The sequence below is a fragment of the Microchirus variegatus genome, assembly GCF_963457635.1.
Source record: "Microchirus variegatus genome assembly, chromosome: 13".
NCBI lineage: Eukaryota > Metazoa > Chordata > Actinopteri > Pleuronectiformes > Soleidae > Microchirus > Microchirus variegatus.
In genome coordinates, this window is record NC_139814.1 from 24,665,708 (window position 1) to 24,737,796 (window position 72,089).

The following is a 72,089-nucleotide window of genomic DNA, read 5'->3' on the forward strand; positions in this document are numbered from 1 at the left end:
CACACACACACACACACAAACACACACTGACAGTGGCACTCGGATACACTTCAGTGGCAGCAAATAGACTATCAGTGTGGTTTTTACAGGCGTGTCAGAGGCACTGACACCTCCGCGCACGCTCTATTGATTTTGTTGTCTTATCCTAATGAGCCTTGCGTCATCCATCACTACTCTGCTGTTAGCTGTTAGCACTCAGGCAGCAGACTGGAGGGTGGAGGGTGGAGGAGGGTGGTGGTTAGGGTGGAGGGGGGGAAGGCGACTGAACTGAGCAGGGACAGGGACTCTCACCTTGCCACCGGGCATATATCATTGAGAATTTCCTGAATAACTATTTTGAAGAGGCATCCACAGTAATAAAACTGCTGTGTGTGCGTGCGTGTGTGTGTGCGCGCACATCTGTTTGAGATATGTGAAGCGAGGCCACAGAATAGGATAAGTGCATCCCGACATGATTCCGCTCCCCTCAACTGATGACTTGTGACCCTGCGGGGGCTTCTCTGCCTTTAACACTTGCTACCTCCGTGTCAGGAAAGTGCTTTTTAGGTTATGTGTGTGCAGTGATGATGATGATGATGATGATGATAACGGGGAGGGAGGGGACATTAAAAAGCAGATAGCAGCCATCACTCACTTTTGGAAGTGTAGAGGAAACACCGCGGCTGTCCCGCACCTCGTCGACTCCACGTCCGTCTGCTCGTCCACTCAGGCGTCGCGGAGGTTTTCCTGTAACGCGAAACAAGAAAACCTTACATCAACATCCGTGTTTACGCACCGACGTGTGTATTTCCCGATCCGTATTCTGATGATTCTCCGTGATTGCATCTGAAAAGTCAAATCTAACGTATTTAGAGGAACAATAAAACCTCTTCAGAATGCCACAATCACATCAAACACACTTTATTTTTCCATCCTAAACAAACCCTCCATTGTTTACCCTGCTGCACTCTCACGTGGACCCACGACGCCAAAAATCTGTTTATTTCCTACATCCTATTTCCTATAATGCACAGGCTATTGTGTTTTTCTAAATACATTTACTTCACTCATGTACACCATCCTTTGTAATGTGGTACATGACACCATGGGATTGTTTATTGGACTCTCATCATCCTCCACCTGTCCAACACATGTCCCCCAGCTTTCTTTCCCTGTTTTCTACATCCACCTGCTCTCCTCTGCTCTGCTTCAATCACTGGACCTTTTCTTTTTTTTTTTTTTTTACCTACACCTGTTTCTCATTTCCCTTCATCTGCTCACTGGTATTTACATCAGCCAACCCCCCCCCACCTCCTCCTCCTCCTCCTCCTCCTCCTCCTCCTCCTCCTCCTCCTCTCAGTGACCACCTCAGTGAGTCTGTGTATCTTACCTGTTTGTCTGTGAGTCTTCATCATCATCATCTTATGGATCTGAAATAGATAAAATAAACACTTCCATGTTATTACACAGCATATTTTATGGATTAAATTGCACATTTCATATAAATTAACCCTCAGAACACGGAGAATTTAGACTGTTTTGTCCCCATTACTATGGTAAAACATAAAGGCTATAAGAATGTGGAATATAGAGTGTCTTATGTCCTTATTTTGTTGAAAAAACAGTCATTTTCACCAACTATATAAACACACCTGAGAAAAAAGTACTCAAAATGTTTGAAATCTGAAATTTGGAGCTACGTCAAAATTCAAAGTTCACTCGGCTCGTTTTTATGAACAAAAAGAAAAGAAAAGAAAAAAAAACTGTCTAATTTTGTGACTTCTGCACAATTATTGCTACTTTATATTACTAATAAAATTTATCATACATTTGACTCAACATAAGAAGTCGAATAGAAACCCACGTTTTTTTTAAAGGCCTGATCATGTGACCTTTAAACACACAGCCCCAGGACGTCCATATAAGGAGTTGTGTGTTATTCCCACTGCAAATGACCATTCAATATTATTGAATATTTAACTGGATCTGAAATAGATAAGAATAAAAACTTCCACTTTAAAACAGAGCACATTTTATGGATTCAATTGTACATTTCAATAAATGAACCCTTATATATATATATATATATTTATTCTTTTGCCATTGCTATGTTTAAACATAATATATATACTGAGGCTATAAGAATGTGTAATATAGAGTGTTTTATATCCTTTTATTCAGCACAACCTATAGGCAATCTGATGAAAAATAATAATTATTTTCACCAGTTTTTGAAATTTGGAAAGAAAAGGAAAAAAATTGTCTAATTTGTTACTTCTCGACAATTATTGTTACTTTATATCACTACTAAAAATGTGATATAGAATGAATCATAATTTTAACTCAACAACACATAAAAAGAGTCTGAATATGTGACATATAAACACACACACAGGATGTCCATATAAGGACTTGTGTATTATTCCCAACTATGCACTAAGGGTTAAATATTGAATATTTAAATGCAGGAAGTGGAAGATAGTTGATTTCCATAAAGGGGCGGGGACATCGTGATGTCATGTGGTCACGGGAAACACATCCAGGTTACATTTTAAGACACATGCACATTGGATGTTAACGACAGCTTTGAACAGGATGGAAAAAAGGCAAAAATGCAACATTACAGTCACCAAATACTATAAAAACACTAATGAAGAAGAACATAGAAAGTATTCATTATATACTCGACAACTCAAGGCTCTAAAAACTTTAATAAAACAGACCAAAATACAGTTTTTAAGGGCAAATCACGAGACTAATCTCAATAAACTCTGAGTTTTTACGAGCGTCAAAGACGATAAGTTAGTCGTAGAGCTGCGGAACAAAGTGAAACTGTGTTTTTATCTAAATGTCAAACAACTCAAGAGTTTCCCCCCCCCTCGCGGCGTGCTAACGTTAGCTCATCATCACACCAGCAACGAGCCAAATACCGAGAGTTTATACAGCGTTTATAAATAATAAAAAACACTCACACGCGCCGTGTTGTCATGTGACTCTGGTTTTGCCGCACAAAAAAACAGTGTGTAACTCTGTGACATTAGCAGGCGGCGTGTCGAGAAGCCCGGAGGCTGCTGCAAGCGCGCAGAACGCATGCATGCATAAACACTGACGCACACAGACACACACACAGACACACAGACACACACACACACACAAACGCACACAGCCGTGCCCTGACCTCTGGCTCCCAGTCAAAGGGGGTGCTGTTCTGCAGCACACAACACAACCACTGATCCCCCCCCCCCCCTCCGTCCACCATCCATCCCCTCTCTGTGTTCCCTCTTGTAAATTTTGCTCTTTCTCCCCAGGGCTCAGAAGAGCCCAGTGTTGTTTTGTGAAAAGGACGAAGAGGAGGAGGAGGAGGGGAGTGAAGCCACTGTCTGTCTGTGTGTGTCTGTCTGTGTGTGTGCGACTGCTAAATCACTGTGTTCCTTTTGTGCGTCTGCATGTGTGCGACCCTCTCTACAGTATACGCCCCAAAAAAATACACAGAGAAGCAGAACAAGGCAGCTTCAGTCGCGCGACGAAAACACAGAGTCGCGTCACAGGCCGAATGAGATTAACCGCACTAATAACGGACACACACTTATTTTCATTATTCTGCGTCGACGCTGTTCCGGATGAAGGCGTCTTCTGTGCGTCGCCCTCGCGTCCGGTTTCCCAGAATTCCGCTTATTATTCAACCTCCGTCCATTTTTGCCGTATTAACCCTTTTTAAGGTACTACTCAACCATTTGGTCGACCACACCTTTAAGTCACTATGGGCCAATTCCAATTCCTATCTTAACCCTCAATCTTAACCCTCAATCTTAACCCCCAATCTCAACCCTCAATCTCAACCCTCAATCTTAACCCTCAAGCTCAACCATCAATCTTAACCCTCAAGCTCAACCATCAATTTTAACCCTCAATTTTAACCCTCAATCTCAACCCTCAATCTTAACCCTCAAGCTCAACCCTTAATCTTAACCCTCAATCTCAACCCTCAATCTTAACCCTCAAGCTCAACCCTTAATCTTAACCCTCAAGCTCAACCCTCAATCTTAACCCTCAAGCTCAACCCTTAATCTTAACCCTCAAGCTCAACCCTCAATCTTAACCCTCAAACTCAACCCTCAATCTTAACCCTCAATCTCAACCCTTAATCTTAACCCTCAATCTTAACCCTCAAGCTCAACCCTCAAGCTCAACCCTTAATCTTAACCCTCAATCTTAACCCTCAATCTCAACCCTCAATCTTAACCCTCAAGCTCAACCCTTAATCTTAACCCTCAAGCTCAACCCTTAATCTTAACCCTCAAGCTCAACCCTCAAGCTCAACCCTTAATCTTAACCCTCAATCTTAACCCTCAAGCTCAACCCTCAAGCTCAACCCTCAATCTTAACCCTCAAGCTTAACCCTTAACCTTAACTGGGCCTCAAAACCAAGTGTTGAGGGTTATTTTGTCACTTAGAAATGGGACACCCCTTAAATGCAGATACGTCTTCAGACTGTAGGGGGCAGAATAACGCGAAAGAGACTGCGTCCAGTCTGTCGACTCCAAAAAAGAAGAAGAAGAAGAACACATTTACGTCAGGATTATTTATTACGATCCGTTTGTCAGTCAAGTTATTAGGTTGTCAGTTAGTTATAAGATGATACTCATACAAATATTCAGCTGACAGTTACCACACACCACGACTTATTGAAAAGTAAACCATAGCAAACCATCGCTATTGACAAAAGATCGTAAAATAAATGTTACGCAACAATGACGTCAGTAATCCATAATATGGGCCTAAACTAAGATAATACAATGGTTTTCATCATTTTTATATCTCTATTAACAAAGAAAATACTTCATTTGTAGCGTATTCGTTTCGCTGCTTTCGGCGCCATCTTTGTTATGTGTGATATGTGAAAACACGCAATGCATTCTGGGTAGCTCCCAAGGGTGGTCTCGGAAAATCTCAATATTGAGGGCGATTCAGCCCTTAAACTTATTTTTTTTTTTAATGTGACTTGTTCTGAATGTTGTACTTTATGAATTATGCACCAGATTTATTATGAACAGACGTCTCAACCGTTTGGTAGAGGCCTGTATCGGATATACAGTAGGGTCTAATTAAAAAATATATATTTATATATATATATATATATTGATTGTCGTTATTGTTATCATAAGTAAATAAAATAAAATAATGAAAAATGCAAAGAAATAATTTGCTTTTTTCTTGGTGCGTACCTTAAAGGGTTCAGATGTTATCGCAGTGACTTCTACTGCATAATTCCATTCCTCATGACAGATAGTAGGTGTATGCAGCATAATAAATAATAAATAAATCGTGGGTATTGCGGGGGGCGGAGCGACTCGCGCGCGCCCCCTCCTCTCCGCCCCCTCTTTAATCTAGCCTTCCTCATTAACGCAGGCGTTAATATGCAAATGAGATGAGACAGCATGGAAATATACAAGCCTATTACACAATTAACATGACTGCTTGATTAAGTAATATAGAGAGAGGCTTTATAATATCTGTGTGTGTGTGTGTGTGTGCCCTCTCTCTTGATTGTGAGTAATCGTCTTCGATGTTGTTTTATATTTTTAAAAAAATGTTTCCTACACTCATGGAGCCAAAGTTTAACCTTCAACCACACACACACACACACACACACACACACACCAAAAAAAACCACTCTGTACGAGCTGTGTAACACAAGCTCATTGAGATTAACAACACCAACCCCCATATATAACGTTACGTCTAATCCCATTCTCCTCCTCCTCCTGATTACCTAAGAGCCGGATAACATCTAAATCTGCTCAATAATTGCTATGCAGATGACAATCAAGCAAGATGTAAAGAGAGTGACAGTGAAGGGTATCAGCAGTTTGACATGATTACAGCGCCGGCCTCCAGGGAGCCATATCTTGATTTAGATTAAACCATGCTCATCAAACGGAAAGCACCCGTCTTTAATACGGCCGTATATCAACCGCCGCCGCCGCCGCGTAAAACTCAAAGTCCATGAACAAGTCCGTGAGGGAGGATGATAAAAATGAAGGAGGACGCGGCGATCAAAACGAGAAGCAAAATACAAGTGTCGTTCTCAACAGCTAAGCTTTGGGAACGACACGACCGAGGAACGTGATTCGACACTGAGAACTAAAGTAACGTGACAAAAATAAACTACCTGGAAATGTGCAAAACAGCTTCCAATGACGTTTTGATTGTCCAGAAAAACACATATCCATCGAAGTGACAGTGTATTAGAGACATTTGGGACTAAATTAGCTAAAAAAAATGTGCAGTTCGTTCTGTGTAAGAGTCCAGCAGATGTAGCATCTTTTAAGGTCCATTGTGTGAGAATGAATGACATTAAACTGTGGTAAAACAGTGTATATTTGTGTCCTGGTTTCCTCTTAACAATCTGTTGTATCATTTAAAACCTTTAAAATGTAGAATTATTGCTTTATAGCTTCACGTATGACAAATAAACCACACTTTCAATGCTGTTGGTTGCGGCAGACTGGTGTAAACTAAACTGATTCACACCAGCTACTCCTTCTAATTTGAATCCTAGTCCGTTTTCTCAGAAAGTCCGGTCCGTTTGCTGAGGTGTGAACGCGCAACTAAACTCCGATCCACACCAAAGAAACAAACTCTGGTTCCCCCTAAAAATGTAGGTCTCTGCAACGCAGGGCATTGTGGGTAAACACAACCAAAGTCCACTGTTGCAGCGTATCTGTGTCGTATGTTCACATAAAACGATCAGATTTATGTTTTATGCAGCTCCGTGTTTTGCTCTGACATGGAGGAAACAGAAGTCGTTCTGCATTAAAACAACAAGACGAGCGAGTTTTCTTGTTAATTGTTTGTCTCGTCTTCTTCTTCTTGTCTTTAATTTTTGATGCAGCGCCACCTCAGGCGAGGAGTGGAATTAGGTTATTCACAAGGTTTTGGTTCATTTCAGTGAGAAACCAAACTCGGACCCGTCTGAATGTTGCAACCCCCAATCGTACCTTGAGTCTGCACTCTTAGAAATAAGGGTTCCAAAGGGGTTCTTCTACAAGGGCTGAGGTTCTACCTGGAACCATTTGCTTCTGAAAAACCCTTTCCTGAAGACAGGTTTTTCAAGGGTTCTTGGTAACACTAATGGTTCCAGTAAGAACCATTTTAAAAGGTTCTACCTTGTCCTATGAGGGCAAGCCAAAGAACCTTATATGGTTCTACATAGCACTTTTATTTCTAAGAGTTAAAATGTAGAATTACTCTTCATAGCTTCATGGATTGACAACAAACACTCTTAGAAATAAAAATAGAACCAAATAAGGTTCTTTGGCCTGTCCTCATAGGAGAACCCTTTTTTGGCTCCACCTGAAACCATTTTGGAGGGTTCCACCAAGAACCCCTTTAAAAACCCTTTATTCGGGAAAGGGGTTTTGAAGGGGTCTCTGGATCAAAATGGTTCTGGGTTGGGTTTTTCAGAAGCAAATGGTTCCAGGTAGAACCTCAGCCCTTGTAGAAGGACCTTTTTGGAACCCTTATTTCTAAGAGTGTACCACTAATTCTTGTTATAAGCTTGGCTTATAGCAATGTGGGATGCAGGTGCAACCAAAAAAACACCCTTCTTTCTTCAACTTGGAGCAAACAGCTCCAGGAAGAACTTCAGCCCTTGTAGAGGAACCCTTTTGGAACCCTTATTTCTAAGAGCGTAAACCACACCGATCACACGTTGGCTGATTGGTGTAAACTAACCTAACGGAGACGTTAAAGACGTCACTCTTTGCCGTCCGACCGTCCGTCCTGGAGCCTGCGACTCGACACGAACTGATGATGATGACGACCACGACGAGAAAACACTGACGGATAAGCAGCAGCAGCAGGAGGAGGAAGAAGCAGACGCGGAGTTCGGGTTCATGACGGACCGAGACGAACGGAGATCACATGAGAGCGAACGCTTGTCCACAGAGAGACGACTGTGGCCCACGTGGTGACCGACATTCCTGGTGACTTTCAGGGGAAAACAATGCCGTGCACTGTGTGAGAGAGCGGGCAACATGTACTGTACTGTCCGTCTGAAAGGACGGCCTGGAAGCAGAGCCTGTGACACACTGTGTGTGTGTCTGTGTGTGTGTGTGTGTCTGTGTGTGTGTGTGTGTGTGACAGACAGTTGTTTTTCCACCTCTCCTCACGTCAACGTCACGATCTTTCCCCCTACATTTCCCTCTCCTCTCCATCTTCCACTTGCTCTCTTCAGTATAAAAAAAAAAAAAAAACATGTTTCAGAAGGTGTCAGGCAATCAATATAGTGATGAGGGCTGTTGTTTTGAGGCGTGATATACTACACACACACACACACACACACACACACACAAGAGTAATGACTACTATCCATGGGCACTGTAACAGTCATGAATTATGCTTTATTGGCTGCACTTTGTCAGATATATGACTCTCCTGCCTCCTCGTATGTTATTCTGCCGCTGACAAGATTTGATACATACATGAACACACACACACAGACACACACACACACACACATTCTTGTACTTGCTGCATACCGAGGACCAGGTACACAATTACAAATATCTACTTCGTGAATGACATCTATAAAGAACTACTGGGAGCAGTACCATAACATGTCTGCAGGTGGAGCCCCAGAGCAAACAAGTGTGTGACACACCAGGACTGGAAAACAGGTTTTTGTACCAAAATTGAGGACCTCTGTTATAGTTGAGTATAGCATGTTTACAACCTAAGGAAGTGATTTCAATGAAAACAAAGACAAAATGTCCTCATTTGGTAAAAATGACCTCACTTTGTTGGTTAAAAACGCTCACTCAGAGTCCTCAGAATGCCGCAAATACAAGAACACACACACACACACACACTCATTCTTGTACTTGCCGCATACTGAGGACCAGATACACAATTACAAATATCTACTTCATGAATGACATCTATAAAAAAAACTACTGGGTGCAGTACCATAACATGTCTGCAGGTGGAGCCCCTGATAAAAAAAGTGTGTGAAACACCAGGACTAGGAAAACAGGTTTTTGTACCAAATTGAGGACCTCTGTTATAGTAGAGTATAGCATGTTTACAACCTAAGGAAGTGATTTCAATGAAAACAAAGACAAAATGTCCTCACTTCGTAAAAATGACCTCACTTGTTGGTTAAAAACGCTCACTCAGAGTCCTCAGTATGCCGCAAGTACAAGAACACACACACACACACACACACACACACACACACACACACACACACATTCTTGTACTTGCTGCATACCGAGAACCAGGTACACAATTACAAATATCTACTTCGTGAATGACATCTATAAAGAACTACTGGGAGCAGTACCATAACATGTCTGCAGGTGGAGCCCCAGAGCAAAAAAGTGTGTGAAACACCAGGACTGGAAAACGTTTTTTTTTACCAAATTGAGGACCTCTGTTATAGCATGTTTACAACCTAAGGAAGTGATTTCAAAGTGAGGACCGGCCAAAATGTCCTCACTTCGTAAAAATGACCTCACTTTGTTGGTTAAAAACGCTCAGTCAAGAGTGCTCAGAATGCCGCAAGTACAAGAACACACACACGCACACGCACACGCGTACATACATATGCCCTCGTATACACTCAGGTAAAAAAAAAAAAAGAGATCAGAGAACATTCTATAAAATCCCCAACCGTGACCTGAGGCTCGCAAAAAAAATACAGATGAAAGCTTTTTTTTGAAAATAACACAACAAGACATTTTCAAATCAATACGTGTTTCTCTATTTGTTTTTTCAACAGTGCTTGATGACCCCGACGCCATTAGAGCCTACGCAGGGAGGGAGGGAGGGAGGTGTGCGTCAGCGACACGCTCGATACGCCGAGCGGGCCGACGCGAACAAAGCCGACGCTGATTGTGAGAGGCCCCCGTGTGCTCCTGAGGGGGGTTAATAAAGGGGATTGTTCTGTGTTGTATTTTTCTCTTTACTCATTTATGTTCAGCTAGGTGGAGGTCGGATGTACTGTCCCTGAAGCCATGCAGGAGTGTGTGTGTGTGTGTGTGTGTGTGTGTGTGTGTGTGTGTGTGTGTGTGTGTGTGTGTGTGTGTTCTGAGCTGGATGAAAACTCAGTGGCCTTGACCAGGGAACACAGACTCGGTGTGAATGCACATTCTCTGCTTCACTGACTAAATCAATCTTTAATACAGCACACACCGCTGCTGCTGCTGCTGCTGCTGCTGCTGCTGCTGCTGCTGCTGCTGCTGCTGCTTCACACCTAAAGAAACCACCGGTGCACACGCGTGTACAGTGTGAGGCCAGCGTACGCCCGCACTGTAAATGACAACACGTCATCGTTAGAGTGATCCAAGCGTTGTGTGGAAACTGAACTGAAACTGCGACGTAAAACTTCCAGAAAAAGTTCAACTTTCTCACAACGATCCAGCCGAACCAAAGCCTCATCCCTAACCCGTAAAGGCAAGTTTATTTATTATTTAGCATTAAAGATATAAAGTCATACTAGAACACAATGAAAACATTTAAATAGAGAAGCAAAACAAAGTAAGGAAGACAAATTTAGAGAAACTTTAAGTTGCACTCTTCTGGGAGATTGTTCCAGATATTTGGGGCATAAACTCTGTAAACTTTGTCCTGGTTCTAAGACGTTCTTAGTGGTCTGGAGAGTTCATAGAGAGTCAGCAGGGTCAGAAAAGGTGTTTTGGGCCTAAGATATGCATTTAAAAATCAATTATTTGCCAATGTGAGGACCTCAGAACTGGAGTTATGTTCCAAATTCCAAAGAATGCAGGCAGCGGCGTTCTGAATCCGCTGCAGTCGTCTAATCGACTGATGATAAAGGCATGGACCAAGTTTTTCCAGGTCCAAGTCCTTTAAGTCTTCACCGTCTTTGGATCTTATGAGATGTGGAAACAGACGGAGGCAACCGCAACATTGCGCTAGTAAAGCAAGAAGAAACAAGAGAAGTCTACTCCTCAAAAAAATAAAACCCAGTCATTCACTACTCTGACAAGATAAAATGTGTCTCGTCTCGTCACCCATCCATGCGCTGCTGCTGTATACATGCAAACACTCCCTCAGGAGGGTGGCCATGGGAAAGTGGGACAGTCCAGATTTCCAATACTCTGTCTTCTCAACTTCTTGGAGTTGCACTGAACACAGCGTCATTTCCAATTAGAAAAACTTGTTTTGATTATTAAAAAGGCAACCTGATCGGTCAGGTCTGATAGTATTGTTTGATAAATAATGTAACATCCCCCAAAACAGAGGCAGAATAATAACATCAATGACGCAAATCACCAAAGGTTTTAACAATAAACAATTCACGTCTAAATCCTAACTTCAACCAGAGCCACATGGGGGATCAATTCAATTAATTTTATTTATATATCACCAAATCACAACAAACACTATATCAAGGCACTGAAACCTTTAAAATATTATAGAGAGAAGAGAAACCGAAAAAAATGCACACAGTGAGCAAACACTAGGCATCAGTGGGGAGAAAACTCAAAGATGTGCAGCCATCTGCCTAGACGGGTTGGGGTGAAAGGAAACATGGGGGACGGAGCAGAGGTTTGATACTTAATTAATAATTATATCAAGTTTAGACAAGACCAGGGCTTTGGTCCCTATGAGGAAAAATAGTGTTTTTCAGGGTTCAGTGTTTTTTACCAAAATAAAAGCCTCAAAGAGGTAGCGAAAAAACGAGCGTACACACACACGGAGGCAGCAGATGCTTTACAGGTCTAATTTGGCCGCGAGCTCCTCGATCGCACAAAGCGCCTCGACATCGGGGTTCATCAGCTTGAATCCCCGACTGCTCGGAGCAGCCAGTTCATTCATTTTCGCCTGCTTTGGCTGAGAGAGTCGGTTAATGACATGACAGAGGAGCTCCATGCAAATGGCCAACATCTGTCACAGCGCCGGCTCCACTCCATATATTTATTTGCTGATCCCACTTAATATTTCTGCATATTACTGGCTGTTTGTTGGAGGCGGACAGTGATGCATGTTCCTGCATGACGCCGTACAAAAGAAAGCAATCTCGCGCAAACCCCTCTCTCACATCCACATCCTGCGCTGCTTTCCTCTAAATGCATATTTTGTGCTGGCTGTGCAGCCCTCGCTGAAGGTCAGGCACAGGGAAGTAAGGGACGCCTTTATTGTGGAAAATAGGAGAAACACATTTGGGTGGCGTTAATGTTTGCCGCATTTATCAGCAACACAATGAGGAAGGACAAGATAATGCATCTGGAGCAACGTGGAGGGAATACTACGGTGGCCCTGAGGTGCAAAACACAAACGCAAATAACAAAACACAAGCGCAAAACACAAACACAAACACAAAACAAAAAACACAAATGCAAATCACAAACACAAATAACACAAACGAAAACAAAGAACACAAACGCAAAATAAAAAACGCAAATCACAAAACGCAAAACAAAAAAACGCAAAACAAAAAACACAAACACATAACAAAAAACACAAAACGCAATACAAAAAACACAAACGCAAAACACAAACGCAAAACCAAAAACGCAAATCACAAAGGCAAATCACAAATGCAAAAAACACTAATGCAAAACACAAACGCAAAACAAAAAACACAAATATAACAAAACACACAAACAAAAATGAAAACGCAAAAAACACAAATGCAAAACAAAAAACACAAACGCAAAACAAAAAACACAAACGTAAAACAAAAAACACAAACGCAAATCAAAACGCAAAAAACACTGATGCAAAACAAAAAACGTAAATCACAAACACAAAACAAAAAACACAAACGCAATACAAAAAACACAAACACATAACAAATAAAACAAACACAAATCACAAACGCAAAAAATACAAATTCAAAACAAAAACGCAAATCACAAACAAAAAATACAAAAGCAAAACAAAAAACAATTTGCATTTGTGTTTTGGTTTGTGTTCTGGCATTTGTGTTCGTTGTTTTGTGATTTGTGTTTTGAGTTTTTGCACCTCAGGGCCACCGTAGAATAAATTACATTACATTTACTCTGTGACGGTGACGACTGCATCTTCACGTTATCTGTGCAGGTTACTTCGGTTTATCTCGCGACATAGCGCTGACATTTAGGATGTGGATAATATCCAAGGTGCCCGCTGACTTAGCGTAAAACTCATTTTCACCACGTACATAAACGCATGTTTATATCCCTAAACTTTAATAACTAAGACGCGTTATCTTTAAAAGACGTGGTCAGATATAAAATCCTCCCCAGACTGAGATTATTCGTCGTTTAGCTGTCAAGTCTCCTTTTTGCGACTTTTCCTTGCATGCGGGGGGGGGGGGGGGTGGGGTCAAACGTCTGCGTGGCTGTGTTTTCCCTTTTTTCTCCCTCTGATCCAGTGTCAGCCTTCAGAAACGATCCCTCCCCGACACGGGGGCTTGTCTCGGGGGCTTGTCTCAGGTGCCCCCAGCGCCTGACTGACAGGCCTTGGAAGTGGAAGAACTGCTTTAGCCCGCGACGCTCAGTCAGCGCCGGCTGCCTCGCTGACACGTGCAGACAGATAGATCACTGAGGACCAATGACAGCTCGTTATTGCGCGGCGATGATAGAAGCTCGCCGCGGGGATTTTGTATCAAAGCGGCCGATGTTTGTGTGCATGCATCAGACGTGATTTTGTGCGTCTGCTTTCTTTCTCGCATTAGATGAGAGGTGAAGACGCCGGGGTTCGTGGACTGAAAACGTCCCCGAACATCTAACGAGTTTTTCAACTCAAAAAACATCCTTCAGTTCTCCAGAAAAGTGAAATGTGCGACTGTTTGTTTGGTGTTTATAGTTTGTAGGGAAACGGTGAAAATACTAAAATCTAATCACTTGTTCTTTGGCTCCGTTCTCAGACGTCCAGGCTCACCGTGTGCTCGGGAAATCCAGGCAAGACGATCGAATTAGAGAAAGAGTCACACTGTAGTGTAGTGTGGTGTGTGAGCTGTGGGCCGCAAACAAGGAAGATAATAAGATTCAAAGTTTGTTTGAAAAGGGAGAAGAAAAAACGGAACATTGTGTCTTCGGCCATGTTCCTTCATATTAATGCTGCATGTTTTACAAAGCAACACCAGGAATCTACCGTACTGTATGTAAGACACATTAAGGCCGCGTCCCAATACCTCCCCTAACCCTACATTTTTGCGTTTTCTCGTGTAGGGGGGGGGAATTACCCATGATGCTTAGTGAATTTGGCTGATTTGGCCACATCTGCCGAGCAACAATTAAGCAAATAAGCACTTTACAATGTGGAAATGTGTTGGAATATGTTGGTTTGCAAATCACAAACGCAAACGAAAACAAATAACACAAACGCAAAATGAAAAAGGCAAATCACAAAACACAAACGCAAACGCAAAACACAAACGCATAACAAAAAACACAAATCACAAAACACAAACGCAAAACCTAAAACGCAAATCACAATACACAAACGCAAACGCAAAACACAAACGCATAACAAAAAACGCAAACACAAATCGCAAAACACAAACGCATAACAAAAAACACAAATCTCAAAACACAAACGCAAAACCTACAACGCAAATCACAATACACAAACGCAAAACAAAAAACGCAAAACAAAAAACAAAAAACACAAAACATAAAAAATAGATATTGATATAATTGATCTACAGCCAAAGGACCGTTGAGCTTTGAACACTAATGTCAGAGAATAACTGACGATTTATGTACGCAGCTAGCTAACGAGCTAGCTAGCGGCTATTTGCCGAGTGCTTCGAGAGAGTATGTGACGTAGGTTAGCTCGCTCGTTGCGTTCACGAGGCTAATTTGCATATAGCGGTGTCCCAATTCCATAGGGAAGATAAAAAGCCAAAATGATGAGATGAAAAGTCATAATTATCAGATTAAAAAAGTCATAAGAAAGGTTCTTTCTTCGGGGAAGGGTTTTTCAGAAGCAAATGGTTCCAGGTAGAACCTCAGCCCTTGTAGAAGAACCCCTTTTGGAACCCTTATTTCTAAGAGTGTAGTATGAACTTGGTCTTACATGAGAACATGTACATGAAACATAAAAGAAAGACAGTTCACCGCCTGTACAGCAGTGAGTATAAGCATTATAAGTATAAGTCACAGCCACCTGGTGGCTTGTGCAGGTACTGCAGATGATATAACACATTGATCCTTTTTTTTTGCCTAAAACCTATTTGAACTTTGTTCTTTTGTTATTTTTCAGCAGCTTGTGTTATTAATTATATACGCGCAGATCGTTCATTCTATTGTTTACAGATTTTTTTTTGGTTTTTCAGGTGCGAGTAGAGGTGGATCTATTGGCTCCGGCTTTATATTTACATTTACAGCGCCGTTATAATAGGCTTACAGAGCATGTGCGTGAACCCTTACTGCGCTTTCTAGTTCCATAATCGTAAATTAACCATGTAAACGCTCAGTTGACGAAGGCTGTTTCTGCGTCTGTGTTGATGAGGACGGCAGCAAAGAAGGAGGAGTGATGAGTCACGTTCAGTCTGAATCAGTGATACAGATATTAGATATACATAATTAAGACTTTTTATCTCATAATTTTGACTTCATCTCATAATTTTAACTTTTTCTCATAATTATGACTTATTTAATCTCGTAATTATAACGTTTTATCTCATAATTATGACTTTTTATCCCATAATATGACTTTTTATCTCATAATTTTGACTTTTTATCTCATCATTTAGACTTTTTATCTCATCATTTAGACTTTTTATCTCATAATTATGATTTTTTATCTCATAATATGACTTTTTATCTCATAATTTTGACTTTTTATCTCATAATTATGACTTCTTACCTCATAACTATGACTTCATATCTCATGATTTTGACGTTTTATCTCATAATATGACTTTTTATCTCATAATTTTGACTTTTTATCTCATAATTAGTACTTTAATTTCATAATTATGACTTTTTATCTCATAATTATGACTTCTTACCTCATAACTATGACTTCATATCTCATGATTTTGACGTTTTATCTCATAATATGACTTTTTATCTCATAACTTTGACTTTTTATCTCATAATTATGGCGTTTTATCTCATAATTATGACTTTTTATCTCATAATTATGACTTTTTATCTATCTAATTATGACAGATATTACACTGTATATAAAACCAGATCAGAAAGTCTGATATCGTCGTCGTAATCCTGATTTTAGCCGTACGTAAAAAAACCCTGAGTTGCTGTGACTCAGTCGTGGCTAAATCAGTAAAACTGGAGTCAAGCTGCAGGAATTCAACAGCTCCATCACGTCCAGATCTGATCCTCACTTGATAAGATGTTGTTGTTTTAAAACTCTGTAAACGAGAAATGAAGTGACCCAGAGGGAGGATGTGATGTGTGGATGATGATGTCATGGCTTTGGTCTGGATCTTGTTAGGACCACATGCTGAGCAGGGAAAACTCAAAAGCTTCTCAAACTCAGACTGCACTTTCTAACTCACTGATGGAGAAAGAGAGAAGAAATGTGTGGTTAATTAGAACTCCTTGTTGTTTAGGCATAACTTGCACAGGGAACTGTAATGGCTTCTTTTGAGTTTGTCAGCAGGGGAAACTGTCTGTCTGTCAGTCTGTCTGTCTGTCTGTCTGTCTGTTTCTGTGGAGGATCGATCAGCTCAGTTTAGTCAGGATCGATACCTGAGAGTCTGGGAACATGAGGGTTCAGATGACAGAGTGATGAAGAGCGACTGTAACGGACATGAAATGATCTGAGTGTTCAGTTAATAATCAGTTAAAGTGTGAAATTTGTGAGTATAAAGACTGATAATTCAATCTTTTTAAGACTTTTTATCTCATAATTATGACTTTTTATGTGATAATGACTTTTCTTTTCATAATTTTGACGTATTATCTCATAATTATGACTTTTTATCTCATAATTATGACTTTTTATCTATCTAATTATGACAGATATTACACTGTATATAAAACCAGATCAGAAAGTCTGATATCGTCGTCGTAATCCTGATTTTAGCCGTACGTAAAAAAACCCTGAGTTGCTGTGACTCAGTCGTGGCTAAATCAGTAAAACTGGAGTCAAGCTGCAGGAATTCAACAGCTCCATCACGTCCAGATCTGATCCTCACTTGATAAGATGTTGTTGTTTTAAAACTCTGTAAACGAGAAATGAAGTGACCCAGAGGGAGGATGTGATGTGTGGATGATGATGTCATGGCTTTGGTCTGGATCTTGTTAGGACCACATGCTGAGCAGGGAAAACTCAAAAGCTTCTCAAACTCAGACTGCACTTTCTAACTCACTGATGGAGAAAGAGAGAAGAAATGTGTGGTTAATTAGAACTCCTTGTTGTTTAGGCATAACTTGCACAGGGAACTGTAATGGCTTCTTTTGAGTTTGTCAGCAGGGGAAACTGTCTGTCTGTCAGTCTGTCTGTCTGTCTGTCTGTCTGTTTCTGTGGAGGATCGATCAGCTCAGTTTAGTCAGGATCGATACCTGAGAGTCTGGGAACATGAGGGTTCAGATGACAGAGTGATGAAGAGCGACTGTAACGGACATGAAATGATCTGAGTGTTCAGTTAATAATCAGTTAAAGTGTGAAATTTGTGAGTATAAAGACTGATAATTCAATCTTTTTAAGACTTTTTATCTCATAATTATGACTTTTTATGTGATAATGACTTTTCTTTTCATAATTTTGACGTATTATCTCATAATTATGACTTTTTAATCTGATAATTATCACTTTTTCCCCTCATAATTTTGACATTTTATCTCATTAGAACTTTTTATCTCATAATTATCACTTTTTCCTCATAATTATGACTTTTTATCTCATAATTATCACTTTTTCCTCATAATTTTGACTTTTAATCTCATAATTTTGACGTGTTATCTCATAATTTTGACTTTTTATCTCATAATTTTGACTTTTTATCTCATAATTTTGACTTTTTATCTCATAATTATGACCTTTTTCTCTCATAATTTTGACGTATTATCTCATAATTTTGACTTTTTCCTCTCATAATTTTGACTTTTTATCTCATTATGACTATTTATCTCATAATTATGACTTTTTATCTCATAATTTTGACTTTTTATCTCATAATTATGACTTTTTAATCTGATAATTATGACTTTTCATCTCATAATTTTGAAGTATTATCTCATAATTATGACTTTTTCCTCTCATAACTTTTTCCTCTCATAGTTATGACTTTTTTATCTCATTTGGACTTTTCATCCCATAATTATGACCTTTTTTTTTTATCGCATTATGACTTCATCTCATAATTTTGACGTATTATCTCATAATTATGACTTTTTCCTCTCATAATTTCAACTTTTTATCTCATTATTTTGACTTTTCAATCCCATAATCATGACTTTTTTATCTCATTTGGACTCATTTCCACTTTTTATATCATAATAAACATTTATTTTGGTAAATGTTCACTCCTCACACCTCATCCATCTTCCTATTACACTGTACATAAAATACTTACTAAAATGCTTAAAATGATGCTTTAACATGCACCAAAGTGCTGTAGAGAAGAACAAATAAAAGGCGGTAAGAAAGTAAAATAAATAAAAACGTGGATAAAAACAAGAGAGAAAAAACACAGGTCAAATGAACGTTGCTCAAGAGTGAAGTCCTCACCACAAACTCTGCACATACTCATATTTTCACGGTATAGTTGTTGAGTTAATTATTAAACTCATGATTTATTCTATGGATCTAAAATGCGTTGGTCGTCATTTACCCTCTGGGTGTGAACTGGGTGTGGATTAAATCACGTGACTTAATGCGATCGCTAATTATTCCACAGAACATTGATAAGCTGTTGCACCTACAAAGTGTCGTCCATGTTGCATGACTCTGCGTTTGTCCTCAGGACATCATTAGGCCTATTATCATTATTGTGCCGCTGCTCTCTCCAACCACGGCTGTGTGTTAATTGACTGTGAATTATGTTGGGATTGTGTCGCTGCCAGAGCTGCTGGTATCGGGGGTTTGTTTGTGTCTCTTTCAAGTGAAAAGTTAAAGAGGGGGAGACTTTTTTTTTTTTTTAACACATCAAAGTCTGTTTATAGGTCTGGGGAGTTATGAAACACACACACACACACACACACACACACACACACACAGAGAGAGAAAAGTTGTATGGAATCCTTTGTGGCTCCGCAGACAAACTGTGCAAAATGTGATGAACTGCCTCAAGAGATGTCACATGAGTCCGTCTGAGAGACCTGCAGAGCCATCTTTATTCCTCTCTTTCTCTTTGTGCATGGGAAAAGCAGCTGCAGGCTACATGAGCGACTACTACGAGTATAACATCACATTTGTTATCTCTCTCTCTCTCTCTCTCTCTCTCTCTCTCTCTTTAAACTATCTTTGAAGTCCAAACGCTGTTAAAGACATGAAGAGGGAAAACACTGAGTTCTTCTCAACACTGCTACATCTCACTATTTAGACTTTTTATCTCATAATTATGACGTTTTATCTCATATGACTTTTTATCTCATCATTTAGACTTTTTATCTCATAATTTTGAAGTTTTTTATCTCATAAGTATGACGTTTTATTTCATAATTATGATGTTTTATCTCATAATATGACTTTTTATTTCATAATTATGTTTAATCTCATAATATGACTTTTTATTTCATAATTATGATGTTTTATCTCATAATATGACTTTTTATCTCATAATATGACTTTTTATCTCATAATTTTGACTTTTTATCTCATAATTATGATGTTTTATCTCATAATATGACTTTTTATCTCATAATTTTGACTTTTTATCTCATAATTATGGCGTTTTATGTCATATTAGGAATTTATTTATCTCATAATATGACTTTTTATCTCATAATTTTGACTTTTTATCTCATAATTTTGACTTCATCTCATAATTTTTACTTTTTCTCATAATTATGACTTTTTATCTCATAATTATGACTTTTTATCTCATAATTAGGACTTTTTATCTCATAATTAGGACCTTTTTTTTATCTCATATGACTTTTTATCTCATATTTTTGACTTTTTATCTGATAATTAGGACTTTTTATCTCATAATTTTGACTTTTTATCATAATTTTTACTTCATCTCATAATTTTTACATTTTCCTCATAATTATTATTTTTTGTCTCATAATTATGACTTTTTATCTCATAATTATGGCGTTTTATCTCATAATTATGACTTTTTTTGTCTCATAATGACTTTTTATCTCATAACATGACTTTTTATCTCATAATATGGACTTTTTATCTCATAATTATGGCGTTTTATCTCATAATTAGGAGTTTTTATCTCATAATTAGGACGTTTTATCTCATAATCTTGACTTTTTTATCTCATAATTTTGACTTTTTTCTCATAATTATGACTTTTTTTATCTCATTATTATAACGTTTTATCTCATAATTATGACTTTTTTATCTCATAATTATGACTTTTTTATCTCATAATTTCAACTTTTTATCTCATAATTTCAACAAAAACCTAGTCCCCATAATGCTAATGACTACATTTGAAGGTGAGGACATGTTATAAAGTTATAGAACTGAAGTGACAAGACATCTGAGCATGTTTGGCATCATTTGAGAGAAAACGGCGCCGTCAACCACTGAGGCTTTAACTGTATAAATAATGCTGATGTGCCACATTTCAGGTGAACAAACAGAGCTTTTGTACACATCACATTAGTCTGATTTAAGTCTCTCAGACGGGGGGACAGTGTCCCCATCATCATCATCATCATCATCATCCCTGTCCGTGTTTGTTTTTCTATAGAGACGAGACCACGTACATACATACTGTCATCTGTCACGCTCATCAGTATTCATCTGCCAGGAATATGCATTTATTTTTTTATTTTTTTTATAACGGGCAGTCGTCTGGCTGTGAAAGCAAGATAAGAATATTGCACCTATTTGAAAGAGGGGGGGGGGGGGGGGAGAGGAGGGGGGGGGGGCGCAAATCTGTAAGCACTTGACCCTCTGCCCCGCCAAAGAAAATAGCTAAGTATGTAATTTAAAAGTGTGAAACATGATTGCATGTTTTTTTCACTCTCTTTTTTTTTTGCATTTAAACCATTTTGGAGATCCTCTCCCCCCCCACCCCCACCTCCTCCTCCACCTCCTCCTCATGCTTAGATAAGGAGACTTTGAAGAAGCAATTTCATGTGATGTTACTCCAAATCCATTCCCCTGAAGCCTTTAAGCCGGCGCTGGAATCTCACTGGTGTGAGGAGTTTGTGTCTTACTGATGGAGCTAAGCCTCGCGTGGCTCTTTAGCCGCCGCCGCCGCCGCGGCCCGGTTATTCAGGCACATGTGGCCGAGCAGAGGTGAGTGTGTGGCAAAGTAAAGGTCTCGTTTCGTAGATTCCAAAAAAGGGAGGGGGGGAAGGAAGATGATGAGCGGAGCCTTTTTTTTTTTACCCTTCAGCTGCAAACAAATCAGCACAGAAACATAAAAGATTCACGAGCGAAGAGCGAAAAACAACAGCCACACAAAAGTGCGCTCAGATCTGCAGACGTATCCCTCACAGGAACGTCTTTAGAGATTCTGCTCCCCCCCCCAAAAAAATCCTAAGCTCCAACCATCCTTGCCTTGTTTCATCTTCTTCTTCTTCTTCTTCTTCTTTTCTTTTTTAAATATCAATCCGACTCCTCTCATCTCGCTTCCTGATGGCACGGGCACAAATGAGACATAAACAACGCACACAGAAAGAAAGCTGCGAGGGGCAAACTGTGCGGAAACTGAGCCGTTTTTGCGAAAAATAAGGATTGCGAGGCAGTTGCGCGAGAAACAAACACCAACAGGCCACAAGAGCAACAGCAGCAACAGCAGCAGCAAAAACACTCTGATGATTGTGAGAGAGCCAGCGTATCTGCCTTGGGGAGGAAACATAACAGTAAACCTGATGAACTCAAGTTATATAATCCCTACTGGAACAACACCACACACACACACACACACACACACATAACACACACACACACTCGTCTGGCTCGCCAACCTTCACTGAGTCTGCTCTTCATCACCGTCAGTGCGCGGCTAATGAATCTTTTATTTTATTTTTTTTATTTCTATCGGCGCCCGGCGACTCTGACACTGCGACTGGAGAATTAGCGTCGGTAATTGATGTTAGCCAAGAGGAGCGCCGCGCGGTGCAGAGAGGGCGTTTAACTGGCATTCAATTAGCCTCCATCACGTTAACATCGGTGGGTATAACCTGGGATTATTTAACCCTGATGAAGCTGCTAAACAAAAAAGGTGATTAACATCAGTCCACCTGGATGTGGACTGTGACGTCACAGAAACAGAAAAACTGTCAAAGGTACGAATAAAACAACCATTGCTAACGCTCGCAGTGATAATATCGTCACATAATTAGCGTTCGTAGAACCCTATTGAAACTGAAGGAGCTTCTTCTTCTTGTAATTTTTCCAATCGCATTTTTGAGGGCCTGATCAAGACTCAGGGATTTCTGCGATCCGAATCATATCTGGTGTGCTAACTGCTATCGGATAAGTGCTAGCGGCGGTTAGCGGCGGCAACGGTGTGAACGTCAACGTACCCTAACCCATGACACATTTCCATGACGACTGACCGGTAAAAGACGAGTGTGACGCCATGTTTACGCGCCATGGCACCGTTTACCAGCTAGCTCCGTTAGCGGCGTTAGGATTATTCGACTAGTTGAATAATCTTTTTCATATAATTTTGACTTATCACATAATTATGACTATTTAATCTCATAATTTCAACTTTTTATCTCATATTTTTGACTTATAACTCATAATAGTGACTTTTATCTCATAAATTCAAAGTTTTATCTGATAATTTAGACTTTTTTATCTCATAATTTCTACATTTTATCTCGAGATTTCGAATTTTTAGCTCATAATTATGACTTTTTAACTGATAATTTCGACTTTTTATCATAATTATGCTTTTTTAACTCATAATTTCAACTTTTTAAACTCATAATTTCTACTTTCTATCTCATAATTTCGACTTTTTATGTCATAATTCTGACTTTTTATCTCATTAATTTCGACTTCTCATCTCATTATTATATCACAATTATGACTTTAACTCACAATTATGACTTTTTATCTAATTAGGTCGTACCTATGTTCCTCGGGTCCTATGTTCCCCGTTGTTCCCAAAAAAAGGTCCTATGTTCCCCGGTCCCCGGGGAACATGGGACACTTTTTTTGAAAAAGGATAGGGTTAGGGTTAGGGTTAGAGAAAGGGTCCTATGTTCCCCGGTCACATACAAATCGGGGAACATAGGACCCGGGGAACATAGGTACGGTCCCAGATTAGTGCTAGCAGCGGTTAGCGGCGGTTAGCGGCGGCAACGGTGTGAACGTCAATGTACCCTAACCCATGACACATTTCCATGACGACTGACCGGTAAAAGACGCGTGTGACGTCATGTTTACGCGCCAAGGCACCGTTCACCAGCTAGCTCCGTTAGCGGCGTTAGCTCCTTTAGCTGCCGTTAGCGCGCCTACAGTGGAGAACTGGAGCGGCCTGTTTGGTAAGCGAAAAAGAGCAGCGCTATAACAGATAACGTTTAGCATTGCTTTAGAGACTCGTTTTAAAAATCGGGAGTTAATACGGGTTAGCGTTGACGCCGTTAACCGCCGGTAACGTGCCAAGCACTCGAACATTTGCACCCGAAAGTGGTTTGGTGAATGTGCGAAAAAAAAATAGAAGTGGGAGGGGCTAAAAACTAACGTAAAAAACATCTATTTTCACTTTGGTTTCTCTTTAAATGAGTAAACCTGTTTAAGACGGTGCTTTATGTCGAGTGTGATGATGCGTGAGTTAAAAATAATAATAAAATGAACTTTGAATTGAAGGCCACTGCTAACGTTCTCATCGAGGGGCTGTGTTTTCCTTCTATTTATCTTTTAAAAACACACAAACACACACACACACACACACACACACACACACACACACACACACACACACACACACACACTCTCCTGGGTTCCCCCTCCTTCCTCATCTTCACGCTCAAAACACTGGCGTTCATTAGTTGGACGGACGTATGTAACCATAATAAACCAGATTATACCTCGGCACCACCGCGAGCCCCGAGGCAAGGTCTGCGTATAGATTAGCACAAAAAAAAAAAAAACTGTCTGCAAGAAACAACTCGTCTTCTGAGGTGAGATGTTGGCCGTTTTTTTACTGTGAATTTCAATAGTTTCAAGGTCAACTGATCTCTGACAACACGTCCAGATGTTTTATTCACAGCCGGTGGACGAGCGGACGCAGGAAACTGACAGGCAGACGAGCAGAAAACAGAGTCTGAGTGCATGTTCTTCAAAGATCTGCAAAGAGCTGAGGTACACAGAGGAAAACACAACAAGTGTGTGTGTGTGTGTGTGTGTGTGTGTGTGTGTGTGTGTGTGTGTGTGTGTGTGTGTGTGTGTGTGTGTGTGTGTGTGTGTGTGTGTGTGTGTGTGTGTGTTATGCAACAGAGTGAAACTGTGAGTCAGTTCATCGAGCTGAAGCTGCAATTTTAGAATTCAAAGTTGGCGTCCGAGTCCTGAAGTTCTTTCTGAACGGATCACGTCTCAACATTTTTATTTTTATTGCCATCATGTTTCAAAAATCTATTGAGAATTGGGTCATCATTTGGACTTTATATCTCATAATTATGACTTTTTAATCTCATAATTTCGACTTTTTCATCTCATAATTTCGATTTTTTTTTAAATCTCATAATTTAAACTACATATCTCATAATTACGACTTTTTATCTCATAATTATGACTATTTATCTCATGATGTCGACTTTTTAATCTCATAATCATGACTTTTTATCTCATTATTATTATTTTCAAATCATAATTTAAATTTTTTCGTATAATTTCGACTTTTCAGCTCATAATTATGACTTTTTATTTCATGATTATTATTTTTAAATTCTAATTTCAACTTTTTTCTCATATAATTTTGACTTATCACATAATTATGACTATTTAATCTCATAATTTCAACTTTTCATCTCATAATTATGACTTTTTATCTCATATTTTTGACTTTTAACTCATAATAGTGACTTTTATCTCATAATTTCAAAATTTTATCTGATAATTTAGACTTTTTTATCTCATAATTTTGACTTTTTATCTGATAATTTCGACTTTTTACCTCAAAATTTCAACTTTTTATCTCATTATTATGACTTTTTAACATAATTTCGACTTTTTAGCTCATAATTTTGACTTTTTATCTCATCATTCTGATGTTTTTGTCTCATTCATTTCGACTTCTCATCTCATAATTATGACATAACGCTGTCATGTTTGGATAAACAGTCCCTTGAGAATCGGGTCACCGTCTCCATCCTTCACTCTCTCCTCCCTTCTCCACAAAGAGGTCTTTCCCCCTGACGTAAACCGTGCTGTTAATTAAAAGATTCCTCAGTGGGCATCTGTGGAGTAATCTGTGGTCTCTGCGTCCCAGTCGCACACGGATCATTTGACTAACGCACAACTACCCATGCATTAATGAATGTATAATCATCCACGCACACAAAACCGCTCTAGGAAGAGAGAGACCAAAGAAAGCAAGAAATGGGGGTGTGAGAGATTGATTGTTAATGGTTTTATGACTGATAAACAAAGCAATCGATCAATCTGTGCGGAGCTGGAGAGGCACTTACATGGGTTCCTGGACGGGCTGGGAATAATTTGTCGTCGCGCGGTGTTAACCCTTCCAAGCGTGGAGGATGTGGATTAATTGTGAGACGGGTGAGAGAGGGATGGGGAGGATTTTCTTCTTCTTCTTCTTCTTCGTCTTTGGCCATGCAGAAATGATTAACACTGCAGTTATAGGCTGTGCCACAAACATAACAGCTGCAGTAAACGTCTGAGCGGATATGAATGACTTTGTCTGAGCGCGCCGGCGCAATTACGCTTACGCGGGTTAGAAGGGAAGAGGTGACGAGGGATGCGTTGCAGTAAAACAGGGGGGAAGGAAAACATCCAATTATGAGGCAGAACTCTGCAGAGAGGGTTAAAAAACAATATAAAACCCCCCCGCACATTCATGGAGGTTTTTGTACAAATTATACTACGCGTAGACTTATTTGAGTACAGGCCTGAAAACTGTCCCCACAGAGGCCAGATCACACAACCATCTGCAACATCCCATCTGGGATAGTCTATCATAAATGTTGATTTGGCCAAGAACACACACACTCTCTCTCGCTCTCTCTCTCTAAACACAGAGCGCCGCGCCAACCAGAGCAGTTGCCAAGACGAGGGAAAACATTCGCAGAGTTTTTTTTTCCGCGGCTAAATGTAAAACATCATCATTAGACGAGAGAGGGAGAGTTTGCCAAATCAGCGTCAAACAAGCAGAATAAACTTTTGTTAGTTAGTAGGACAGTGGAACTGACTCTGCTGTTTCCCTTCAAGCTCTTAAAATCAAATTGGTTGTGTTTTTTTAAATGAATTCCAAGTCTCTTTAGTGCCAGGTCACTGAGTTACAGGTCAACACATAGCAGCAGGTTAACAGGTGAATTGTTTTAAATGAACACGCAGCCTGTTGCTACTGCTTTTTCCTACTTTCTTAATCGGTGTATTTTGTTTTCTGAAGTCTCTAAAAAGAGACTTATTACACTTTTCTTCATTAAAGTTATTCCTTAAAAGGTTTGCAAATATTTTTAACGCATCCTTGTTCAGGGCGATGCCAACTATTATGATGGTGAATTTCAAGTCATTCCGAGATACTTTTTGTTTTTGAGACTAAAGACAGTTTATTGTCAAAGTGCATCAGGGCAAATGGATCATTTCCTGAATTTCAAAAATTCATTTAAATTATTCCTTAAGAGCTTTGCAAATATTTTCAACAGATCCTCGTTCAGGGTGATGCCGACTATTACAATGGTGAATTTCAAGTCATTCCGAGATACTTTTTGTTTTTTTGAAGAAACTCAGCTCACTGTCAAAGTGCATCAGGGCAAATGGATCATTCCCTGATTTTCAAAAATTCATTAAAATTATTCCTCAAAAGGTTTGAAAGTATTTTCAACGCATCCTTGTTCAGGGCGATGCCGACTATTATGATGGTGAATTTCAAGTCATTCCGAGATACTTTTTGTTTTTGAGACTAAAGACAGCTCACTGTCAAAGTGCATCAGGGCAAATGGATCATTTCCTGAATTTCAAAAATTCATAACAATTATTCCTTAAGAGCTTTGCAAATATTTTCAACAGATCCTCGTTCAGGGTGATGCCGACTATTATGATGGTAAATTTCAAGTCATTCCGAGATACTTTTTGTTTTTTTGAAGAAAGTCAGCTCACTGTCAAAGTGCATCAGGGCAAATGGATCATTTCCTGATTTTCAAAAATTCATTAAATTTATTCCTTAAGAGATTTGCAAATATTTTTAACAGATCCTTGTTCAGGGCGATGCCGACTATTATGATGGTAAATTTCAAGTCATTCCGAGATACTTTTTGTTTTTTTGAAGGAACTCAGCTCACTGTCAAAGTGCATCAGGGCAAATGGATCATTTCCTGAATTTCAAAAATTCATTAAATGTATTCCTTATGAGATTTGCAAATATTTTCAACAGATCCTCGTTCAGGGCGATGCCCACTATTACGATGGTAAATTTCAAGTAATTCCGAGATACTTTTTGTTTTTGACTGAGAAGACACAGCATTCATCAAATCAGTGAGTCCTGGCTCTGTGTTCTGTTGCTCACACTGTACAAACACTGCTTTGGCTCATTTTTTTTTACACTCTCCACTCTGCCTCATGTACTGCTCACCGTTAATGCGATGACATTAGGGACGGTTTGCAGGTCATGCTACTATTAGTCCGAGTGCACCACACTGTGTACCGCAGCGTTTAGTGGAAAATAAGATATTACAGTTGCCCGAGGTCAGGGATAATCTAATCTTTTGTTCCCCTTTCTCTTTCAAGCAGTCTTTATGAGAATTAAATAAAGCAGGAACTGAACTCAAAGCCAGAGCGGCTTTCATAAATGTCCTGCTTACACATGTTCTTAAATCTCATTTTCACAGAATGGTTTCCTTTATATCTACGGGTTACGCGTTTACATTATCAGTCACAGATTACTGTTAACACCAACAGCAAATATGATTTTTCTCATCAACTTCTCGTTATCTTTCAGGGGAAAAAAGTCTTTCTTCACAATTTCCTCATTATCTTCATCTTTTCCAAGAGGTCGTGGGGCAATTTCAACTTTGTTAAACACCAACACGGGTCATCTGTGACTCTTATTCAAATTCAAATAGTGATATTTGTGCTCGTCTATATACCGTTAATCCTTTTAATCTTTTAGCGGGTCAAAGGGGGTGAACTGGAGCTAATCCCATGCTGACACAGGGCAAAAGGAGCAGATCTCCAGTCTCACCGGAACAAATACAGAGACAAACAACCTTTCACACCCTAAAAGAACAATATAGATTATTAAAATAACATACTTTCTTATCAGAAAAGGATAGTAGATTAATGGGTGTTTGTTATCAAAAATCTGTGGGATTAAAACGTTCATAAATAGCATTTAATTGATTCAAAACATAACATTAAAATAATCAATAATGGTTAACGGGTGGTTAAACTGATGTGTTTACACTTATGAGCTACACATCTGTGGTCTTGCTCGGACAATCTGTGATCGATTGGTTTTGTCCCTTTTGTACCTGAGGACCAATAGGATCACTCTCCTATTTTTCAGGGATGATACAAAGTCAATTCAGAGCCTCAATCGCCAATCTGGATATCTTAAAACTTGCCCTCGGTGGCGCCACCAAGAGGTGACAAGACGTAGGACTCACTTTCAGTTTGGTCCAATCGGGATTAGATTAGAAAAACTGTAGCATTGGGACGTTTCTGGGACTTTACAATGCAACACATTCAGTGGCAGGAAGTCTGGAAACCCCGGTTCTTCCTGGTGGAACGCAGGTATTTTGAGTACTGTGTCAGGTTTTTGGTGCCAGTGTACATTTATAACAGTGTTCTGTGGGGAAACACGTTTTGTTTATCGACTCTTCCGGCTCTTTGTGGAGCCGTCAGTCACAGATACAACAGCCATTGACTGCACTGAAAGGTCTGTGAAGTGGCCATTAAGTGATAATTAAGTAAAGGACACTTATCGCAGATCTGTGCTCGCCATGATAAGAGAATACAAATGTTCCACATCAATTGTCTTCTTTCCAGGCAATTAAAGCAGTGAACACTTGTGTTCTGTGAACCAGTTTTTTAATTTATACTCCCAAAAATGTGTTTTATGGAGTCAAATGTACATTAATCTACGTTGTCGAGCTCGCGTGTTACACGAGAAACCGACTCTGCCGCCACGAGGAAATTAGCATTTAAATTGGACGGCGTCCCTTTTCGTGTGCACAAGGGCAGCTGGTCAGCAGAGAGTAATGCGACTCACGGAGAATAAATGTAATGTACCGCGCTCACCTACTGGCAACTAAAGGAGGAGTTCATTCCAGACCTTTTTTTTCTTTCATGCCAGGGTCCAACAGGAGGTGTGGTCACGCTGCCAAGGAGACAAAAAGGCGGGAACTTGGACGACATGACACAGAACGGACTGTGTCTATGGTAAGCTGTTTATTCAATATCCTTGATATCAGACTTTAGGTCCATGTACTAGTAAGCTTTTAATCCTAACTAGCAAGACACTTTTGGCTTACTAGTGTCTTACTAGTAACGTTTTTCCACTACTAGTGCCACTTTTGGCTGACTAGTGCGAAATCAACCCTTACTAGTACTACTGTGCTGCACTAGTAGCACTACTAGGCCCTACTAGTAGGCATGTGTCATGAACTAGTAGCCTCCTGGACCCTACGAGCAGCCCCAAAATGCCAACTAGTAGCACTAGTGAGGCACTTTTGACTTACTAGTACTACTAGTAAGTACCAAAATTACCATTAGTACTAATAAGGTGTATTTGTCCAAATGTTCACTAGTATTACTAGTAGACATTTTGACCCTCACTAGTGCTACTAGTAAGGACAATAGCATCTTACTAGTGCTACTAGTGGTCATTCTTGCTGTTACTAGTAGTACTAGCAAGGTAAAACATACCTTGCTAGTAATACTCGTGGGCATTTTTGGTACTTACTATTGGTGCTAGTAAAGGTCCAAATGTTCACTAGTATTACACTAGTAGACATTTCCAGCCTCACTAATAGTACTAGTAAAGCCAAATAAACCTTACTAGTACTACTAGTGGGCATTTTGGTACTAAATGCCTTAGTAAGGTATGTTTGACCTTAATAGTACTATTAGTAACAGCAAGAATGCCCACTAGTAGTACTAGTAAGGTTTTTTTTGGCCGACTAGTTGCACTAGTAATGGTCCGAAAGTTTCCTAGTATTACTAGTAGACATGTTGAGCCTCACTAGTAGTACTAGTAAGGTCAAAAACATCTTATGAGTGCTACTAGTGCGCATTTTGGCACTTACTATTACTACTAATGGGCATACTTGCTGTTACTAGTAGTACTACTAAGGTAAAACATAACTTTTTGCATTTTGATACTTACTAGTAGTAATAGTGAGGTCAAAAATTTACTAGTGCTACTATAAGGCATTTTGGCACTACTAGTAGGGTCCAGGACGCTACTAGTAGGGCTTAGTAGTGTTACTAACGAGGTTTGATTGCACACTAGTTGGCCAAAAGTGGCACTAGTAGTGGAAAACATGACTAGTAAGACACTAGTAACATCATACTAGTAGTTCTAGTAGTGTGCCAAAAGTGTCTTACTAGTGAGGACAGAAAGCTTACTAGTACATGGACCTTAAGTCCGATATCAAGGCTACTGAATAAATGCTCAAATGGCTTTCCATATATGTCACTTGTAACCATGCTGTGGGCCACATCCCAGCAGCAGGTGAGGCATCTAAAAGGGGGTCGGGGGGGCAGAGGGTGAGGGGGGGGGGGGTGAAGACTGTTGACAGTGACTCAAAATGACAGACAGATCACACTCTACATCAGCGGCAATCCCCAAACCACAGAGCGGCACCATCACCTTCACTTTCACTCTGGTGTCATCACCCTACTTGTCTCACCTCGACTCACCCCCCCCCATCCCCCAACATCTGCCACCCTCACAACACACACTCACAGCAGGTGGGTGCCACAGGGACGGAGGGGAGAGGGGGGGGACAACGTTTGGAGAAGGACGGCGCTTTGCAAAAACAACATTCAAACCTTCACAGATCTCCGGGGCAACGTCATTTTTTTCCCACTCATGATCAATGCTTGTTTTTATGTGCGTGTACACAACTAAGCGCTAATTAAATGTCGCCAACAAAGAGGCGTTGGACGATATTCAGTGGTCCGACTGAAGCTCGTGTTCATTAAATCGTCCTGTAATGACCTCAGCTGACACAGAGTTCTTCGAGCTTGAGCGTTTTTTTCGGCGCTAGTTTTGAGCTCCTCGTCCTCCAACGACGTCTGTGATTTGTTTACACTCTTAATATATTCATACGTGCGATGCAGTGCGGTGTCGTGTGTAGTGTTTGTCACCTTGCCTTGCCTTGCACCTGGTGTCAATGAAATGTGTTCAAACCAGAGCAGGTGCAGGGAGGAGGAGGCAACACACTCCTTTACCACTTGACACAAATCCCCCCCCCGGTAGTATCGCACTTTGTCACACTTCACATTTTCTTCCAAGTTTTGTGACGGTGAATTCAAAATCAGGACGAGAGTGTGAGCTCAGCAGTTTCAACGAGAGACGTTAATGACGAACGAACCGATGGAGACATTGACATTGACATGACGTTTGGTGTGTTTGTAATTTATCTGGTAAATCGCACATCGACCTAAGGCGATACTATCCGTGATGTCGCCAGACTGCCGGCCACTGATTGGTCAGAGTGTGTCGTCACAGGAAGAGACGTCCAACACAGGAATCAAGCCCAAACAAAACCGAACCGTAGATCAGTTAAAAACACTTAACAATCCTAAAATATACGTGGCTTCATCTCCAACAATTCGCCTTAAAATCTCAATATTTAAAGGTGCATTATGTAATAAATCTAAAGCAACTGACCGTAAAATCCTCCTAATATGTCACAGAGACTCAGGAATAATGTTCATATAACAAACTGAACTCACCAACAACAACAGTACAGACAAAATATTTGCATTCATGTGGCGCCACCTACCGCCGTCTACCAGTCATTGCAGTCAGTAGAGTCTCACCTGCCGAGCGACCACGGGTTGCCAGTTACGTCAGAAAACGAAACCTAAAAGACCTCGGTATTTTGAATTTGTATGTAGTAACCGTTTTTGGCCACATTCTTACATATGGCACCTTTAACAGAGGAATCTGGCGTATTTAGCGACAGCGCTGCTAGCATCACAAACCCTGACGCTGTATTTCAGCACAAAAAAAGTCTTAATTAACTGAAATCAACTGCTTTACAAGTCACTAGTCACTCGTTTGTGTGGCGCGTGAAACGAAGTCGCGACGGTTTCATGCAGCCGTGCAGCGATGACTCCGCCCACGTTGAGTAGGTTACTGTGGCCGTGGCGAGGCGAGCTGGGTCCATAGGTGGAAAAGGGCCATTTGTAGTATCTCTGAAAACCCTGTGAAAACCCACATTTCTCCAGGTTTAGTTCAGGTTAATATCCGCGTATCACAGTTTTTTTTAAGCAAGATAGGTTAGCGTCAGTTACGCCAGCTAATCGATTACGTGAATTCAGCTGCTTTTGTTCCCAACTCTTTTTTATTGAAGCTATCAGCGTGCGAAGACGATTTTAAAAAGAAAGATAAAGTGCATCGAACAGACAGATATGAACAGCGAATAAAAGCTCCGTCTTCTGAAACTGGTCCATCTACGAGGTGAGATCACATCTCATTAGGCCCCGTTCGCACTCGGTGTGAACGTCTCTCCTCAGTGATACGTCTTGGATTTTGTTTCCCGTTATTCAAATGCGATGTTTCTAATAAGGCCGTGCAGATGTTTTCTGACGTCAACATCATCTTTGCGTGCACGTGCATCCTCAAAGCACCTCGGAATGTGTTTTTTTTTGTGGGCCGATCTGATCCGAGGACACGATGAGACCTGTTCTTGATGCATCGGGATGTGATCAGATCCCTCAGGATGGACGTTGATACCAGTCCATCACACTAATTTTATGCTATCTGCTTAATCTGCTCGCAACAGCAGCTCAGCTCAGGTTAACGGAGACAGACTGAAACATCTTTATTACATCTTATTGTGTCCCCCTTTTCTTTTTTTTTTCTCCTGCAGTGGTTTGTTGGCACCGGACTGAAGTATTAGCTTCATCAGCTGTTAAATTTCACGCGCAATTCCTCAATGTCGACTCGGCGGCGGCAGATGGAAACATGCATCATTTGCCAGCTTTCGTTTTTCGTGGATATTTGGAAGGGCTTAGCATATCCAGGAGAACTTTTTTTTATTATCTGGCCGCAGTCAAGCACAAACAACATCCACATCCAGTCCAAGTTCTCCGCGGCACATTCGCGCTCCGCATATAAAGGGCATTGTTTGCAGCACAGAAAAAACAAAAACACGGCGAAGACGCCATAAAATCCACAACTGACAATACTGTGTGAATTTAGCAGGATTAAAATATCACGTATCAAAGGTCGATGACGTCAATTCAGACAAACCAGCCACTCAGGTGAGTGTCGCGGCCAAAAAGAGAGGTTTTTCTTTACGAGAGTAATGTTCGGGTGCACAGGTGTCCAAACATGCGGGACCCAACGGCCGAGGTCAAAAGGTCAAAAGAAGTCGTACACAACAAAGTGAACATGAAAGCGCATGCTGCACTACTTAACCGTTCTGAATAAAAATGGAGCTGGCAACGGACAAAGAGAAACACAGGGAATGGGAGCGGAGCTAACAAGACACAGGTGAAAACAGTCAGGAACAGGTGTGTGTGTGTGTGTGCGATCTGGGGAAAACACACAAGTCCAAACATTTACACAAGTAAAGAACCCTACAAAGGAAAAAACAGGGATTCAATTAGACAATATCACCAGGAAATGTACGACATGGTACGATCCAGAGAGGATTTCGAACAAGGCCAAAGTAGACAAAGCTTATAAGACGCGGCTGTTTTCTTACGCCGTGTATGAAGGTTATTCTTTTCACAGACTTTCTTCTCCGCCGTTAGAGCGCGGCGAAACGACTTTGACCGACGCCAACTGCCCGTAAAAAAACACCAAAGAAGAAAGGGCGACTTAACCATTTCCTGCAGCCAACATGAATAAAATGAGACGAGAGATGACAGGAGGGGGCCCTCCTGCACAGGAGAACACTCCTGCACAGGAGAACACTCCTGCTGAGGAGTGCGGGCCCTCTGCAGTAATGAAGGGCGCTCAGATGAGGAAATCAACAGAAAAAGCCAGAGGGGTTTTTTTTGCTGATCTCTTTCCCCTCCTCTCGCGATCCATATGCCAAGCTCCACACGATCGTTCACGCCGGGTGAAAGCACAACACTTTCCATGAGGATTGGATTGTTCAGAGCGGCGCGCACACACACACACACATACACACACACATTCTTGTACTTGCTGCATACTGAGGACCGAGTTGCTGACAAAGTGAGGACCAGCATTTCCACTTTATAAATCAACACAATTACAAATATCTACTTCATGAATGACCTCTATATAGAACTACTGGTTGCAGTACCATAACATGTCTGCAGGTTGAGCCCCAGAGCGGAAAGGGCTGGAAAACTTTTTCGGTTTTTATTTTACATTTTTGGTCCAAAATTTTACAAAAAAGGTCATACAATACAATGTCGACCAAATTTAAAAAAAAAACAATTTACCAAAAAATGTTGGTCAAAAATTTGACAAAAACGTCATACTATACAATGTTGACCAAAATTAAAAAAAAAAAAATGTACCAAAAATTTTTGGTCCAAAATTTGACAAAAATGTCATACTTATACTATGTCATCCAAAAGTTGAAAAAGATTTTGAAAAAAAAAATTTGGTCCAAAATTTGACAAAAAAGTCATACTATAATGTCGTCCCAATTTTTTTTTTTTTTTTGACAAATAGAGTTAAAGCAACCTCAGGAAGTGATTTCAATGAAAACAAGGTGAGGACCGGCCAAAATGTCCTCACTCCGTAAATATGACCTCACTTTGTTGGTTAAAAACCCTCACTGGTCCTCAGTATGCTGCAAGTACAAGAACACACACACACACACACACACACACACACACTGATGTGATCTGCAGCATAAGCTGTTCCAGAGCAGTTTAGGTGTGAAGCATGACTGGACAAAAAAAAGAGAGAAAACCACCTTTTTGTTATAAAAGAACCAGCGTTTGACCTCAAGTGACCACAGAGTTTACCTCAGCAGAGACGTCCCTGACGTCAAATCTCTAATATAATCTATACAGCATTTTTATATTCACCTAGAAATTAAAAGTATGACAAGTCTGTGGACACATTTTCTCTATAATAGTATACAGTACAGTAACACTATATAACCCAATCATTATGTAATCATGGACTAATGATGGGTTGATGTTTGCGCCACTGGTACAAAGTAATTAAATACTAGAGCTGGACACTAGGTTAACGCATGACGCGTTTCCATGACATGATAATAAATCCAAGTGTAACGTTTCACTGTAATCCACTGTCTTTATTTGACTGTTAAGACAAATGAAAGGGTTCCATATCAAAACAGTCACATCTGTGTCGTAAATTCAACTGTTAAAGATAACTAGAAAGAATGATAGAGAAACATTTAAATAATAAAATATGATCATATTTAGTAGTAAATCTAGACTTAAACTAAATGGTATTTTAACACAAATAACACTGTTCAACACCAGTACACTCTCAGAAATAAAAGTGCTAAGTAGAACCATATAAGGTTATTTGGCTTGTCCTCATAGGAGAACCCTTTTTGGCTCCAGGTAGAACCTTTTTATAAAGGTTCCACCTGGAACCCTTTTGGAGGGTTCCACCAAGAACCTTTTTAAAACCCTTTATTCAGGAAAGGTGTATTAAAGGGTTCTCTGGGTCAAAATGGCTCTTATTGGAACCATTAGTGTTACCAAGAACCCTTGAAAAACCCTTTCTTTGGAAAAGGGTTTTTCAGAAGCAAATGGCTCCAGGTAGAGCCTCAGCCCTTGTAGAAGAACCCTTTTGGAACCCCTATTTCGAAGAGTGTAGTAGCCTCCAGGACCCCACTAGTCGCGCCAAAATGCCTACTAGTAGCACTAGTAAGAGCCAAAATGTCCACCAGTAGTAGAACCTTTTGTAAAGGTTCCACCTGGAAACCTTGTGTTACCAAGAACACTTCCAAAAGGGGCTTTAAAGGGTTCTCTAGGATCAAAATGGTTCTTACTGGAACCATTAGTGTTACCAAGAACCCTCAAAAGCAAATGGTTCCAGGTAGAACCTTAGCCCTTGTAGAAGAACCCTTTTGGAAACCTTATTTCTAAGAGTGTAGTAGCCTCCAAGACCCTCCTGGTAGAGCCAAAATGCCTACTAGTAGTAAAACCTTTTACAAAGGTTCCACCTGGAAACCTAGTGTTACCAAGGACCCTTCCAAAACCCCTTATTCAGGAAAGGGGTTTTAAAGGGTTCTCTGGATCAAAATGGTTCTTACTGGAACCTCAAAAGCAAATGGTTCCAGGAAGAACCTCAGCCCTTGTAGAAGAACCCTTTTGGAACCCTTATTTCTAAGAGTGTAGAATGTCCAAATGCAGTTCTCAGACCAGCTCGTTCTCCCCTTTACCCAACAAATTACGTCACTATCACTTTAGCAAACATTAGCGTGTCTTAATACGTTGGCCGTGACAGACGCCGCTGACAACTAAATAAATAATGGACTCCTCTAATGAGGAGCAGTAAATCTCTTTAACTGCGCTGTAAAATGCTCTTGTGTTTTGCAGTCTCTGGGTCCACGTGGAGGCAGAGCTGCAAAAACTAAACCCAAACTCACACATGTATACTGTATACTCCTCATATATCCTGCAGCCACATGTGGTCTTTTTCTGCAGCGCGACACAGATCAGCGCTGCGGTTTATTTACACCTGGGATGAGAATGTTTTGAGAGGCTGTCATTTTCAGACGACGTGCCCTTGTAACCACACGACGATGAACCCGAGCTGGGACTCTCTCGTCTCCGGGAATCTTCTGCAAAACCGAGGCGTGCATTTGGTTTTTGATTAACGCCGGAGTGTGATCGATGGGTAAATTGTCCCTGGCACACGTCTCCGTGGCCTCCACCCCCCCCCCCCCCCCCCCACCGCCCACTGCCTTTCCCCTCTCTCTTCTCAGCAGCAGTAGGGAAACTGAGGATGTGAACACACACCTCTTTGCCAAGCTTCACAGCTCCCCTGGCACCACACTGCAACATAACACCTTTCCCGAGCCTCCTCCTCCTCCTCCTCCATCGCTCCCTCCACCTTTTCCTCTCAGCCAGGCAGAGCAGCATGTTTGATTTCACAGATCTAACTCTGCAAAGGTTTGACCTTTCAAGGGTTGATACTGATATTTTTGGATTTATTTTTTAATTTTTTTTATATATATATATACACTACCATTCAAAAGTTTGGGCTCACTTAGAAATGTCCTTATTTCTAAAGGAAAAGCACTTTTCTTTCAATGAAAATAACATTTAAATTAATCAGAAATCATGTTAATGTGGTAAACGTCTGGTTTTTAGGTAGGTAGAACCTTTTTTATAAAGGTTTTATAAACCCTTTTGGAGGGTTCCACCAAGAACCTTTATCCAGTAAAGGGGTTTTAAAAGGTTCTCTGGATCGAAATGGTTCTTACTGGAACCATTAGTGTTACCAAGAACCCTTGAAAAACCCTTTCTTCGGGAAATGGTTTTACTTATAAAATAAAAGTGCTAACCATATAAGGTTCTTCGGCTTGTCCTCATAGGAGAACCCTTTTTGGCTCCAGATAGAACCTTTTTTTATTAAGGTTCCACCTGGAACCCTTTTGGAGGGTTCCACCAAGAACCTTTTTAAAATCCTTTATTCAGGAAAGGGGTTTTAAAAGGTTCTCTGGATCAAAATGGTTCTTACTGGAACAATCAGTGTTACCAAGAACCCTTGAAAAACCCTTTCTTCGGGAAATGATTTTTCAGAAGCAAATGGTTCCAGGTAGAACCTCAGCCATTGTAGAAGAACCCTGTTTTTCCATGAAAATAACGTTAAATTAATCAGAAATCTTTGTTAATGTGGTAAACGACTATTCAAGCTGCAAACGTCTACTTTTTAATGGAATATGTACATAGGTGTATACTCTTAAAAATAAAAGTGCTAACCACATAAGGTTCTTCGGCTTATCCTCATAGGAGAACCCTTTTTGGTTCCAGGTAGAACCTTCTTATAAAGGTTCCACCTGGAACTCTTTTGGAGGGTTCCACCAAGAACCTTTTTAAAATCCTTTATTCAGGAAAGGGGTTTTAAAGGGTTCTCTGTGTCAAAATGGTTCTTACTGGAACCATTAGTGTTACCAAGAACCCTTGAAGAACCCTTTCTTCGGGAAAAGGGTTTTTCAGAAGCAAATGGTTCCGCGTAGAACCTCAGCCCTTGTAGAGGGACCCTATTAGAACCCTTATTTCTAAGAGTGTATAGAGGCCCATTTCCAGTGTTCTAATGGTACATTGTGTTTGCTAATCGCGTTAGAAGGCTATTGGATGATTAGAAAACCCTTGAAAACCCCTGTGCTATGATGTTAGCGCAGCTGAAAACTATATTTTCTAATCATTTTGCATGAATTTGATGAATAAAAGTCAGACTTTTAATGGAAAACACAAAGAAATTGTATGTGACCCCTAAACTTTTGAACGGTAGTGTATATTTTGGTACATGTGACCATGAGTAAACTGAAATGTTGTTTTAAGACACGTGAATAACTGCTACTCAGCAGCCTCTGCAGGCGAGCGGAGCAACACTTAAACGTTAAACCGAGGTTTATTACATCTTCAGTCATGTTTTGTCGAGCTCTGTTCAATGCTGAGGTCAACGCGGGGCCAGACAGCATTAGCTTAGAGAGCTATAATCTTTCACAGAGTGTAATAAAAAAACAAACCCAGATACATCAACAATAACTTTATCCAACTGGATATCTGTCAAACAAAGGTCGAAGAAACTCAAGTGGCACCGTAAAAGAACAATAGGAATCAGTCTTTGGGAGACGGTCGTTTGCTCTGTTGAGGTTTTAAAACTTCCAACTGTTCAGTTAATTACATTATCATAACTTCTAATAGTTATGATAATGTAATTAACTGCAACAAAAAAAGTCAAATAATGCAAGAAAACTGACTGAATTTAAGACGCTGACACACAAATAATTTACAACTCCTGATTTAAACAGAATACCATATGTGAGTTGAGCTGAATTATTGGTCCCACGTCACAGTCACTCTCTCAGAAAGTACAGAGGTTTAAGTTCAGTGAACTTTGTGGACAGTTGGGGAATAATAATAATACTCTTTTTGACAGAAAACACCACTGCATGTGCATCTTAAATCTGAATGATTCACGTTTCCTGCCCATCCACGTCTTCTAAGCCTGTTGCAAGTCTGAGAGCAGTCACAGTGTGAGTGTTATATCATAGACATTCATTCATTCATCAAGTCACTCATTCATTGTCTAGTGCTCATCCTTCTGAGATAGAAGCCCCAGCTGACTGACTGAATGAACGTCAGGGTAAATCATTGATGGTTCATCACAGGAATTCAATCACTTCTTCTGTCTGAAGATACTCAGTTCTCCTCAGGCCTGTTTTTTTCAACCTTCATTATCAATTAAGTCCTTAATGTGCACTACTGTTCAAAAGTTTGGGCTCACCGATATACTTTTGTTGTGTTTTCCATTAAAAGTCAGACTTTTATTCATCAAAACAGTTGCAAAATGAATCGAAAAATATAGTCAAGACATTGACAAGATTAGAAATAGAATAGAATAAAAAACATTTATTCAGGAAAGGGGATTTTAAAGGGTTTTGAAGGGGTTTTTTAAAGGGTTCTCTGGATCAAAATGGTTCTTCCCAAACCCTTTAATCGGGAAAGGGTTTTTCAGAAGCAAATGGTTCCAGGTAGAACCTCAGCCCTTGTAGAAGAACCCTTTTGGAACACTTATTTCTCAGAGTGTACCGTTCAAAAGTTTGGGCTCACCTATACAATTTTTGTTGTGTTTTCCATTAAAAGTCACACTTTTATTCACCAAAAGAGTTGCAAAATGAATCGAAAATATAGTCAAGACATTGAAAAGATTAGAAATAATGATTTTTCTCTCGTCAAAGAACCAGCAAGTTTGTTTTCAGCTGTGCTAACATCATTGCACGAGGGTTTTCTAATCATCCAATAACATATTAGCAAACACAATGTACCATTAGAACACTGGAAATGAGCCTCTATACACCTATGTACATATTCCATTAAAAAGCAGACGTTTGCAGCTAGAATAGTCGTTTACCACATTAACAATGTATAGAGTGTATTTATGATTCAATTAATGTTAGATTCATTGAAAAAAAAGTGATTTCCCTAAAAAATAAGGACATTTCTAAGTGAGCCCAAACTTCTTCAACGGTGGTGTAGATGTTAAATTCTACACGTATAAAGTATACTATACAGAATAAAGTTTGATTTGATCTAATCTGTGTGTCTAGTCACTAACAAGAGCTCCTTGTCCTTGTGTATCTGTTGCTCGTGCTCCTGTGCTGCAGTACGTGTGTTGAAACCTGTCCAAGTTGAACATATGGAACCTGGAAGAAGCCAACTCTTCTTTCACTCACACTTTCCAGCAACAACTCGACCGCTCTGCGTTTTTTTTTCCGCCACGGAAGCAAAGTAGATGTATCGCAGTATAAATCATAGGAAAGGAGAAGCACATTCTCCATCTGCGTCTGATTGATTTCCGAGCAAATCCCAGCACATGCATCAAGCTCTGACTGAACTGTGTCACTGCGGGAGAAAAATGGACGCTGTCGTCACACCGTGTTTGCCTTTAAAACCCAGTGTATACCAAGTATAGTTCAGGGTCAATAAAACTCTAATACCGTCTTATTACATTTTCGAGTCGTCCCCAGATCTGAACCAGCGCTCGCACCGCACTTATAAATCAACCCCTCCCTCCCTCCTAAAGATAGACTCCGGCTCTTTTTATAGCAGAGCCCCGAGCTGCAGCGTACGCAGATTCTATTTCAGACGTCCCACGCTCACATCATTGTTTGTTTTAGCAGACTAACCTTCCCTGTGTATTTATAGGTGTCGAGGCCAGGAGAGAGAGAGAGAGAGAGAGAGAGAGAGAGAGACCACAGTAGCTCCATAAATAAGCCATGCTCGGGCCTTCCATCGAGCCTCCTGACCAACAAAGGCCCAGTCATTTCACAGGCTATTACCTGGAGCTGCCTTTGTCGGGAGGCCGGCCCTGCAAGACTCGACCCAGTCGGAGGAAATGTTTGAATTAAAGCTCCCATAGAGTGGTCCTATCGCACATATGCGAGTTATGAAGGTCTACTTACATACATTAACGTGTTTTTATGTAGAAGACGGACTGTGTTGTGATCGGCCAGCCCAACGGGAGCTTTCCCAACTGTCTTGCGATTGGCGAAAGTACCTGGAAGTGACGTCATTAGCACGTCAGAAGCGCAGCTCCCCCTCTGGAACGATGGATGCACTGCGACTCATTATCAAAACATTGATAAATGGCTTTGTCACGACTTCCAGCAGTAGTCGACTAACCCAAACCCTAACCCTAACCCTAACCCTAGTCCCTCATTGATCCGGAGTTGGACCCAGAGTCAGAAGACAGTGTCGCAAGTGAAACACCTCCACAATGGACTTTCTTCTTCTTCTCAATGTACGCTACCGAATGTGCCCAGACTAGTGCCCGGTAGGCCTGGCAAACTCAATTCTTTTTAAGGATTCTGGTTATTCTGAGTCACTCACTCAACTGATCCGGGTTATGCAAGTCACTTGAGTTACTTGAGTCAGTATTCTCCTACTCTCGTCTGCTAGGAAACAGGTCAACGTAGCCGGCTGATTCGCGCGACCTGACTGACTCGAGAGCTCCGTTTCCGGGCTCTGCAGGAAGTTCCTCTCTCGGACTTGAGTTGACTTGTGGAGTTGTTTGCCTAAGAAATTGTAAGTTATACAACTTTTTGGCAGCTAAGACGGCTCGGACTAGAAGCTAATGTTGCAAGGTTGTTTGCGTGTGGCGCCGTTTAAGCATTTTAAATTAAATTGTAGTAGGACTCAACTGATCCGGGTTAATGATGCTAGAGACTCGCGACTCACGCGTTAATTTAAAGACACGGGCGAAAGATCCGATCCAGCTCTAGTGCCCGGAGCAGCAGGACGGGATCCTTACGTCACGATTCCAGGCTTTTTCAGAGCCCGAGAATACAATAAAACCCAGCGTTCTCAGCAGTGACCGAAACTTTAGGGGCTTCATAAACGAGGTAATGGCGCAGAAACACACCAAAAAACAACGTTAATTGGAACTTCCGGTCTATGGGAGCTTTAATAATATATATATGTATATATATATATATGATGGTCTGTTTGAGTCTGTGTCAGATTTGTCAAACTGTCAAACTCCATTGTCTTTCATCCTCTCCCCATCTGCAACACAAGCTGCCTCTTTCATTCTCTCTCCGTGTGTTTGTCAGTTGCTCTTTCTCTGAACTTTTGGCCCCAGGTTCCTGTTGGAAGCTCAACCCACAAACCCCCTGGATCTAAAAATAAAAAAAAAAGATGCACCCACAAAAACATCACACACCTGCACACACACACACAACCCGACCATGATGTCATGCGTCAACAGAGAGCGAGTGCGTGTGTGTGTGTGTGTGTGTGTGTTTTTGTGTCACTGCTTATCTCTGCCTCCACAGACGCTGTGCAGAAAGCCAGTCAGCAGAGGTCACAGCCAGCGAGCTCCACAGTCTGCACTGGCAGCCAGAACCTGAGGAAACTGCGCCCTGCAACACAAACAGCCCCCTTCAGCCTGCGCCGCGGCGCTTCACTTCAGCACCAACTGCTAATCCCGGTGCCTCCCTCGCAGAAGTGCAACACCCACATTGGCTTTAAAGCGAACGGATGTCTTCGCCTGTGCCGGGTTCTCTAATGTGGGCTTTTTTTCAGAGTGATTAAATATTCAAAAGCATTGTTTCACAGGGGGGCCATTCGACTGTGGCATTTGTCCTAAATATTGCGGCGCTCATTTTCCGGGTGGCGACAGTGATGATTCCATAAAGCATATGAATGGAGAGAGTTGTCAAACGCGGATGTGGCTGAACACTGAAGGCTCATGATGTTAAATCAGAGGGGGAGCGCCGCCGACTGGCACAGCGGGGGCTCCAGCAGAGCGACTACAAGCCGCTAATTTGTCTCACAATGGCCTTTTACCATTTCAAGGGCACCATAACTGTTAGAGGAGATGCTTTTTTATGTCCGATTGCATCGCCAGCATGCACAGTGTGTGTGGCGATGTGGGGATGGTGGGGATGGTCGTATGAAAACCGTGTCTCTGCCTGTTCTGCTTCACGGAACGGCCACAATTCAAATATGGGAGATTAGAATGACTCCGAGTGTGTGGAGTGTGGGCTTTCTGAAGCTAAATGAAAAAGAATGGCGTCGCCGCACCACAAATAAACCAGATGCAGAAAAGCAACAAAGAAGAAGAAGGAGGAGGAAAGAGTCGTTATTAGATTATTATCAGTCACGGTTAGTCACTAATTCCTACACACTGGACCCATATTACACTGAGTCATTGGCATGGAGAGATTTTCTCGTTTCTAGACACTCTAGTCTGCTGTAGGTGCAACTGGACCACCATGAGAGGGAGGTGACGGGCGGTGGATGGAGTTGGAGGTCTGGCAGTCGCTACTAATGTAAAAGAAAGACTATTATATATGGGACTGCACTCTAAGAAATAAAAGTGCCAAGTAGAACCATATAAGGTTCTTTGGTTTGTCCTCATAGGAGAACCCTTTTTGGCTCCAGGTATAAAAAAAGGGTGACACCAAGAACCCTTTTAAAACCCTTTATTCAGGAAAGGGTTTTTAAAGGGTTCTTTGGATCAAAACTGGAATTATTAGTGTTACCAAGAACCCTTGAAAAACCATTTCTTTGGAAAAGGGTTTTTCAGAAGCAAATGGTTCCAGGTAGAACCTCAGCCCTTGTAGAACGACCCTTTTGGAACCCTTATTTCTAAGACTGTACTACTAATTCTTGTTATAAGCTTGGTTTATAGCAATGTGTGATGCAGGTACAACCAAAAAAAAGACCTTGATTTCTTCAACTTATGGAAAAATAAACATGTTAGCATGTTTTCAGTCTGGTTCAGGAGGGTCAAAATATGAGCTAAGGCTTGTATGAATCATGCAAACTCAACTCACTTCTTTCTTTTCTGTTAATAACTCAACAATCACACGATCACATGGTTAGAAATTCAAAGTCCAGTGATATTTTACATGATTCAAATGGCTGATTAGCAAGCAGGTGATGTTGTGTTGTGGATTGCTGTGGTTTTTGGTGAGAGAGGGTTTTTTCGGGGTTGACGTCCACACCACAAACTCCTGAGGGAAATGCCTGGCGCTAAATGAACCGCTGTGTTCTGCCTGTTTGACGCCTGGCAGCTCCACATTTGAACCAAAACAACGGCCTGAAAGAAGCTACAATGCTCTGACAAAGGCTTGTTTAGAAGGTGTTTCATAGTTAGGGCAAAGAAAGAAAGTCTTTACACAAACATTGGAAGAAATCGGGAGTGTTTCGAGCTGAAATCAGTTTGACATGTGGCATTAAAAGTCTCCGCACGGCTGTAATTTCTTTGTGAACACAGATCCTATAGTATAGTAGAGACAGACACACACACACACAAAGCTACAGAAATCTGGGCCACACTTTTTCTTTACAGAGCGAAACAACAATCATTAGAAGATGTAATGGATTAGCCACGGAGAGAGTGAAGGGAGACACGGACGAGAGCGAAGAGGGGGACAGACCAGCATCAAAATGATGGAGATTGGCAGATGGGTAAAATGGATTGGATAGACCACTCTACGGATGAAGAGACAGGACGGCGAGCTGATGCCTACCGCCGCGCAGAGAGATAATGGAAACTGATTACAGAAAAGAAAATCAACAAGGTCTCTCTCTCTCTCTCTCTCTCATTCTCCCAGGAGTGCGGCTCCTGAAAAGACGTGGCGGTAATATGATCGGCGAGCTCCTCCGTCCTGGTTAAAACAGATCTGCGGCGTCAACAAGTTCTGAATTCAGAAAGATTGAAAACAATGTGAAGTGACGGAGGATGAAAATGTGAGGAGTTGCTCGAGTCGGGTTATATATTAGGGGAGGGAATCTTCTACGATTTTTGGGGCTACGATTCGATTCCAAATCTATTTTTGATTCACAATGATTTCTGCTTCAATCTATAGGCGCGCAAAGGATGATCTACTCCATCTACGGTTTACGTGACGTCCCGATCGTTAAAATGAGTCTCTAAAGTCACGCTTAACTTTAAAAACAGAGGCACACTTACGTAGGTAGTAAGGAACACTGATTATTTGTAGCGCTGCTCTATTCGCTTAATAAACAGACCGCTCCAGTTCCACTGGAGGCGCATTAACGGCGCTAAAGGAGCTAACGCAGCTAATGGTGCTAACTGGTTAACTGTGCCTGGACTCCGGTTGCCTCGGCACGTGCGTCTTTTCCCGGTCAGTCGTCGTGAAAACACTACTCTTTATTCGATTCTGAATCGTAGAAAATGAGAATTCTTACACTACCGTTCAAAAGTTGGTGGTCACGTATTTTTGAAGGAAAAGCACTTTTTTTTCAATAAAATATTAAACATTAACTGAATCGTAAATACACTCCATACATTGTTAACGTGGTAAACGACTATTCTAGCTGCAAACGTCTGGTTTTTAATGGAATATGTACATATTGAGGTGTATAGAGGCCCATTTCCAGTGTTCTAATGGTACATTGTGTTTGCTAATGGCGTTAGAAGGCTATTGGATGATTAGAAAACCCTTGAAAACCCTTGTGAGATGATGTTAGCACAGCTGAAAACAGTTTTATTTGGAACAAAACTCATTATTTCTAATCTCGTCACTGTCTCGACTATATTTTCTATTCATTTTGCAACTCTTTTGATGAATAAACGTGTGACTTTTAATGGAAAACACAACAAAAATCGTATAGGTGAGCCCAAACTTTTGAACGATAGTGTATATGTATATATATATATATAGAAGTTTGTGTTTCCGTGCCATCCTTGCCTAAAAAAAAAAAACCCGTCCTCTGTTTACGCCGCGCCTCCCCGGCTTAAAGTTACTCTGAGGGAGTGGAGGAGCTGCAGGAGACAAACAGGATGTCTGTGGGAGGACAAAATGAGAACGAGTAAATCTGACGAGGAAGTTTATGCCCCTCTCTCTCTGCGTGCGTGCGTGCGTGTGTGCGTGTGTGTGTGCGTGTGTGTGTGTGTGTGTGTGTGTGTGTATTAATCCCAGGAAGGACTTCCTCTCAAATCTGAGCTGCTTGGGAGTTCTGTGGGAGTTTCAGATGTTGACACGGAGGGAAAAAAAAAAAAGCAGAGCGAGAGAGGTACGAGGAAAGAGTGAGAGGGATCAAGGGCAAAGGAACTTATTGAATCCCACTTCTAAAACACACACACACACGCACGCACACACACACACATGCGCACACGCAGGCAGGAAAACCACCCACAGAGAAGAGGCTGTGATAACAGCAGCCGTATTGGCGTCATTATGAGCTGATGATGATGAACACGGGCCCACCTCAGTGACACACACAGCCTGAACCCACTCAGACTGAACAAACACCAAACATGTGACCCACACTGAGCCGTGCGTGTTTGTTTTAATGTTCTGGCCGTGCCAGCCGGGCGGAGGTCATGACACAGCGAAATATGTAAATATGTAAAAGTTAAGATAGATAACTGTGAACTGTGGCATTGAGACGGTGCCGTGTCGCAACAAACGAAGGGAACGCAGGCCAATAATAATCAACAACAACACAGTTTAGCCTTGTGTTAAATCGGGCTGCAGCGATTTACTCCAGTGATTCCAGTAACTCGATTACAAATAATTCCTCGGGGGAAAAAACTCTGCCTCGAGCATTCGTTTAATTCCTATCTGGCGCGGGCCTGTTCAGCGCAGGGATCGTCGTTTCCACACGGACCGTTTTAGCAGACGCACGTCGGGATTTAAGGCAGAAAACGTCCAAAGTGTGGGACCATTTGACGCTTAAACAGGAAGCCAACGCGGTGCAGTGGAACCACTGTAAACTACTACAACTAGCGTAGCCACAACAGCACGTCCTCAATGATTCAGCATCTGAGCCGAAAGCATCCAGTTGCTAACGCTACCGACGCCACGCTAACGTAAACATTGATGTTAGCTGATTTAATGTAGCTTATGCAGCTATCGAACATTTTTATAATTGAGTATTGTAGCGATTAATTAATTCTCCATTAAAAAATATCCGATAGCTGCAGTCTTAGCGTTAAAGGCGCCATATGTAAGAATGTGGCCAAAAACGGTTACTACATTCAAATTAAACACCGAGGTCTTTTAGTTTTCGTTTTCAGACGTAACTGGCAACCCGTGGTTGCTCGGCAGCTGAGACTCTACTGACTGCAATGATTGGTAGACGGCGGTAGGTGGCGCCACATGACGCCAAAACATGATTTCAAAACATAAATGATAAATGATTTGCAGTCTGCAAAATATTTTTTTCAATGCAAATATTTTGTCTGTACTGTTGTTGTTGGTGAGTTCAGTTTGTTATATGAACATTATTCCTGAGTCTCTGTGACATATTAGGAGGATTTTACGGCCAGTTGCTTTGGATTTATTACATAATGCACCTTTAAAGCTGCAGAGTGTAACTTTTAAAAAAAAAAATATTTTTGCTAATGCTATTATTTTGGTTACAATGAACACTATCAGACTTGAATGAGAGAAAAGTGTTTTTATGAGCTAGCGAAACGCTGCTGCCATCTGTCTTGACATAAAACAAATCACTTCCTGTGTGCAGCGCAACAATGTCCCCAAAAACACCTGTATAATGAGGAACTGAAAGGCTTTTTAATCATTTTGTTTTACACAGAAAAAAACAGGTGGCATATTCATTGATGCTAGATACAACTCATTTTTGGGTCTTTATAAATGTCTTTTTGCACATTGATAATTTGGAGAAATAGAGCACACTCTGAGTGCATCAAGGTGAAAGTGAATTTTCTTTTCTATCTAAAAAAAAAACAAAAAACTTTTGTGACAATTTTACGTCATCGTTCAAGGTCGGACACGGCGAGCGAGAGATTTGCAGAGCTCCGAGTCTTCTGGGTAAACCAGCCACACATTCATGGTCATCTAAAGCACACAGGTGCCGGTTGCTTAGGAACAACACGAGTGTCCGAAATCCTAAATGCCTTGAATGAAAAAAAAAAAAACAGTTTGAGGATACCAGAGGTTAAATGTACTTCTTTTTTCTATTTTCAGCAAACCCGAATTTTTACCTGAACTGAATAAAACTATGATGAAGTTATTGCGAAGAACAGAAGACGATCCTAAATCAAATACTTGACAGGAAGTCAGCGATTGCCAAAGGACACGGAAAGGTGATGACATTTAACACGGAGAAAAAAGAACGTTGCATCGCGAGAAACGCGGGGATCCAGAGTTGACCCACGCCAGAGCGTGAAAGTTGGAATATCTTCTGCTGCTTCCATTAGATTCATTCTCTTTTAAGTCTCTTTCCACTAAATCACCAAAGTCGTCCTCTCCCCCCAACTATAAAATTCAACAATCTGTGAAGGGAACATCACTCTCTGGGCCTCGCAGCTCGTTGACATATGGAAACCTGTGACATTAGCGGCGACGTACATCACAGCTTTTCCCTGACGCGAGCGCGATTTAACGCGGATAAAAGGAACGGAGGAGGGAAAAAAGCTTCACTGAGGTTCTCCTTGAACTGGGGAGTAATGTATCCAGATGTATCGCGTATTGAACGTATCACTCCTGCACCAGGAAGTCTTTAGAAGTTACGTAACTGGCACCGACCACAGCTCGTCCTCTAATTACACAGCAGGAAAAGTTTTGGCCCTGTAAAAAAAAAGCGCTGTGTAATATATATTCCCCAAACTCCCTCGTGAGCGTCCGTCCACGCCTCCCCCCCAGTTCTCCTCGTGGCTCCATGTGTCAGGCAGAGCCTCTGGATACCACACACACACACACACACATACCCGACTCTGTCGTATGTGTGCTTACTCATCATCCTCATCATCATCATCATCATCATCGCGCTGCCACATCAGAGACGACTCACGCACAATGCGCTCGTCTGCCAGCCAAATGTGGAAAAAAAAACCACAGCAAGGAGACCAAAGAGGGCGAAAACCCCTCCCACCCTCACTCAACTTCCTGAATCATAAACTATCACAAGTTCACAAGCTAAACCCCCCCCCCCCCCCCGCAGTCATAAATCCGGGCCTGAATGACGAGCGTCTCCACTCCGACTGTCAAAGGCAAAGACAAAATCACGGCGAAAGACACTCATTTAAAACTCCCATGGACTGGAAGTTCCAATTAACGCTGTTTTTTGCCATTGCCTCGTTTATGAGTTTCGAGAAAAACAAACAGTTCAGCCACTGCTGAGAACGCTGGGTTTTATTGTATTCTCGGGCTCTGCAAGCGCTCTGTGAAAGCCTGGAACCGTGACGTAAGGATCCCGTCTCCTGAACAGCAGATCGTCCTGCTCCGGGCACTAGTCCGGGCACATCCGGTTGCGTAGATTCAATCGCAGAAGAAGAAAAAGAACGTCCGTTATGGAGGTGTTTCACTTGTAACAACGTCTTCTGATTCTGGGTCCGACTCCGGGTCAATGAGGAACGAGGGACTAGGGTTCGGGTTAGGGTTAGTCGACTACCGCTGGGAGTTGCGACGAAGCCATTCAACAATGTTTTGATAATGAGTAGCAGTGCATCCATCGTTCCAGAGGGGGGAGCTGCGCTTCTGAGAGCTGACATCACTTCCAGGTACCTGGTACCCGGGTCAATGAGGGACTAGGGTTAGGGTTAGTTGACTACCGCTGGGAGTGGCGACGAAGCCATTCAACAATGTTTTGATAATGAGTAGCAATGCATCCATTGTTCCAGAGGGGGGAGCTGCGCTTCTGAGAGCTGACATCACTTCCAGGTACCTGGTACCCGGGTCAATGAGGGACTAGGGTTAGGGTTAGGGTTAGGGTTAGGGTTAGTCGACTGCCGCTGGGAGTAGCGACGAAGCCATTTAACAATGTTTTGATAATGAGTAGCAGTGCATCCATCGTTCCAGAGGGGGGAGCTGCGCTTCTGAGAGCTGACATCACTTCCAGGTACCTGGTACCCGGGTCAATGAGGGACTAGGGTTAGGGTTAGTCGACTGCCGCTGGGAGTCGCGACGAAGCCATTTAACAATGTTTTGATAATGAGTAGCAGTGCATCCATCGTTCCAGAGGGGGGAGCTGCGCTTCTGTGATGTGCTGACGTGCTAATGGCGTCACTTCCAGGTACCTGGCCAATCACAAGACAGTTGGGAAAGCTCTCGTTGGCTGGCCAATCACAACACAGTTCTGCCCTCTGGGGGTGAGATTTCGGTCTGAAACAGCGCGGCTGACGGGAGCTTCAGTGAGGAGAGATTTCTATCGGCTCGTTTGCAGCAACTAGGAAGTGTCCTCCATAACTCGCAATAGGACCAGTCTATGGGAGCTTTAACACTTATCCTTGCATGCGAGGGGAAGAAACACAGGAGTGCATATTGAACATATATATACGAGGCCGTGAGGTGTCAACAACCATGACAAGGTTAATCAGCACCTACCACTTTTGCCCTCCTAAAACATTTCCGAGCCATTTTACAAAACCAATTATCTCTTTTGAATAAAGGGTGTTTGCCAATCAGGAGTGCCCCCCCCCCCCGCCCACACCACTTAAATGGAGGGGGGGGGGGGGGGTCAAATACAATTCGCCACCGCGCCACTTTTCAACAACATATCAAATTGTTGTCACTTCCATTTACGACACTAATGTGCACCTAGTAAATTGCAACGAGTGCCGTTGACTGCTGACAACGGCTAATTGTAAATGTCAGAGTTATTCACGCGTGTGGCTCGCACCAATGTTTTAAAAAAGAAATAAAAAAATCACCTATGGTTCTTTTCACAAATGTGTCACGGAGACCGTCTCGTATGGAAAAAAGATGCTGCTCTTGGTGGGAAATTGGGGGGAAATGTATCGCACATTTTTAACCAACTGTGTTTTCTTCCATTCATTTACAGCAAATATTGGGAGTTAGTTCGCTGAGATAAGCAGTGGGTGGTTTAATAACAAGGGTGCAAGAGCACCTGTTGATACAAGGTCACCTTTAATCACCTTTTCCCGATCTTGTATTGTACTAATTCACGGTTCTTATGGGTTTTTGTGGTTTCATTCACTGTGATCTTCCATTTTTCCAGTACAGTTAAAAAAGTAACTGTATCGACTGGACTGAAGAAGACAAAGACCTGGACGACTGAGAACCTTCATAATTCCACTTATGTGCTTTACTGTCCATTAATATGTTAAACGTTCTTACTTATACGACTTATATGTCATATGTCAATGCTTTTCAAGTTCGACATTTATCCATCTATCATTTTCTACCGATACCGGGGTCAAACCCTAGAGACAAACAGCCATTCAATCATTCACTCTTACACCTACGGTCAATCCAGAGTGTCCAATTGACCAAATCCCCATATTGCATGTTTTTGGACTGTGAGAGGAAGAAAACCCGGGAAAACCCGGAAAAAAATCCATGCAAACACATGGGGAGAACATGCAAAACTCCATGCTGAAAGGCCCATGTTCCAACCAGGTCCAACCACACCCGGGTTTTCTTGCTGCAAAGGCAAGCGTGCAAACCACTACACCAACAACTGTGTGGTCCCCACATAGAAACGTATATGTGATAATTCAATGTTTTTACGATGTGTAAAATCAAAACGTGCATAAAAAACAGGCTCAAAATCCACTTAGTAGAATCTCGTAGCTTCGCTTGAGGCGAAATTCAAATTGCGGAAAACAAAGCCCAGCTTTTTTGATTGATATTATCTATTATATCTGTCTCTGGTCGTCCGACGTCTTTGTCCTGACCAGAAGTGTGTGTGTGTGTGTGTGTGTGTGTGTGTGTGTGTGTGTGTGTGTGTGTGTATGCACGTGACAATTATTTCTTTTCTCCCATGGCCGTGATTACAGGCTGTCAGCCATGCTTTTACGAGAGCTGATGGGCAATTTCACTCCTCAGCGTGGTTCATAGTTGACAGAGGATAGATTGGCACACACACATGCAGACAAACATGCTTGAAACATAGGAATAAAATGTGGGCACACACACACACACACACTTGAACACACACACACACACACATTTCCACATATACACTGGTTGACAAACAAATCAAGTGCCACGTCTATTAGAGTGGACTAATCAACCAGGCCTACATGTCCTGTGACAACTCACACACATGAACATTATGGATAATTTGTGTCTATAGCATTGCATGCAATTATTCCTGCATACTTTCCTGTGTGCGCGGCATTTAATGAGGGGAAGCTAATTAAATATGGAAATAAATGAGATACAAAAGGAAATAAGGAAAAGCACAGTCCTGATGCATTTGAAGGAGCTGCTAAAAGCCTTTTATTACATTAGGGACTAAGAGGGAAACATGCCTTCCCCTAAGGAGACTATTAACAAACACGGTGATTAGACTGAGCCAAAACACCACAATCTATTAGATATGTAACTCTTAATACAGTGCATTAACATCACTCTGAGCATTTGCAACATGAAATATTAAAAACTAAACTGCTGCCACGCTGTTCTGTTTCCCATTCACATGTAATTTCATTTAAGATTTTTTTTTTTTTTTTTTTTTGATAATGAATCTTTGTCGTCGCCGGGAATAAAAAAAAAAACCCAACATGAATCAAACTAATTACACTTTTTTTCTCTCTCTTGTTCGCAAACAGGAAAAATGGTGGTGATTATTTATTTTTAGTGCCGGGCATGTTAGCGCCCAACACAACGGCTTCAACGTTAACGAACGCATTAACGTTTCCATGACGACTGACTGGAACAAGACGCGTGACGTCATGTTTACATCGTTAAAATGAGTCTCTAAAGTAACGCTAAACTTTAAAAACAGAGGCACACATACGCAGTACGCTGCTTATTTGTAGCACTGCTCTTTTCCTTTAATAAACAGACCGCTCCAGTACTACTGTAGGAGCGCTAACAGCGCTAAAGGAGCTAACGGAGCTAACTGGTAACTGGTGCCTGGACTCCGCTGCCGTGGCACGTAAACATGGCGTCACACACGTCTTTTTTCGGTCGGTCGTCGTGGAAAGGCGTCATTTGTTGATGTGCGTTAACGTTGACGCCGTTAGCACCGCTAACACGTTAACTTGCCCAGTACTATTTATTCAATTCTATTTGTAGCACTGCTCTTTTTGTTTAGTAAACAGAGTGCTCCAGTTTGACTGTAGGTGCGCTAAAGGAGCTAATGCAGCTAACGGAGCTAACTGGTAAACGGTGTCTGGACTCCGGTGCGGCGGCACGTAAACATGACGTCACACACGTCTTTTTTCCGTCGGTCGACATGGAAAGGCGTCATTTGTTGATGTGCGTTAACCTTGACGACGTTAGCACCGCTAACACGTTAACGTGCCCAGTACTATTTATTCAATTCTTTTTGTAGCACTGCTCTTTTTGTTTAATAAACAGAGTGCTCCAGTTATACTGTAGGCGCGCTAACGGCGCTAAAGGAGCTAATGCAGCTAACTGGTAAACAGTGTCTAGAATCCGGTGCTGCGGCACGCAAACCATGATTTCACACGTGTCTTTTTCCGGTCGGTCGTCATGGAAAGGCGTCATGCGTTGATGTGCCTTAACGTTGACGCCGTTAGCGCCGTTAACACGTTAAGGTGACCAGTACTATTTATTTCATTCTATTTGTAGCACTGCTATTTTTTTTTAATAGACAGAGTGCTCCAGTTAGACTGTAGGCGCGCTAACGTAGCTAACGGAGCTAACCGGTAAACGGTGTCTGGACACTGCTGCCACGGCACGTAAACATGACGTCACATGCGTCTTTTTGCGGTCAGTCGTCATGCGTTGATGTGCGTTGATGTGTTAACGCCGTTAGCAAATTTATTTTATTCTATTTTTTGTTGCAAATACACAACAAGGGTAGAAAATAGAGTCACTTCCAAAAAGTTTCACAGGCTTTTTTCACACACCAGATCCTTCATCGCATGAAATCATGAGAAGCTCAATCAAAGAGGCCTTTGACTGAGACGCCCTCGCATGACGCTCTACGCGCCATGTACCCCAATAAGGAAGCATTCTTTTGTGTGTGTGTGTGTGTGTGTGTGTGTGTGTGTGTGTGTGTGTGTGTGTGTGTGTGTGTGAGGAGAGCCCTCCCGATACAAAAGGTCAGCCATAGTTTACAGACGAGCTGACTCCATCCATCCCACCCCCCAAAAAAAACTATCACACAGGCCATGGGACACAGGCCAGCCCTGGGGGTGTATGAGCTTGGCTGCTTGAAGCAAAAGAGTATCATGGGAGGGTGGCGGGTGGAGGGGGGTGGGGCTAAAGTTCATCTAAAATTGCCTCACCGCTGGGGATGGATGTACCCGACATGGGGCCGCCCCTGAGGCCTCCCCACGACTGACCCGAGAGCACAGGTCAGAACAACCGAAGCGGTAACGCCTTCATCTGTCACGTCGTCGTCGTCGTCACTGAATCTCGTTCTTTTTTCTCTGTGAAAACAAACTATCATCTGTTTAACCTCTGACCCCACCCTGACTCCTCCTGGTGTCACTGCGATGTCACTCCTCTCCCTCCTTCACGCCGGCTCCCGCTCTTAAATCTCTGCTTGGATAGAAAAGCAGCAGCGGAGGAGGTTGAAATGAGGAGGTTGGAGGGTTTTTTTTTTACTGTGTCAGTGAAGGCCTCTCCCATAACACTTACCTCATCCTTCTTTCCATTCCTTTCTCTCTCTCTCTCTCTACAATATCCCTCATTTCTATTCCTTTCTAGATTCACCACTGAAAGCAATTTATTTCAAGACATTAATGCAATTAATGTATTAACTACAGCAGGAAACACAGAAGTATGAATATATTCAACGACTCTGCAGCTTGAATGGAAGTTTATGGGAAAATGACCCATATTTGCTCACATGATGGATGAGTTCATGGTCTCAGTCACTAGTTTCAGGTCTTCTTTAATACACTGACAAAAGTTTAACCTTGTCCAGATGTCACATCTAAAATATTAGGCTTCACAGAATCTAAGTTGAGTTACTTCTTATGACCTGATTATGTCATGTTGATGTAAACAATAATACTGCACTTGACCCAACTGTAATTCTTTGCCTGGCTAGCTAGCCGCCACCAAAGCTAGCTAGCTAGCTAGCCAGCTTAAACTGGGCTACTTTTTGCAATGTTGACAACACAAAACACTAAAACTTTAATTATCAGCAACTGCTTTGCTACTTTCCGTTTATTACGGAACCCACCCAGGACGTAAACGATATCCGCGATGTCTTTGGCTAGCATGCCAAAAGAGAGCTACGGGACTTGACATGTGTACGGACTGTGCAGCGTGTGGTGTGCAAAACTAAAAATATCAATTGCAGGTCATAAAGGGAAAAAAAAGAAAAAAAATTGAGGGAAATTTAAAACTTTGTTTTGGGTCCTTTGGACGTATATTTATTTCAGTATAAATCCAACTCGATGTCTTTAAATGCAAAAAGAATGAATTTCACAATCAAATCAATACTTGTGTCCTGTTTTAAATGGCAGTTATTCGTTTTTTTCTCAGTGTAGAACACATCAAAGTTTGTGAATTATGCTAGCCGCCACCAAAGCTAACAAGCTAGCCAACTTAAACTGGGCTACTCTTTGCAATTTTGACGACGCAAAACACTAATACTTTAATTCTCAGCAACTGCTTTGCTACTTCCGTTTATTTTTGGACGAAACCCACCCAGGACGTAAACGATATCCGCGATGTCATGCCGAAAGAGAGCTACGGGACTTGACATGTGCTCGGACTGTGCAGTGTGCTGTGTGAAAAACAAAAAATATTAATTGCAGGTCATGGAGAAATAATAAAAAAAAAAAACTAATGGAGATAAATGAAAAACTTTGTTTTGGGTCCTTTGGACGTATATTTAGTTGAGTATAAATCAAACTCAATGTCTCTAAATGCAAAAAGAATGAGTTTCACAATCAAATCAATACTTGTGTCCTGTTTTAAATGGCAGTTATTCGTTTTTTCAGTGTAAAACACATCAAAGTTTGGTGAGTTATGCTCCCATTCAGAGGTAAAGTGATGATAAATCGAAGGCACATACAGTATGAGTGGATACCGGTGTGACTGACAGCTGTTACTGCGCGACTGTGTCTGTGAACTCCTGAAAACCTCTAACACGCCAAATCACAAATCTCAGGGCTTGAAAATGGGAGTTAAAAGTTTTATGAGCGATATCATCACCGCTTGCCAATTGGCAGCGAAGAAAAATATCCATTAAAGTTTCACATCGAGCTCAATTTTAATGAAGACATGTTTGGTTAGAGCTGCCCCTCTTCCCTCCTCTAGAGAAGCAGACTCTCTCTCTATGTCTTTTCTATGAATTTCCATAGAAAACACACACAAAAAGACAAATATATTATCATTTATAATATAATTTAAAGGCCTCGTCTTCTGTCTATTCTGACTTGAAAGGCGGCCGCCCCGGGAGTTTCAGCTAAAACATTCAAAGCAGGGTTTAAAAATGAAAACAGAGTCATGTTCACGTAGCCTCAGTGAGAAGTGAACAGGTCAGAGAAAAGGATAAGAAACTAATATGGAATCATTTTAGCTCAGTTTATCTCAGTTTTCAAAAATTCATTAAAATTATTCCTTAAGAGGTTTGCAAATATTTTCAACGGATCCTTGTTCAGGGCGATGCCGACTATTATGATGGTAAATGTCAAGTCATTCCGAGATACTTTTTCTTTTTAGACTAAAGTCAGCTCACTTTTAAAGTGCATCAGGGCAAATGGATAATTTCCTGATTTTCAAAAATGTATTAAAATTACTCCTTAAGAGGTTTGCAAATATTATCAAAGCATCCTTGTTCAGGGCGATGCTGACTATTATGATGGTACATTTCAAGTAATTCCGAGATACTTTCTGTTTTTGAGAAGAAACTCAGCTCACTGTCAAAGTGCATCAGGGAAAATGGATCATTTTCAGAATTTCAAAAATTCATTAAAATTATTCCGTAAGAGGTTTGCAAATATTTTCAACACATCCTTGTTCAGGGTGATGCCGACTATTATGATGGTAAATTTCAACTCATTCCGAGATACTTTTTTTTAAAGACTAAAGTCAGCTCACTGTCAAAGTGCATCAGGGCAAATGGATCATTTTCAGTATTTCAAAAATTCATTAAAATTATTCCTTAAGAGGTTTGCAAATATTTTCAGCAGATCCTTGTTCAGGGTGATGCCGACTATTATGATGGTAAATTTCAACTCATTCCGAGATACTTTTTTTTAAAAACTAAAGTCAGCTCACTGTCAAAGTGCATCAGGGCAAATGGATCATTTTCAGTATTTCAAAAATTCATTAAAATTATTCCTTAAGAGGTTTGCAAATATTTTCAGCAGATCCTTGTTCAGGGTGATGCCGACTATTATGATGGTAAATTTCAACTCATTCCGAGATACTTTTTTTTAAAGACTAAAGTCAGCTAACTGTCAAAGTGCATCATGGCAAATGGATCATTTTCAGAATTTCAAAAATTCATTAAAATTATTCCTTAAGAGCTTTGCAAATATTTTCAGCAGATCCTTGTTCAGGGCGATGCCGACTATTATGATGGTAAATTTCATGTTATTCCGAGATACTTTTTTTTTATGAAGACTTTTCCAGTTAAGGCAACAAAAACACTCGCCTATGTTTGCTGACTCAGTCCTAAATGACAACTTAAGCTGATAATGTGTGAGTTCAGGTGAGTTTCTGCTCTAATATATTCCCACGTGACAGCAGCAGTGGTGGTGGCGATAGTAATGGAAGAAGAGAAGTTTCATCTCTGAGGAGCTTCATTATCACTGTTAAAAGGAAAATGTCAACTACAAACAACAACAACAAAAAAGAGAGCATCATTAGTCTGCAGTAAAAACAACACAATCATTAATGTGCTTCTCTTTTCTGTGCTCCTGTAAAAGGTGTGTTGAACATCTCTTCCCCTTTGCTCACACACACACACACACACACACACACACACACACACACACACGCCGACGCCAACTGATTAAAAGCACACTACGCGCATTTGCATAGATAGCAAAAACCGCGAGTGATATGAAAGGAAAAGTTATTGCTGCTATAGCTTTCAACGCTGACAAAACACAGAGCGCTATATATGCTAATTAGCCATTTAATATGAATGTCTAATTAATGGTGTGCAAATGAGGAGCTGCCATTATTATTGGGCCCCCGTGTTTTTGATACGGGCGGACGTCGGAAAAATCCCCGGGAAGAAAAAAAACAAAAAAAAAAACTGACATCCGACGCATGCCGCTCCGCTCGACACACACAGGAAATCAATTTGGTTAATTGACAAATATGCAAACATGTAAATTGAAGTCATGCATTGCCCCGGCTGTGGCGACAAACCATTGTCCCTGGAGCATGAATGCAAATGTGGGAGCGTACACACACACACACACACACACACACACACACACACACACACACACACACACAGTGCTCTTATCTCATCAGCCCTTTAATGTCATTGGTATTCAGTGCCCTGTCCTCTGACACAATGCATGCCACTAATTACCAATTCCCTTGATAAGAGCATTACCCATAGAATACATGATGGAAAATGAAGGGTCTGCGAGCTATTGAACACGTCTGACTATACAACCATTCTGCGCGTTTGTGCTCAGTGCGTTGTTCATTTGCAGTACGCCCCCCAACGGCAGGGATGCCGACTATTATGATGGTACATTTCAAGTCATTCCGAGATACTTTTTGTTTTTGAGAAGAAAGTCAGCTCACTGTCAAAGTGCATCAGGGCAAATGGATCATTTTCTGAAATTCAAAAATTCATCACTTTCTTCAAAAAAAAAAAAGTATCTCGTAATAAGTTGAACATTAGCACCATAATAGTCGGCATCGCCCTGAACAAGGATGTGTTGAAATTATTTGTAAAGCTCTTAAGGAATAATTTTAAGGAATTTTTGAAATTCAGAAAATAATCCATTTGCCCTGATGCACTTTGACAGTGAGCTGGCTTTCTTCTAAAAAAAAAAAGTATCTTGGAATGACTTGAAATTTACCATCATAATAGTCGGCATCGCCCTGAACAAGGATGTGTTGAAAATATTTGTAAAGCTCTTAAGGAATAATTTTAATTAATTTTTGAATTTCAGAAAATGATCCATTTGCCCTGATGCACTTTGACAGTGAACTGATTTTCTTCTTCTAAAAAAAAAATATCTCAGAATGACTTGAAATTTACCATCATAATAGTCGGCATCACCTTGAACAAGGATGTGTTGAAAATATTTGTAAACCTCTTAAGGAATATTTTTTATGAATTTATGGAATTCAAAAAATGATCCATTTCCCCTGATGCACTTTGACAGTGAGCTGAGTTTCTTCTCAAAAACAAAAAGTATCTCAGAATGACTTGAAATTTACCATCATAATAGTCGGCATCACCCTGAACAAGGATGTGTTGAAAATATTTGCAAACCTCTTAAGGAATAATTTTAATGAATTTTTGAAATTCAGAAAATGATCCATTTGCCCTGATGCACTTTGACAGTGAGCTGAGTTTCTTCTCAAAAACAAAAAGTATCTCGGAATGACTTGAAATGTAGCATCATAATAGTCGGCATCGGTCTGAACAAGGATGTGTTGAAATTATTTGCAAAGCTCTTAAGGAATAATTTTAATGAATTTTTGAAATTCAGAAAATAATCCATTTGCCCTGATGCACTTTGACAGTGAACTGACTTTCTTCTCAAAAACAAAAAGTATCTCGGATACTTTTAGAAGAAAGTCAGCTCACTGTAAAAGTGCATCATGGAAACGCGTCTTGCGATGACGCCGCTAATGCGCTAACGTTTCCAGCACTAACAGAAATAATAGTGATATCGCAAAAGAGTAAGTAAACTACGCTGCCTAGCAACAGAAGTAAACAACAACTATCACAAAGCGATTTTTTTAAACATGTCCTACAGCAAAAACCATCATCTTTTTTGGCCTCATACATGGTACGCACCGAGCTTTAATTCAGCCACAGTTGAGGGAAACCTGCAGTGTGTCTTCTCACAATGGCCCTCTCTGAAACAGCCGCCGCTAATGGCCGACAACAAATACCTGACAGAGTCTTTTATGGGGAAAGCGTGAGGCCAAAACATTCCCATGAATGTGTGGCTGCTGCGATCTGAACTGCATCACCTTGCGAAAAGACCATTAAGCTTTGCAGCAATGAGTCCAAAACAAGAGAAAGTCACGGGCGTTTCTCCTCCACCCACCGTGACTAAGACGAAGATGAAACGCAGGAAGAGCAGACATCACACAAAAGACTTGTTTTCTTTTTCCTTCCTCCATTTTCTTTTTTTTCTTTTTTTTTACTGAAAGTTAATTGAATTTGTATGTTAATGAGGGCTGCGCATAGCTAACGAGCTCAGTGTGCGACCCATTAACACATTGAGTGATTGTTATGCCCGGGGCAAGAATCACCTATAGGAGCTGGAAAACATGGGAGACAAAGGGGCAATCTGAATATATTATACATTCATTTACATGTTCAACTACATAACATACACCACAGTGATATTTGTACCTCAAAAACAATCTTTGTGGACGAAAGATACTGCAGAAGAGAGAAGCAGAGGAAAAGGAGGCCGACAGCACTTGGCCATTGAGAAATGTGGGCAATACTTTTGCTTCCTACTCATTGAGCGTTTTAGCTCAATGATGAGAAGTTCTCACCTCGTCGGGAGACGAGGACTCGGCGTGTGACTCACCTTCCCCTTCCATCGCCATGACAATGTGTGAAGTGCGGCGAGATCTCTCCGTGCTAACGTTGCCACGAAAGCAACACGTCTTTAAATAGCTGTTCGCTGAGAGGATGAAGGGAAAAAAAAATCAAGCGATGTCTCTGCTGCCTGTCCACAATCACAGTGTTTCATTGTGAAGGGGAAAAAATAATACAAGCATACTGTAAATGTCCCTATTGTACCACTAATTAAGGACCATTTTATCGCGTCCATTACCTTCTTTTCAGCATAAGTGGTCGAAACAGCCCCAGATGTTGACGCGTGCGATTTCTAACAAGGACCACGCATCAAAAATACTCAATATCTCAATGACTGTGGATTTGTGGTCTCCAGAGAATGAACCCTACCAACTTTTCCCGACCCCTCTGACACCGAAATTAGGTCGACGTGTACCAAATACAATCAAAACTAATGACATCCATTCATTTGAGGGTCGCGGAGGGAAAACGCTGGAGCCAATCCCAGCTGACATGGGGTGAAAAGGCAGGGGTCAGGTCACCTGTCCGTCACGAGGCCGACACCATAGAGACAAACGAGTCGAGTCAGAGTGTCCAATTAACCCTAATCCCTAATCTGCACTTCGAAGAACCCGGAAAGAATGTTCAAAGTCAGGTGTTATTTATATTTCACGATAATGCAGAGAGTATGTGGAGGTTTATGAGTCTCAGTGATTTCTGAGAGCGTGATTTCATGCCCGTAACGAACATGCAAACAAGCTTCAAATTCCTGGAGGTATATGAGTCATAATATACGTTACAGTGAATGACGGCAAACATGTCACCATCCATATGTAATGTAGCCCCCCCTCCCCTCCCCCCCCGGGCCAATCAACAACAAATATGTCACCCTGATTCGACCTGTGATTGTCGAGGGCCCTTAAAGGCCAATTATAGACCCAATTAGTATTAAGAGGAGGGGGGGGGGGGGGGGGGGAGCTTGAATGTACCATAGTTCAAGTTTCTGATATTATGTTGTAATATATGGACAACAAAACAGGATTCTGAGATTAAATTTAAAAAAAAAAATCTAAATTCTGAGTTTAAAGTAAATCAGATTTCTGAGATTAAAGAAATAAAAAGTCAGGATTCTGAGATTAAGGAATAGTCCAGGAGTCTAAGATTAAGGAAAAAGTCAGAATTCTGAGGAAAAAAGTCAGAATTCTGAGATGAAAGAAAGTCAGAATTTGGAGATTAGAGAAAAAAAACAACTGGATTTTGAATGTATATATAAATATATATATATATATATATATATATGAAGTAAGAATTTTGAGATTAAAGAAAGTCAAAATTCTGAGATTAAAGAAAGCCGGAATTCGGAGTTTAGAGAAAAGAAAATTGGATTTTGAGATTAAAGAAAGTACGAATTCTGTGATAAAATAAAGTCAGATTTCAGAGATTAAAAAAAGTCAGAATTCAGAGATTAAAAAATCAGGATTCTGAGATTAAGAAAGTCAAGATTCTGAGATTAAAGAAGGTAAGAATTTGGAGATTAAAGAAAGTCAGAATTCTGAGATTAAAGAAAGTCAGAATTCGGAGAGTAAGTAATGTTAGAATTCAGAGATTAAAGAAAAGAAATCAGGATTCTGAGATTAAAGAAAAAATTCTGACTTTAATATCAGAACATGTGGCCCTAATACTCTCCCAAGATTATCGAGGGCCCTTAAAGGTCAATTATAGACCCATTTAGTATTGGGGGGGGGGCTGGAATGTACCATAGTTCACGTTTCTGATATGTTATAATACATGGACAAAAAACAAAGAAGTGATACTGCAGGAATGACCGTGGATGATTCACTGTCAGGGACATCGTCGTACACTTCTTTATCTGTACACGACACGTACTTTCCCCCGTTTGAAACAGCTGGGAAATGACTGACGTCACCGTCGCTAACGTCCAGATAAGGAAGTCCTTTCTGTTTCTGTTTCTTTCTGAGTGATACAGAAGTTGTGTTGACAATAAGATAATAAAAGATATTTCACATTCACCATTGGGAAATGACAACAAATCGAGACTCCGTATACTTGTGTTATTGAGAGTTAAGTCAGAGAGGAAGTGCTTTTTGTCCGTGGCACTTTGTCGTCAAGTCTGAGTCATGTTTGCTTTCAGACGAGGAAGCAACCGCTTTATTGGAGTGACCTGGACACTTTTTTTTTTCTTAACTCTTAAGCACTCTCGAGGAGATTGCGAAGTCCAAGTTAAGTGAAGTAAATATGATTTATTGGGCCAATGGCGTGGCAGCGGCTCTCTGCGTCGTAGGCGTGTACTGTAGATGTGGTCAAGGTGACCTGATGAATCATCAGAATGGAGGTTGATTTAAGTGACTTTGGATGTTGCTGCCGATGTTTGTGCCAGAAAGTACTTGAGAAACTGCTGATCTGCTTGGGATTTTCACACACACACAAACACACACACACACAACGATCTCCAGTGTTTACAGAGAACGTGGACAACTCTGTGGGACGAATACGTCTCGTTGTTGTTGTTGTTGCAAGAGGTCAAAGGAGGAAGGACCAGACTTGATGTGAGACAACAGTGACTCCAATAACCACTCAGCCAAGGCAACTGAAAAACAATCTGTGGACAAACAACACCAAGACCACACTGATCAGGGGCCACAGCCATGGGTTTTACAGTGAGGAACAACCAGAGGCGATACTAGAGTCTGTAGGGGCCCTAGGCGAAAATTCCCAGGGGGCCCTTCCTTCCAACCAGTGTTCATCACCATTACGTTACAAATAATCTGACAACAACGAAAAATGTATGACTTTTTCAAAATGAAATAACATGGAAAAAACTTGTAATTAAAAAGTATGTGAAAATATAAATGTAAAGAACAATAACATACTGTAAATAGCTTTTAAAAAACTATATAAACTTAGTAAAAAAGATATGCATTACACTGTAAATGATCCTCTTCATTTTCCAACTTGCAGAACGATAACTTCACACAGGTTAAAGTGAGGTGGGGCCCCTTTAGGGGGGGTTTCCTACTGAGATGTTATTGCAAATCGCCCATTGTTGTTTAACGGGGACGGGGAGGCGGCTGGTCACTGCACATTTCAGTAAAAACAGCCCTCAGGCTCCGAGTGTCGGGGGGCTATCGGCTCGGGGGCCCCAAGCAGTTGCCTGCCCTGCCTGTTCACAAGCTGCGCCCCTGGGAACAACACAAGTACCAGAAAACAAGGAAACACAGACGTTCAGAGGAAGCGCGACTCCGCTCCCTGCTCAGAATACTATTAGTCTACTACTGTAGCCGTTGCTTATATTCTCAATTCACGACAGATAACGGCGTCAGCTAGCTTAATACCTGAATTAACCCCCCCCCTCCCGAAAGCTTCCCATTGGTCTCATCCGTAGCATCAGCTTTGTTCACAAAAAAAAAAAAAAAAGCTGAGGTACAGCACAGCACAGCACACATCCATAACTCCTGACACCTTGGGTTTAATCCCAAAAATAGGTACCCACACACACACACACACACACACACACACACAATGAGAGTTTAGTGCAGATTAGACTATTAGAGATGAGCATCAGCAGTATTTTAAAGCTGATTCAGTTTTTTTTTTTCCCCCAAGAAGGAAATAGGCTAATCTCTGCCCGGACACCTACATCGTGTCTGTCAGCTGAGGATTTACGCCCTACGGTGTTATCTGGGCAGGGCCATGTGTTCTCCTGCATGTGTGTGTGTGTGTGTGTGTGTGTGTGTACATGTCAGTTCGCTCGAACTCGTGTGCGACTGGGAACACGAGCGCCCTCTTTTTCACCAGCAGCTGTGCCGATGATGAAGTGGCACATGCTCATTAAAGTTCCTTCCTCCATTGTCTGCGCGGTAAAAAAAAAATGAAGTGCAGGAAAAGTGGTTGGAGTTTGTCGACTGTAGCATGTTTACGTCTTTGTCCTCTTTTACTCCCCCGTCTTTTCATTTTCTCCTCTGTTCCACTTGGTCTTCCTCATCCAACTCACCTTTCTTCTTCCTGTTTATTTCCCCTTTGCCTTCTTTGTCTCTCATTTCCTTCCTTTGTTTCTCTCTCTCTCTGCATCACGTCGTAAAAAAGTTAAGGTTACTTTCCACATCTGTGCGCGCCGTGTGCATGACTTCAATTTAGTCATCCGCTCGTTTCCGCCGTTGGTCCACGGTGGTCTCTGCGTGGACGACCATACGCGCCGTACTCCATATGCTCTCGCTTACCCCGTACAGTTGATGGAGCCATATTTTTTTTTGCTTTGGTCATAAGAAACGGAAAAGAAACTTGCGTGAGGTCACACGAGGAAGTCCACCAGCCAACACGTGTGAATACAACTCAGCCCTCAAAGAATGAGAGGGGAAGTAAGAAATCACCGCAACGATTATGGAATCACACATGCCTGATTCTCTAGAGTGAGGCAGACCCTTTGTTTTAGTACGAGCAGAACGGTTACACACCTATGTATACAGACAACAGAATGCTAACCCTTAAGCCCAATTTATACTCCTGCGTAAAGTGCTCTGCGAAGGTTACGCAGAGCCCTCTGCGTCGTCTCTGACTGCACGAAATATTTTTTAAGTGTCCGTCACTCCGTCAAGGGACAACGGAGACGGCAAAGGCTGCGATTGGTCCTCAGGACAGGCCGAGCTAACGCTGCTCCGTGCCGGCTCACAGTGCGCACCGAGCGTCCACAGAGGCGGAGCTGATCACCGCCGACAACGTCGCTGCCGAACTATAAATACGTCACATCTTAACACACACGGCACATGTTTAGACTCTAAATGGCCAATTTCTCGCCTCAAACTATCTTAAAACTGCGTTCCGCGACGCAGAAAAGTGAGAAACGGCCACTGTTTCAACAACAACAACAACAACAGTCTTTCTCTCTCAGACGCCATTGCTCACTGTAGCCTAAAGCACAACAACCTTGCGCAGCGACCCCTACTGATCGGGCAGGGAATTGCAGCGCGAAGGTTCACGGGGTCTCCTTGGTTACGCAGTCGGATAACGCATTACGCAGTCGGAGAAGCATAATGTGGCCTTTACCATAACAGACATCGACTGATGCCGGGTCCGTCGGGAACATTACTACACTGGGGATAAATCCGCGATTTCCCCAACGCGTATGGCTCGTACCGCCCTGCGAAATCACGTACCGCTAGCTTGTCAGTGCCGCTAAATCGCCCTCCAATGAAAGGTCAGGCCAGTATTTGAAATGTGGAGGTGACTACATCGCGATCTCAAAGCGCTGGTCGGAACAGGGCGAGGAGGTCAAACCTCATAGTGCTTTCGGAACATGTTATTATTGTTATCATTCATTACATTTCTAGAGCGCTTTTCTAGACACGCAAAGCGCTTTACAAATTGGCCAATATTGATTAACACATTCTCACTGGTGGTGGTAAGCTACGTGTAGCCACAGCTGCTCTGGAGCAGACTGACGGAAGCGTGGCTGCCAATGCTTCCGACTACCACGATCATTCACACATACATTCATCGCATGTTTTTTCGAACTGCGGGAGGAAGCCGCAGAACCCGGAAAAAAACCCACGCCCACACGGGGAGAACGTGCAAACTCCTTGCAGAAAGGCTCTTGTTCCAACTGGGGCTTTGAAGGTGGTTCCAACCGGGGTTTGAACCCAGGAACTCGGTGCTAACTACTACACCAACCGTGGCCACATGGGGCTGTCCCCGAGCAGGCAGTGGCTTTCCATGGATGCAAAACAAAACAAGGCACATGTATGTATACTTCCACGCCCAGGGTCCTGTAGTATCCCCACTTCACCATCGGGTGGCGGTACAAGTCTGGACACAGGGGAATAGGACGCATTCCTAGTACCAAAGAAGAAGAAGAGAACGACGCTACAGCTAACTTGGAGCAGGGGAGTTGGCAGGTTTGAGAATCGGACGACTCTCCATAGCAACTACTTCTTCTTCTGTTGTCGAAATGGTTTTTCTGCTTGATGAGTGGGGGTCATATGCCACCTACTGGTGGGGTTGGATGTTCAGTTCGTAAGTAAACCAGCGTTGCAGCGGAAATGACACTAAAACTTGCATGGCTGTAAAAAAAAAACGACGACATTATCGCGTTCTCCTAGGTCTCGTGTTCCCACTAATGCAGATTACGCACTTTTCCTGCTGGTCAAACAACCCGTTTAATCCCAGTATTATGACCAGTGGGAATAGTAGTGTATGTCTCTCCTTTTCATGTTTATCTTCGATTGCTTTTCACCTATCTTGTTTGCTATTCTCTCCTCCTCCTCCTCCTCCTCCTCCTCCTCTGGAGGCATGCCTGAGTCCAGGCCACCCTCATTAACCTTATCATTAAACTGACCCCCAGCTGGACCACGCTGACCTCACACTGCTGTGTGGCTTTGAGGGTTTGTGTCAATACATACACACTCGGCCATTAAAGCCGGAGCTGCGTAAGAGGAGGTGGATGCACAGTGAAATTTATATAACAGCTGAGGCAGCGATAGAGCAGAGCGTGTGTGTGTGTGTGTGTGTGTGTGTGTGTGTGTGTGTGTGAGAGTGAATGGTACTTTTTACATGCATTCTTTTGATGTACTTTATGTGTGCAGTGTGAAAGCCCGTGGTGATTAGGCCGTCTACGGTTCTCCACAATATGAATAATTCCCCCAAGAGAGCAAAGATGTCTAGACTTATTCAGAGACGAAGCCGCGTTACTATTATTATTACTATCTGCTGCGCGGCGTCGATGAAAAGGCTCGTATTCACTTTGCAATCCAATACTGCGTCGGCTCCTTACATAACAGCCCGATAGCAGGAGTCAAAAAACCCCCACACCGATCGAGTCGTCGCACACAAGGAGAGTAGAAATGTTCACATCGCGTGTAACACAGGAAGCTGTTGACTGTGTTCATCTGCGGCACTTACCGCAAATCTACCACACTTAAATTTACTGCACAAAGTAATAAAGAAGCTATTACCTGAATACTACCATTACCTACATCCCCAGTTAAACCCCCGGGAAAACCCTCATAATTCAGTAAAATTACAGTCAGCTGACGTCATCCGCTGAAACTAGACCCAAACAACTGGAGCAACCTCTAGGATTATAACACTGCCCCCACAGGAGCGTATGGCACGTACAAAATAAAGCATTAGAGAATGTGATTTTTGTTTTTCTTCAGTGTCAGAGGCGATTCTAGAGTCTGTAGGGGCCCTAAGCAAAAATTCCCAGGGGGCCCTTCTTTCCAACCTGTGCTCATCACCATTATGTTACAAATAATCTGACACTAACGAAAAATTTCAAAAAGTTCAAAATATTTTTTTTTTTCTAAATGAATGAAATAACATGAAAAAACCTTGTAATTAAAAAGTATGTGGAAAATATAAATGTAAAGAACAATAAAATACTGTAAATAGCTTTAAAAACCTATATAAACTTAGTAAAAAAAAATACATTACACTGTAAAGAACCCACATTATAAAACAATATAAATATATAGAACAATAAAATACTGCAAATAACAGTATAACATATAAACCGAGTAAAAAAAGATATGTTATGTATATAATCCTCTTCATTTTCCTACTTGCAGAACTATAACTTCACACAGGTTAAAGTGAGGTGGGGCCCCTTTAGGGGGGGTTTCCTACTGAGATGTCATTGCAAATCGCCCATTGTTGTTTAAGGGGGACGGGGAAGCGGCTGCTCACTGCACATTTCAGTAAAAAACAGCCCTCAGGCTCCGAGTGTCGGGGGGCCCCCTATCGGCTCGGGGCCCCAAGCAGTTTTCCTGCCCTGCCTGTTCACAAGCTGCGCCCCTGTTCAGTGCATTTTGAACATAGTTTTTCTCGAACCAGAGTCAAAGCCTCCGTGACTGACACACACTGACAGCTGCTGTTATACACTGTGTGTCAAACCTCCTGACTGACAACTGACTAGTAAACGTTGTTTTACTGTTTGGCTCACAAACACTGCTACAGAGTGTCTGTCCCTTTACAACATTCAGCAGCGTTACGAGCAGACGTTAAGCTGTTAAGTTTTTTTTTTTTTGTTCCACTTGGACGACGGACGCTCGTAAGACGGCCTGCCAACGTTAGCCGTGTTTGCCCGAAACACAGACAAAGTGTTATTTTAACACCTGTTGAAATGTTTTAGTCAGTTTTTTGACTCGCAGTGTGATGGAGTCTTACCACACAACACTTTAAAAACACAAATGACTCAATATCCATATGTATGGAAGAGTGTTAGGGCCACATGTAAAAAAAAAGGGCTCTGGCTTTCTTTAATTTCAGAATTCTGACTTTTTCTTTAATCTCTGAATTCTGACTTTCTTTAATTTCAGAATCCTGATTTTTTATCCTCTAATCTCAGAATTCTGACTTTTTCTTTAATCTCGGAATTCCGACTTTCTTTAATTTCAGAATCCTGATTTTTTATTCTCTAATCTCAGAATTCAAACTTTTTTCATTAATCTCAGCATTCTGACTTTCTTTAATCGTAGAATTCTGACTTTTTCCTTTAATCTCAGAATACGACTTTCTTTATTCTCAGAATTGAGACTTTTTTCTTCAATCTCAGAATTCTGACTTTTTCTTTAATCTCGGAATTCTGACTTTCTTTAATTTCAGAATCCTGATTTTTTTTTTTCTCTAATCTCAGAATTCTAACTTTTTTCTATAATCTCAGAATTCTGACTTTTTTCTTTAATCTCAGAATTCTGAATTTTTTCTTTAATCTCAGGATTCCGACTTTCTTTAATTTCAGAATCCTGATTTTTTTTCTATAATCTCAGAATTCTGACTTTTTTCTTTAATCTCAGGATTCTGACTTTCTTTAATTTCAGAATCCTGACTTTTTCTTTAATCTCGGAATTCTGACCTTTTCTTCAATCTCAGAATACTGATTTTTCTTTTTTCTTTTTTCTTTAATCTCTGAAATCTGATTTTTTTTTCTTTCATCACAGAACTCTGACTTTGTTTAATCTCTCATCGCCAAATTCTGACTTTAATCTCAGAATTCATGCTGTTTTATTTGATCATTCTCACATGTGGCCCTAATATCTTCCATACAAATCCAAGTCTAAGAAGTCGAACACATTAATCCCTCCCGCCGCGTGTTACTTATATTTCATACACTCTAATATGCCAAGAAAATAGAAGAAGAAAGTGCGTCGTTTCGTTTTGACATAATTGTGATAATAGTTCGTCCCTAATCTACAACATGGTTAATATCCACCCACGCAGATGTTGCACTGCTCAGTTTAAATGACTGACAGTGTCGGTCTGCCCCACACCCAATTCACCGAGTCGATTAAACTTTGATTCAACTTTTCACGTGTTTTCGTTTCCCCGTCGAGATGTTTCTACTTTGTAATCTGCTGTAGTTTTTTTTAAATACACACCAGCTGGAAAGAGCTCTCGTCAGGAAAGGGAAGTGAACGAGGACCAGAGGACTCTCGCTGAACACTTGTGTTTTAACGTGAACGTTGTACCGCTCACTGGCCAGAACATCATCATCCGCCGTGTACATGCACTGCATGCCCAAGTGGCTCCAGTTATACGAATTTACTTCAATAAAACTTTGATCAGACCGTTTTTTGCAAAGTGCGTACAGGCCTGACTGACTATAGCTTTGACGCGCAGACGCTCTGAATCACACACACCAGCGGTTTTTTGCTGGCTCCACAGCTGCAGTCCAAGTGTAGTGAGCGGAGATAATCGAGTGTGTGAGTACACACACACGCACACACACACGACAATAAGTGACACTGTCGCAGTGACACTTCATATGAGCAAACATAGAGCCTTATCAAACATGTGTGAGCACGGCGATACAGAACGTGTGTGTGTGTGTGTGTGTGTGTGTGAGCGTTAAAGCTCCGCGTACCGTGACGTACGTGATGCTTTGTAAGTGTTAATGGCTCTGACTGATCAAATATCCTCTGATGGCTGGAAGGGAGACGAGGGTGACGCGAAGCCAATTGACCCTCATAGATTATAATATAGATTGTGTCTAGAATGAGGCAGGTATTACATACAAATGTTGTTTTTTTTGTACTAAACAAAGAGCAGACCACAGCGACTAGAATCAGGTTTTTTAAGGTGACGCTCGGGTCACAGTGACGTACATCTCTTATCCGACCCGTTTCTGTACGTGCTCCACGTAGCACAACACTCTGCAGTCTCACTTACTCTGGTGCTCGCTCTTGTTTTTGATCAACAACCAAGACGTTACTATGGAAACGTGTTATTACATGAGGGATTACTGTAAATGAGGAAGTCCTACAGTACATATATGGTGTACAACTCTGTGTACGCGCGTGTACGTAAATGTCAAGTGGATTATGTCTGATTTGTCTGTTTGGGTTGTTACTCTGCTGCGTTACTTACACTCTTAGAAATAAGGTTCTTCTGCAAAGGTTGTGGTTCTACGTGGAACCATTTGTTTTTTCAAGGGTTCTTGGTAACACTTATGATTCCAGTACGAACCATTCTGCTCCAGAGAACCCTTTAAAACCCTTTTTCCCAAATAAAGGGGTTTAAAAAGGTTCTTGGTAACAATCAGGGTTCCAGGTGGAACCAAAAAGGGTTCTCCTATTAGGACAAGCCAAAGAACCTTATAGGGTTCTATTTAGCACTTTTTTTTCTAAAAGGCCGCTTTAATTCTAACAATTTAACTGTTACTTTAAACCCTTTTCCGATGTAATCTATCTATACATTGCAGAAATGTCTGTCTGTCTGTCTGTTATTCGCATATCTCTATTCTGATTGAGTTCAAACTTTACAGGTGTCTTGCTACGGGTACGAGTAAGCACAGTGCCAAGTTTGACGGCGTTTGGATAAGTAACGCGCAAGATATCGGTAAAAGAAGCGCGCACATTGGCTTCCGTTGCTCTACTGTAGCCACGCCCCCTTTCACTCACACAGCACTGTGGGCAAACACAGGTATCAAA